A 71,377-nucleotide genomic window follows, 5' to 3' on the forward strand; every position below is an offset into this window, starting at 1 on the left:
ACATAAAGAAAACCGTTAAATGCAGGATTCACCAGATTGGCATGAGGGTCGTTCATGAGAGTGAGAGTGTCGCCCAGCAGTGCTTTAGAAATGACAAATGAAAAAGCAAGTGTTTAACATAATTGTCAAGTCCAGCACCATCGGAAGAGACTATAAATCTATGTTCAATTGTGTTGTTTGCACTTGGCATGTTTTGAAGACTGGAATGACGAAGGCATTTTGTTCTGCTACCTAAACACTTTATCCTTCGTTACCTCTTTTGAGCCTTATTTATTTTCTTTCATACCCCTCATTCGGAATCAATAGCAACAACTAGGAAATACGAGCCTGGAAGATAAAGAAAAAGAAAATCAACAAAAAAAACAAAAAAAAACAAAAAAAACAAAAGAAAGTCAAAAGAAAAAGAGGAATTGGGAACTACGTTTGACCTGATTCCTCAAAGAGGATACGTAGGCGCTTCACGGCTCGGTCATAGGGTGCATAATGGCCACAATGGTCACAGTGTACATGGTGTAATAAAAATTAAAAAAATTAAAAAAAATTAAAAATAAAAACATAATAATAAATAATCCCCAAGCAAGAAACTGGGGCAAGGGTTGCGCTTGTTGTAAACAAATATGATTTCGAAGGTTGTAATTTTGAACCCCAAATTTATTTTTTTGAGCCTTTAATACCCTTTCTTTCTAAACCTATCCAAAATCCCACATTACGGTCCAAAGAAAGATCTTCTGACCAGTCTGCAAAAGATGCCAAGTCAGACAAATGAGAGTCTTACCGGCGAACATAACATTCTGTTCCACAGCAGAAAGGACTTTAATCTCCAGCAGAGAGAGTCATACCGGCAACACTCCAAATCTTCAGCTGGGAAGTGATATAAACGAGAGAGTCTTATCGGTGAAAATCTTCATGGACACCATAAGGCGATGAAATCTGAGAGAAAAACCTAAAATGAGAGAGGCATGATAGTGAAAACCCTTCGGGCACTACAAGTCGAATAAGATTGGGAATCAGATGGGGGATATGCCACATATGCATGTCATGACCATTAGAGTCGGTGTCTGCGTTTGATAGGTTTTTATTTATAGTTTCTTTTGTTAAAAGGTCATCTTTTTCCTTTGTCTTTTATTCTGTTCCTTTTTATCTTTCTCCTTTCATAGAAAATTCCCCAGTAGAATCTGTTTGGTCAGAACCAGTGGGAAATGACTTCAAAATAGGCTATCAGCTTTCCAATTATGCAAGATGAGATCTGGCTAGTACATCCAAGTGGTATAGTCAGCAAGGAACGAGCGCAAGGCCAGTGTCAAGAAAGATATCCCCAGCAAAAGGGAATTGACAAAAGGATTGACGAGTGTCAAGAGGGATATCCTTGCCGAAATCAAAGGTTATTAAACCTCAAGGCCAAGGCCCGTGGACAAATCAAGGAGAGCAATGAGCATGATTTGGGAAATTCATATGAGACTAAAAGGTCAGGGAAATGCCAATTTCTGAGCTGTGCCACAAAAGAAGAGGGATATCCCCAGCAGAAAGGGATCATTCCCAGCAAATAATATCATCCCCAACAAGTTGTGGAATGCAGAGCAAGGAAGGAGAAAGGGAAAGTCATCCCCAGTAGGAGTATCACAACCAACCACCGTGTTTTAAACTAACAAATTTTGTTTAATTTGAAACAGGTAAAGGAAATGGCATTGATGACAGAAATGCATGTCATAAGGGAGACTGTCAAACTGGGGCAGAAAATTTTCCTTTCATTTAAGAAATTTTTCTGGAAGTCAGGTACCCATTCGAGGAAGAATAAAGATAACACCAGTCTCAAGGGAAGTGGTCTTTGAACCAGTGTTTCCCCAACATAATAAGTTTCGATGGAGGAAGTTATCCCCAGCAGACAGAACAAAGGGATGACACTTGTGCTCAGAAAAGCAAAAAGCCATTATCATCCCCAGTAGCTTCCAGAAGAATGAAGCATCGATTTGTAGGGATAAAATTCCCCAGCAGCGTTATCCTCAACAACGTTATCCCAAGGAGATAACACTTTTATCCCCAGTATTGTTGAGAGAAAAAAAAATATTGAATTTGAAGGAGGGGAAGAAAGGAGACTCCCCCAATGGTATTATCCCCAGCAATCAGGCGTCCACCTGGAGAACAAGGAAGAATAATGGAAGTATCAGCAGTCAGGCGTCCACCTGGAGAACAAGGAAGAACAGTTGAAGTATCAGCAGTCAGGCGTCCACCTGGAGAACAAGAAAGAGCAGTTGAAATAGCAATCAGGCGTCCACCTGGAGAACAAGGAAGAGCAATGGAAGTATTAGCAATCAGGCGTCCACCTGGAGAACAAGGAAGAACAGTTGAAATAGCAATCAGGCGTCCACTTGGAGAACAAGGAAGAACAGTTGAAGTATCAACAATCAGGAGCCCACCTGGAGAATAAGGGAATACAATTCAAATTTTAAGTAATCAGGAGCCCCCCTGAAGAACAGAATGTCGATTGATTGGTTGAAGTCAGGAGCCCCCTGAAGAACAGAATGGCGATTTATTGGTTGAAGTCAGGAGCCCGCCTGAAGAAAGGAAAGGCGTTTTATTTTTAAAAGTTGTTAAAATCTTGCCAGCCAAAGAAAGGAATGGCATTTTTGAAAAGTTGTTGAAGTCAGGAGCCCCCCTGAAGAACAGAATGGCGATTTATTGGTTGAAGTCAGGAGCCCTCCTGAAGAACAGAATGGCGATTATTGGTTGAAGTCAGGAGACCCCCTGAAGAACAGAATGGCGATTTATTGGTTGAAGTCAGGAGCCCTCCCTGAAGAACAGAATGGCGATTTATTGGTTGAAGTCAAGAGCCCCTCTGAAGAACAGAATGACGATTTATTGGTTGAAATCAGGAGCCCGCCTGAAGAAAGGAAAGGCATTTTATTTTTTAAAAAAAAGTTGTTAAAATCTCGCCAACCTAAAGAAAGGAATGGCATTTTTAAAGTTGTTGTTGAAGTCAGGAGCCCCCCTGAAGAACAGAATGGCGATTTATTGGTTGAAGTCAGGAGCCCCCCTGAAGAACAGAATGGCGATTTATTGGTTGAAGTCAGGAGCCCCGCTGAAGAACAGAATGGCGATTTGTTGGTTGAAGTCAGGAGCCCCCCTGAAGAACAGAATGGCGATTTACTGGTTAAAGTCAGGAGTCCGCCTGAAGAAAGGAAAGGCGTTTTATTTTAAAAAAAAAGTTGTTAAAATCTCGCCAACCAAAGAAAGGAATGGCATTTTTGAAAAGTTATTGAAGTCAGGAGCCCCCCTGAAGAACAGAATGGCGATTTATTGGTTGAAATCAGGAGCCCCCCTGAAGAATAGAATGGCGATTTATTGGTTGAAGTTAGGAGCCCCCCTGAATAACAGAATGGCGAATTATTTTTTGAAGTTGGGAGCCCGCCCAGATAACAGAGGCATACATTTCAGTCTTTACATTTCAAGCATTGAAGTTGGGAGCCCGCCCAGATTATAGAGGCATACATTTCAGTCTTTATATTTCAAGCGTTGAAGTTGGGAGCCCGCCCAGATAACAGAGGCATACATTTCAGTCTTTACATTTCAAGCATTGAAGTTGGGAGCCCGCCCAGATAACAGAGGCATACATTTCAGTCTTTACATTTCAAGCGTTGAAGTTGGGAGCCCGCCCAGATAACAGAGGCATACATTTCAGTCTTTACATTTCAAGCATTGAAGTTGGGAGCCCGCCCAGATAACAGAGGCATACATTTCAGTCTTTACATTTCAAGCATTGAAGTTGGGAGCCCGCCCTGAAGAGAGGAATGACATTTATTTCAAAAGTTGTTTATTTGAAGTTGGGAGCCCGCCCAGATAACAGAGGCATACATTTCAGTCTTTACATTTCAAGCATTGAAGTTGGGAGCCCGCCCAGATAACAGAGGCATACATTTCAGTCTTTACATTTCAAGCATTGAAGTTGGGAGCCCGCCCAGATAACAGAGGCATACATTTCAGTCTTTACATTTCAAGCGTTGAAGTTGGGAGCCCGCCCAGATAACAGAGGCATACATTTCAGTCTTTATATTTCAAGCGTTGAAGTTGGGAGCCCGCCCAGATAACAGAGGCATACATTTCAGTCTTTATATTTCAAGCATTGAAGTTGGGAGCCCGCCCATATAACAGAGGCATACATTTCAGTCTTTAAATTTCGAGCGCTGAAGTTGGGAGCCCGCCCATATAACAGTGGAATATATTTCAGTCTTTAGATTTCGAGCATTGAAGTTGGGAGCCCGCCCATATAACAGAGGAATACATTTCAAGATCAAGTCAGAAGACAATAAAACAGAGGGTTACAACAGGAATCCCCAGCAGGAAACAATAAAAATCCCCAACACCGGGAAGCAGAAGGTTGCAACAAGAGGTCCCAGCACAAACTTAAGTGCATGTGTCACAAAGAAGAAAAGCACCGAAAAAATGCAAACAGACAAGAAAGCAAGGCAACAAGAACAAATTGCAGTCTAGCCTAGCTTCTTGTTTTCTTTTAAGCACGGTGTAACAAGGAGATCGGTAAGCAGTGGTAATAGCATGCAACAACAGTAACATTGCAGTCCCACGGTAGTCCCAGCTACCAAAACTTCCCGAACTACATTGACCTGATTCCTGTTTAGCCCAGGATATGTAGGAAACCTTTGAAGCAAAGGTTCGGTCAAATCTTTTTCAAAAAAATGCTTCACACGGAGTACTCGGATGGGCAAAAATCGCTCGTTTTATCTTTGCACGAAAACCCTTCGTGTCTTCGGGCAAAGAGGGGCAGCTGTAAGCACGTGATTTTTGCCCAATATGAGAATTACTCCCAAAAAATTCAAAAATAAAATGATTTTCCTTGGTGTGCAATTTTGTGATATTTTGAATAATTATTTGTATTTGTCTGTGCATGTTTATTTGTTAAATTAATAAAAATACAAAAATATGTCGCATTTTGCATGTAGGATTTAATTCTACAATTGTTAGTAATTAAGTTTGTTTTACAAAAAATAAAAATTACAAAAATAGGCATCGTTTGCATTTTTAGCATTTAATGTCCAAATATACAATTTTATGCTTAATTATTACTTAATTGTGCGTTAATTATTATTGGGAGTTAAGTTGCGCTTTTATAACTTAATTTAGTTCTTAATAATAGTTTAAGTATTTTTATAATTTAGTTTAAGAAAAATAAAAGAGGAAAAGAGAGCAAAAAATAAAGAAAATCGGAATTGGGCTCAAATTTAAGTCATAGGTCCAAAGAGACCCAATCTTCCCAAACGACCCAGTCCATTTCGAACTGGGTCGACCCAGTCCATAAACCAACACCCCTATTATCTTACATTTCATAAAACAACACAAAACAAAACAAAAGAAAAAAAAACCAAACCCTAAAAAATAACCTAAACCATCTGCCACCCCCCTCCTATCTTTATCTTCTCCAACCTCCAAGCTCACCTCCCATGGCTGCCCTTCCTCACGCCTCCACCACCTCAACACACACACACACACACACACACGACATTCTCCATCGTCCCATCGACCCCAACATGAGCAGTCATGGCTGCTTTCCCCCCGTTTCCCGTTGTCAAAACCAAACGACCATTGGAGTAGCCTCACGTCCACCACTGTTGCTGCGTTTTCTTCCGGTCGTTGCAGCTGCTACTGCTGATCCTTCGTCATCCATGGAGGCCCTTCTGCTTCCATCTTCTCAACCGCCCTTCTGCTTCCATCTTCTCAACCTCAAGTCCAAACGACCAAGCTGCTCCGTTCTCCAAAACGCAGCAATGAGAGCTGCTCGAAACCAGCCCAAAAACGAGCTCCATCGTTGCTCCGTCGTGCTTCTGCGTCGCTGCATCTTCAGCTTCACCATTCCTGCTGCTGGTCACGTTTCTGCTTTAGCAGCTTCTCGCCGCGTCTGCCTTCGTCCTCTTCGTCGAGCTCAAGCTTGAGCTCGACATCCATGGTCGCCACTGCTTCATTCCGCTTCAGCTTCCTCGTCATGCTGCACACGCAGCTGTTACTATTTCTGTTTCTTCTCCTCCTTCCAGCTGCCTCGTCCAGCTTCTACCTCATCGATACAGGCAGCCATGGCTGCCATTACAGCGCCTCAACATCGAGCTTTGGTCCGTCGAGTCTTTTGTACGTCAACTCGAGTTGGTCATTCAACGAAAGGTTCCATTTCTCCATTCTTAATACCTGTTGTTAATTTGTAAATGTTTTACATAGAAATGACAGCCTTGTTGCACCCCCGATTTGTTTGGATTTGTTGATAAATTCATGAAGGTGACAGATTCATGTTTGTTATGTTTGAAGTTTGGTAGTTCTTCATCAAGTAATTTAATCTTGAGTGTTTATTTTAGTGTGAATCGTTCATTTTTGTTATGATGTTTGTTTTAAGTTGAAGTTAAATTGATTATTTGAAGATTAGTGATTTGAATATGTTTATTTATTTTGTTTAAGTTTAATTCGAAGTTTGAATAAAGTTTGTTTGTTATTGTTATTGAATAGATTTAATTCATGTTCATATTATGTTTGGTTGATCTTGAATCCGAAATTTGTATAGTTTGATTTCTTGTTTATCATTTATGATTATTTCTTGAATTTGTCTCATAATCTTGTTTAAGTTTAATATAGGAATTGTTTGTTGTAATGTTATTAGAGTTGATTTTAAGTTCAATATTATTGAATTTAGAAATCTGAATATACTTGTTTGTTGTTGTTGTTGTTGAATCCGAAAATAGGTTTGTTTATTGCTAAAATATTGTTCAATCAAATTTTAGTTGTTCTTTGTTGTTCAATTTGTGTTCATGTGATTTGTTGTTGAAATGTTGAAGAAATCATGTTCATGTGATTTGTTATTGAAATATTGAAGAAATCATGTTCATGTGATTTGTTGTTTGAACATTGTTAGAAATTGATCATATTGTCTATATTTTGGTTAAGTTTGATTAATTGATTGTTATAGCTGATGGGGTAGTTTGGTAATTTATAGTACGTTCAGGGGTAAAATGGTAATTGCAATAAGGTCGGAGGAGTAGTTTGGTAATTGAACATTTTGTAATTCTTTATGTTAAGCATGTGGAACAAAATGTAATGGGATGGGTTTTTGATATAATTGTTTAATTTAATGGGGGACAAGACAAAATATAGTGGAGGGGAATCTTGTATTTGTTTATGGTAGGCATGGGGGACAAAATATAATGGGGTGGGGTTGATATATTTATTTAATGTAATGGGGATGAGTGGGAAGATAATGAGTTTGGTAGGAGAAAGTGATTGATTTTAATTGATTAAAGGATTGGTAATATATAGAGAAGTCTTGAATCTGATTTAGAGGGAGAAGACGGAGGAGAATAGAGGAGAAAAATAAGAGAGAGAATTAAAACACAAAGAGAGAGAATTAAAACACAAAGAGAGAGAAAAAAAAGCTGAATATTTAAGAGAGAAAGAAAATTCCGAAAAATATTTTAAACTTTCAAATAAAAAAAAAACTAAAAAAAAATCTTCTGCTTTCTTTCATTGTTTGAAATCAGCATTAATTGTTGTGGTTTCATCAAAGCTTGAAGCTTTTGTTTTTGGGATTACTGTTCCACTGGTTTGCAAACTCTGTTCCTGGGTTGTTACCGTTGCTGGACTGTTGTTGTTGTGTTGTATTGTTATTACTGCTGCTGATTCTCATCTTCATTTTCTTTTGCTTCCAATATCAGGTACACAACTGACACGCTGGTTATTATAAACCGAAATATGAAGCATGAATACGAAAAATGAAGAGTTGAAATTCTGAATTATATTTAATTATATTCTGAATTTTATTTGTATGTATAAATTATTTTAGCTTGCAAAAATCAGAATCATGTAGCTATTTAATACATATGGTGGAACATCCGGCGATAGCTTAACGATTGAACTATCTATATATTGCCTAAAAATAAATAAATAGTGTAGTAACTCCGTCAAGTAAAAATCAAACGAATAGGCCATCTAGTAGGAATTTGGTAGAAATATTGTTTAGTTAAATAATATTGGTTAATTTCAGCATGTAAATGGTCTAGGATTAAAATTAGAATTGCTATGTTTTTTTTAATTTGACAAACTGAGAACATGCCTAGTATAATGTAACTAGGTAATAACATGTAAATAAATTAAGATATTTTCTCTTTTATTTTGTAGAGACAAATTTAATAAGAGAAAAATGTAGGCATTTTAGGACTGTCCTTTAAAAATAAAATGAGATGAGCCTCGCCCAATAAAATGCACCAATTGTGGGGCCCTCAATAAATATTTAATTGAGTATTTAGAATTCGGGATGGACTGTTTAGTGAATTCCACAGTCTTACCCATAAATAATAATACGCTAATCGCTTTAGGCACAATTTTAATAATAATACATTCTTAAACACGGGTGCGCATTTATGCGACCCATATCCAAATCCTAAAACATTGAATAAAAATACGTTCCGGATCGCGGGTGCATTTTATGTGACGCAATCCAAAGACATGTTTTTAAACGATGTTCACATTCTTGTAAAAATAATAATAACAATTATGAAAGCGGTAAAAAGATAAAATTTGCACATAAGTTCATATTTGTATAAAATCAGATAATCAAGCCGAATATAACAGTTGAGCGACCGTGCTAGAACCACGGAACTCGGGAATGCCTAACACCTTCTCCCGGGTTAACAGAATTCCTTATCCGGATTTCTGGTGCGCTGACTGTTAAACAGAGTCCTTCTTTTCCTCGATTTGGGATTAAAATTGGTGACTTGGGATACCCTAAATCTCCCAAGTGGAGACTCTGAAATACATAAATAAATTCCATTTCGATTGTCCTTTAATTGGAAAAAACTCCTGTGTACCCTCGCGGGGGGCGGAAGAAGGAGGTGTGACAATCCACTATCACAAAAATGTATCTTTTTCCTCCCCTGCTTTGTACTCTCATAGGGCCACACACATCCATATGAAGAAGATCAAGTGGCTTTGAGGTGTTGACATCTTTCTTAGGCTTAAATGAGGACTTCACATGCTCCCCTCTAGCACAAACATCACAGACTTTCTGTTCTTTGAACTTTGACATAGGTAGACTACGAACCAGGTCCTTCTGAATCAGCTTATTCAGCAGGGAAAAGCTTGCATTCCCCAATCTTCTGTGCCACAGTTTAGCGTCATCATCAATTGCTTTCAAACAACTCAGATCACCACTTTGTAGAGACTCGAATTCAGCAACATAGATGTTCTTGTATCTTTTGGCCACCAGTACTACTTCACCTGTTACTAGACTTGTAATTGTGCATATCTTAGACAAGAACTTCACTTTGTTTCCCTTGTCACATATCTGGGAGACATTCAGGAGAATGTACTTGAGACAATTGACATAGTACACATTCTCAATTGAGAGAGTGGGTGACTTTCCATTTCTTCCAATACCAAGAATGTATCCCTTTTTCCCATTTTCGAAGGATACACTCCCTCCTTGCAGGGCTTTTAGTGAAAGAAAGTCCATGGTGTTTCCAGTTATGTACTTTGAGCATCCACTGTCCATGTACCATTGTTGATTGCTTCCTTTCACTGTTCCCTGCACAAGGAGATCACCGGTTAGATTTAGAAACCCAAGCAAGTTTTGGGTCCCTTGTAGTAAGAAAGAGGATGAATAAGTGTTCTTTTAGTCCAAGCAGGTAACATGCATTTTTTATGAGTGGCACCTGGTCCCATTTTAGCAGTTACTTTCTCAGCAAAAGCTTTGTTTTTCTGCAGAGACTTAACCCTGGCTTGGCAATTTTCCTTGAAATGCCCATTGTTCCCAAAGTGGGTACACAGCGAATTATCGGGTACAATAACATATTTTCTATGAGGGTCATAAGGAGTTCTCTCCCTTTGAAACCCTATTCCCTGTCTGTTACCACCATTATTAACATACATGACAGTGACAGCCTCCGAGGACCAGGTTCACTTAAGGAATTCTCAAGATCATTTTTTACTCTTTCCAGTTCAGCTTGGAGCTCCCTAGTTTTCTCAAGTTCAGCACACAGACTAGTTTTTACAGCTTTTAATTCATTTTCAAGATTAATGTGTGCCTCACTGGCTACTTCTTTCCCTTTTTCTAACTTTCCAGGCCTACACTCAGCTCCAGGTTCCTCTATTGTTTCCCTTAAGTCTGCAATTACTATTAAGAGGTCATCTCTCTCTTGCTCAATAGAAGTCATTTTCTCCACAAAGGCATCTTTTTCTTTACTGAATTTCTCAATGGGTTTTCAAGTCAACTACTACCACCACCAGATCATCTCTTTCATGTTCTACACTAGTAATTTTCTCAGTTAAAGCCTTCTTTTCATTTTCTAGATTGTCTATAGTTTCTTTTAGATCAACCACACACACTACCAAGTCATCTCTGGTTTGTTCAGCATCTCCTAATTCTATGGTCAAGGAATCCTTATCATCTATAAGACTATGATATGCATCAATCAATATATTTTCTAATGACATGAGTTTTTTAGGAGAGTAGGATTTCAAATTTCTCTGAACATCCCTGAATTTTACCTTATCATCTTCTTCATCGTCTAATTGTGCCATCGAAGCAAATATTGAATCATATTCATTTTCTCCACTTTCCACTGCCATCATAGAGTTATCACCTGCATCAGTTTCTTCATCAGACTCACTGGAGGAATCTCCTCATACTGCAAGAGCTTGCTTCACAACATTATCAGCGACATTTCTCTTGGCTACTTTATCAGGGTTGTATTTGAAGTGTTCTTGCTTTAAGAGAGGACACTTTTTGATAAAGTGCCCTGACTTTCCACATTTATGACAGAGGTCATAATTCTTTGATCTGCTGGAATTGCCTCTCTTTGGTATTCCCCCATTCCTTCTGACCATTTTCTGAAATCTTTTGGTTAGGTAAGTCATGTCGCAGTCTTCCTCACTTGAGTCATTTCCTTCAGCTTTGAGTACTAGGTTCTTCTCTTTCTTTGGTTCTCTTCTTTCACTGTCTATCTTCTTCTTCATTTCGTAGGTCATCAGATTTCCTACTAGCTTGTCTATGGTCAGCTCCTGCCAGTCATTTGCTTCATTGATAGCATTTACTTTACTCTCCCATAAACTAGGCAAGATACTAAGAATTTTCCTCACGAGCTTGTTCATGGGAATGATTTCACCAAGTGAGGGTAACTCATCTATGATGGAAGTGAATCTTGTGTGCATGTCCTGGATAGATTCATCATCTTTCATCCTAAAGAGCTCATACTCAGTAGTAAGCATATCAATCTTGGATTGCTTTGCTTGAGTGGTTCCCTCATGTGCTGTTTGCAAAGCTTCCCATATCTCTTTGGCGGATTGACAAGCTGAGATCATGTTGTATTCATCAGGTCCTATCCCACACACCAAAATTTTCTTAGCACGAAAATTTTTCTCCACGGCTTTCTTATCTGCATCGGTATATTCCTTCCTGGTCTTTGGCATCGTCAATGGAAGATCTCCGACATTCTTTGTTTGAACAAAAGGACCATCACTTATGACATCCCACAACTCAGAATCTTCAACCATGATGAAATCATGCATTCTCGTCTTCCACCACACATAGTATTTCCCATTAAACTTGGGTGGTCTGTACGTAGATTGACTTTCCTCAAAATTTGGTGGAGTAGCCATATGGATCCTTCCTAGGTGTTATCCTGATAGGAGGAACCCGGTCTAATACCAATTGATAGTTTATATGAGTCCACCAAACTATATAGTACCAGGTCCTCTATGAGTTTTTACTGAGAATACTAATAAAACAGTAAGTAAATAATACAGGGAGTTTTATGTGGAAAAATACCTGCTCAAAGGGTAAAAAACCACGACCTACACTGGTAGGATTTTAACTTCACTACTGAGCAATCTTCAGTTTATCACCTATTGTAACCTAGGAATTAAAATCTTAATCCCTCACTAACTTGTAATACACATATTACAAGCCACTTTTCAATACACCTATTACAAAGACTTCAACTCATGACTAACTCTAGTTATGACACAAACACTAAGGGTTTATTATTTTACAAAAGGGTTCCTAAGCCACGCTTCTAGCTAAGCAAATTAGGAATTACAATGATGAACAAATACAAAGTTACAACTCAACTAAGGACAACAAAATATTGGATCTAGGAACTGGTCCGTAGTAGTGTTTAACTTTGTTCTTGATGCACTTGAGAATTGAATGCTGGAATATCAGATGGCTTGAATGCTTGAAGAAGTTCTCAAGTGTTCAAGTGATGTTTTATTGTAATGCACTTGTTAATACAACTTGGATGACATCACTTGAATGATGTAATTACTTGGTTGGTCAAAGGACAAGTGACCACTGGAAATAGTGCAATGCAGGCAGTCACGTCGCTTTCCAGCTGTACCCAATTGACTTAGTACTGTTGTCAGGGAACCACACGGGTATCAGGTCCTTGTGTTGGTTCTCTATCTCTTGAAGCTATAGCAGTTCACATTTAGCTGGAGTTCGTTGATTGGCAATGTAAACTAAATGTGTCAGGTTCCCTATCTAGTTCTTGACAGTAAGTTTGTTAGATCATCAAAACATAAGGCTAAGACATTGAAAACTCATCATTATTGTACAAGGATTTTCATAGAGGCTTGGTGGTGTAGATTATGAAGATACATATTAACATGTCATGGATGCAATAACATTTCGCTATCTCATTAGTTTTGTTGTCCATGAAAAGCTTAAAATGCATTTAATGGATGTGGTTACAGCCTACCTTGCAAAGTTAATAATGAAATATACATGAAAATTCCTGAAGGATTTAAAATGCATGATGCATATAATTTAAAGTGCCAAAATATATTTTCAATCAAATTGCAAAGATCTTTATATAGTCCAAAGCAATCAGAACAAATGTGGTATAACCACCTTAGTGAGTATTTATTAAAGAAAGATTATATAAATGATCTTATTTGTCCATGTATATTTATAAAGAAAACAACATCGGAGTTTGTTGTACTTTCCGTAACATAAACCTTATTGGAACTCCTACAGAACTCCAAAAGGAAATTGATTATTTAAAGAATGAATTCGAGATGGAGCAAATAAATCAAGAAAATTATGTCTCGGTTTGCAAATTAAACATTTGGCAAATGAGATTTTTGTTCATCAATCTGCCTACACAAACAAGGTATTGGAACGATTTTACATGGATGGATCACATCCGTTAAATACTCTGATGGTTGTTCAATCACTTGATGTGAATAAGAATTCGTTCTGACCTCAAGAAAAGAATGAAGAGCTTCTTGGTCCCGAAGTACCATATCTTAGCAATTGGTGCATTAATGTATCTTGCTAATACTACAAAGCCTAACATAATTTTTTCAGTTAATGTCTTAGCAAGATATAGCTATGTTCTTACAAGGAGATATCAAATGCATATTGTGGTATCTAAAAGGGACTGCCGATGTGGGCTTATTTTATGACAATGATTATAGTCCTGATCTTGTTGGTTATGCAGATGATGGGTATTTATCTAACCCACACAAGGTTCGATCTCAAACAGGCTATGTGTTTACGTGTGGAGGCACTGTCATATCTTGGCGATCAACTAGCAATCAATCGTGGCTACTTCATCTAATCATGCTAAGATAATTGTTATTCATAAAGCAAGCCGAGAATGTGTGTGGTTGAGGTCTATAATACATTTTATTTGAGAAAAATATGATTGAAAATGTGACAAACTACCTACAATTTTGTATAAAGACAATGCAGCATGCATAGCCCAATTGAAAGGAGAATTCATAAAAGGAGATAGGACAAAGCACATTTCACCAAAGTTATTTTTCACATATGATTTTCAAAAGAATGGTGATATCAATGTGCAACAGATTCGTTCAAGTGATAATACAACTGATTTGTTTACCAAATCTCTACCGACATCACCCTTCAAGAAGTTAGTGTACAAGATTGTGAGGTGAAGGCTCAAAGATGTGAATTGATGCTCTCATCAGGGGGAGTTAATACGCATTGTATTCTTTTTTCCCTTATAAGGTTTTGTCCGGCTAGGTTTTCCTTGCAATATTTTTAACGAGGCAACCAAAAGGCGTATTTCTAAACATGTGTACTCATCCTTCACTAGAATTTTGTTCCCACTGATTTTATTTTAGTTAAGGTTTTAACGAATCATATTATTTGTTGAATTGACATTCAAGGAGTGTTATAAATAGAATTGTGTTCTAGGTGAATGTCTATCTTTTAGAGAGTTTGTTACTTTATAGCTAAGTCATTTTCCCCCTATAAGTAGAGGGGTTTTATCCAATTGTAATCTCATCACAAAATCAATATAATTCTCTCTTTTATTGTTTTATTCCAGGTTTTATTTTTTGGAATTTAGCCAATTTATGGACTGTTTTTGCCAAATGTAATATTAGGTCAAATATTTATCAATTCTTATTATATGTTGTCGCCCGATGTTATTTTTTTTTTCCACTGAGTATTTAATATTTGTATGAGAATTTCGATTAATTTGGACTCGTAAATCCCATTAAAGGTAGTAGGAAACGGCGCATGTTGGTCGGCAGTCGACAATTGTGGGGTTACCACCAATTCACCCTTCTCCCTTTACCTAGCAAGGATACCATAATTGACGGTGGTGCGCATGATAAATTCATGTCAAAATTAGTTGAATTTTGTGGAGATTTGAGTGTTCTCTCGTACATCGCTTTTAAACAAACGTTTCTTCTTACTTTTCGTTAACCAATTTTCTTTTTGTTTGGTTGGTATGAAAATGATACTTAGGAGCTGTCCCTATAATAAAGAAGTTAAATTCTATTTTGCTATTAATATTGCTTACGTATCGGACCAATTAATAAAAATGTTGAAAGCGCCTTTAGAGTATAAGACAAATGTTTTAGAGAGTTGTACATATATTCTATGAGTGGCCGATGGAATACAAGGATTAGTCACTTACGACAACTAGGGGTGCTGTTTAAGAAAAATCGAATAAACCAAACTCAAATCAAATCAAATCAAATTAAAACTAAAGTCTAACATGTATTTTGATTGTTATATTTCTTGAAAAAGACAATCACGAATTATTTCTTGTACTTCTTCATCTGGCATGCTAGACTAAGACTGTTCACAAATACATTAATAGACTTGTCCGAGCTACCTCCTTCACTAATTGCTTTCTTAGCCAAGTTCTTCCATTTTCCAGCATTTCTCCTAATCTCATAACTCCTCTTCCCTCCCATTACTTCCTTTAAACAAAACAATAGCTCTTCTCTTCTAACAATCCCAAACTTATCCAACTTAGGCCTCACACCAATTTCCCAAATCTCATCTATAAATTTAGCATCCGTCATTTGATCAGACCATTGTGGCATTGCCACCATTGGCACGCCAAGGCTCAATCCTTCAAGAGTCGAATTCCATCCACAATGAGTCACAAAACAACCAATGGCTTGATTTGCTAGCATTTCTAATTGATTGCACCATGACACAATTAACCCTTTTCCAATTGTGGATTCTATGAATTTTTTTGGCAATTTGCCTTTTTCGGTTTCTCTTACAACCCAAAGGAAATTCATGTTGCTGTCTATTAAAGCATTTGCCATTTCTTCCATTTGTTGTGGTGTGAGTGATACCATGCTGCCAAAAGAAATGTAGATTACTGATTGATTTGGCTTTGTTTTTAGCCATTTGAGACATTCTTCACTAAGTGGTTTCCATAGACTTGCTCCGTACCCTTTGTCACCTTCTATTATGTTATCTAAATAGGATGATGGCACCATTGGTCCAATTAACCTTGCTGGCCAAATATTTGAAACTCCACTTGCTATCTGAAATTTTGCACGCCAAAAAAAAAAAAAAAAAATTAACATCATAAAATACATTCTTTCCTAATTTTTCACTTCTTTTAAGATTAATTTTCTAAAGCCAAAGGTATTTTTTTTTACCATGGCTTACTTGTTCTTCATCTGTTACTATTTTTTTTTTTAAAATCAACGTTTGAACTTGGTAGCATTCGTGTTATTTACATTTAGTGGCCACTTTTGTGGTATTAATTTAAGAAGTTGGTCAATGTTACAAAATTAGACTCATGATCTGAATTTGATTTTTGAATTTTATACTTCAGACAAGATGGCCACTTTCAAATTTCAAACAAGTGGTTTAATTCTGAAAATGCTTTCTAAATACAAGTTCACAAATGTGACAATTTGTACAAATCAGCCTTTCGTGACATTCTTCATCTAGTTTCTAAAATCTACAGAAGTACTTGTACTAATTTTTTATACAGATATCTAGAAGATTTATTACTTTGATCATTGTAAAAGAATTAGGTGTAGAGAATATACGAAAAACTGAATGGCCCCACAAAAGATCATAAAGTAAAAAGGCAATTACTAACATGTAACTAAATGTATGACGCCCCACTCATTAATAAAGTAGTGGTAGGACATATATTTATAGTATACAGTTTTAGAGTCTGTACCAAAAATAATGATCTCTTTCCATATTTGAAAACAGTCTAGTTTTATGCAATAATTTATAATGCACACAAAATATATATACCTTATTTTACACTACAAATTTAAAAGGCTTTATCGCTTCTCTTAAACTACATATTCAATCAAATTGATTTAACATAAATTAAAACAGAAGGAGTATTATTTAAGACGTACCTCTCCTTCTAGTTCTTGAAAGGAGTTATCAAAAACCCAATCAGCATTTTCCAAATTAGAGAATTGACTCATTTTCATGGCTAAGTAAGCAGGGTAACTTTCAGGCTCCCTAATAAATCCAGGAACATCAATTGGGTACAAACTAGGCAATCCAGGCAATAACAATGGCTCATTTTCTTCAATCTTCGCCGGCAATGAAAATGTTTTATAATGAATGTGAGCAAAAACTACACAAACAGTGGCTGAATTTGTAAAAAACGCAGCTCCATAAATCCCATGTTTTTTAGCCACATCAAGAGCCCATGGTAAAAACGAATCATAAACAATGCAACTTATCGGATGTGTCGAATTCTTGTAATTTTTTATTATTTCTGATAGAGTTGTTGAACCATTTTCTTTGAATGATTTGAGATATATATCTGCTTTTTGGGCTTGGGAAAAACCACTTTCGTCAAATCCATCAGAAATTGCTTCAACTGAAATGTTGGGTGAATTAATAGACTTGACTGTGTATTTAGTAGTGGCTAAAGTTGCTTTTACACCTTTGGAGTATAAGCGTTTTGCAAATTGGAGAAGAGGGTTAATGTGACCTTGGCTTGGGTAAGGTACAAATATGACATGAGGCTCATTTCTTTTGCCTACCATTTTGGTTTGTGAGAAAGAACAAAGAAAATGAAACTCTTACAACTTAGTTCTATTGTGAGGTGTGTGTGTTTGAAAGAAAATGAAATGTAAACTAAGATTTATAGGCTGCGATAATATGTTGGCATGAGGTCACTGTTTACATAAGGCTAATGACGTTTGCAAATCACACGTAGTGATTTGGGGCCTAAAAGGGTTGGTATTTATTTTGATTTCGATTGAAGTTATTTTCTGGTCTTACGCAAATTCTAAAAGAGTGAAATAGGGTCCCACCATTCATCAATTTCATGGTATTGGTTCAGCATTTTTGTTAAAATTTCGGCTCCATTTTGCTTCCACTTTTGCATGTCGATAGCCTTACAAATCAACAGAGTGACGGATTATCTAGATCTTACTTCCGTTTAGTCATTAAACACCTGAGTTCTAGCTTTTTAATGTTTAGTTATGGGTGAGTGTTCGGTATTTCGGTACGGTATTCGAAAATTACGGTTCGGTATTTCGGTATTCGATATATCAAGTGTGCATACCAAATACTGTACCAAAGTAGTTCGGTATTGTTCGATATCTTCTTGTTTGGTTCGGTATGGTTTCGATACGGTTCGGCATCGTACCATATTTTTGTGAACTAAACAATGCTGAACCAGAGGCGAATCCAGGATTTAAATTCTATGGGTTCAATTTTAATGTTACCCATTATATTTTTAAAGTTATGGGTTCATATCTACGATTTTTACAATTTTAAAGAATTTTTACATATAAATTTTTACTCTGTGTCGAAAGTTATAGGTTCAGTTGAACCCGTAGGTAATACGCTACATCCGCCTCTGTGCTGAACTACTGAATTCTAATTCATTAGAAAATTTCTAATTGCGTGATAATGAGTATAGCAACAAGAAAATGTGGGCAGTACCTTCACTTCTAATAATTTCTAATAGAAATCACTACATGAGCATAGCAGTAGAATGTGAGTACTTTCTTTATACTTTTCTAATTATAATAATTTCTAATGTTAGGTTGGGGCGTTGGGCTTAATCTTAGTAGGCTACTGGCTAAGGGAAAGAAATAACAAGTTAGAAACTTGGGCTGAAAATTGATAACGGGCTGGGCAGTGAAGGAAGGTGTACTTAAATTATTCGGTATTTCGGTATACCGAAATATCGAAATTTCAATACCGAGGATCGTACCGAAATACCGAATAACTAAAAATCCTATACCGAAATAGTACCGAAATACTGAATAAACCGATATCGAAATACCGAAATAATTCGGTCCGGTTCGGAATTCAGTCTTTCGGCTTTTATGTCTGCCCCTATATTCAGTGTGAGTTGCGTGTTTTATAGGTTCATTATTTAAATTATTATTTTAAAGACCGAACTAAAAGAGATTTGACTTTTAACTGCTTAAGTTGATTTTATTTCAAATTGAGACTTGATGGTATATGCGCACATACTTCTGTCTGACACGTGACAATGAAGTCAAATAAGATATGAGTAAGCAAATAGCTGGCACCGATTACGAATATGTGACCGGTGCTGAGTGAGTTTCAAAAATACTCGAATCGGGGGGAAAACTTGAAAGAAAGATATCGGTTGAGAAAGACAACATTCAATGAGCAACCGTTACAAGAAATATTCGTATTTATTGTTAGCTGTCATAAGAGAGATCTGAGCTAAGAGAAGGAGGGAGAAGAAGAATCTAGAAGAGAGGAAATGAGAGAAGAGCAATTTTCATTTCTGAAAGAGAAGCTATGTTAAACTGTACAGCTGACTAATATTTATAACAAACTCAACTAACTATTAACTAACTCACTAGCTATGGTTTAGCATTTACACTTTATAAATAAACTAGTGGTAACCATGTTGATTAACACTCCCTCTCAAGCTGATGGTTGATACAGATTCTTCAACCCTAGCTTGTTCAGCAAATGTACATGTTGAGCTCTTCACAATCCTTTTGTAAGTATATCTGCCAGTTGATCCTCATGTTGACATACTCAGTTTTTAGCATCCTTAGACTTAGCTTTTCCTTTACAAAGTGACAGTCTATATCAATATGTTTTGTTCTTTCATGGAAGATTGGATTTGCTGCAATTTGGATTGCAGCTTTACTATCACATACCAAGTTTATAGGAAGTTTAACCTTGACACCAAGTTCACTGAACAGTCCTACCGGCCAGGTAACTTCTGCTGCACATGAAGCCATACTTATAAACTCAGCTTCATTAGAGCTCCTAGACACAGTACTCTGCTTCTTAGACTTCCAGGATATAAGAGCACTTTCAAACTTTACCAAGTACCCTGTAACTAACCTTCTAATTTGTATACATGCTCCCCAATCTGAGTCACAAAAAGCACTTAGTTGATCTGAAGATTTTACAGGCAAGAAGAGACCTAAGCCAGGAGCTTCTTTTATGTATCTTACAACTCTCAGTGCTGCTTCCATGTGAGACCTATTAGGACAATGCATATACTGGCTGAGAACTTAAACCACCAAAGCAATGTCAGGCCTTGTCATAGTAAGATACAGCAGTCTTCCAATGAGTCTTTGATAAGCACCAGGATTGTCAAGATTTTCATCTGTTAGGACATTGTCATTTTTGAAGTGATTGTCATACTCTACTGAAGTTAGTTTCTGATTCAATTCTAGTAGTGTTCCAACTGGCTTTGCACCACTTAAACCAGACTCAGAAACGAACTCTAATGCATAATTTCTTTGGCATATAAAAATCCCTCTTTTGGATCTTGCAAACTCAATTCCTAAGAAGAATTTGAGCTCACCTAGATCCTTCATTTTGAATTTCTTCATAAGATTTGATCTAGTACTGCATAATAGTTTCTGACTGTTCCCAGTGATAACAAGGTCATCAACATAGACCAAAATGACAACAATATCATCTCCATCTTTCTTTGTGAACAAAGAATAATCATAATAACTATGTTGAAACCCCATGTTGAGTAGAGCTTCTGTCAGCTTCATATTCCACTGCCTAGGTGCCTGCTTAAGTCCATAGAGTGACTTATGCAGTTTGCAGATCTTCTTAGACTCCCCCTGTCTGGAAAACGCCTCAGGCAACTCCATGTAAACTTCCTTGGTGAGATATCCATTTAGAAAGGCATTGTAAACATCCATCTGGAAGATCATCCACTGTCTTGAAGCAGCTAAAGCAATAACAGATCTAACAGTTACAATCTTGACCACAAGAGAGAAAGTCTCTCCATAGTCCAGTCCTTCCTTCTAGTTGTAGCCTTTGGCTACTAGCCTAGCTTTAAACCTTTCCACTTCACCAGAGGCTTTGTATTTGATTTTGTATACCCACTTGCACCCAATGGGAGTCTTCCCTGGAGGCAAATCAACAACACTCCAAGTTTGATTATCTTCAAGAGCTTCAATTTCCAACTTCATTGCTGCTATCCACTGAGGATCAAATGTAGGTTCTTTGAAGGAAGTTAGTTCTGAGTGAGCTGAATAATCTGCAAGGACCTATTTGTATGATGGAGAAATAGAGGAATAATCTACATAGGAGGATATAAGGTAGGCACAGCTGGAGCCTTTGGAGGTAGTGACATAATCTTGCAGCCAGAAAGGAGGCTTGCTTGGTCTAGAGGACCTTCTTTGTTCAGTAGGAGGCTCAGCAGCTCGTGGAGAAAGTGCAGGCACAGTCTGAGGGACAATAGGAAAGGGATCACTAGTAGGTGGAATCATAGAAGCAGCTTCTTCTGAGTTTGTTGTGGAAGGAGGATCTCTTTGAGATAAATCTGGAGGCATCTAGTCTGAACTGAGGTTAGTAGGAAACTCTATTGCTGGTGATGCAGAAGTATAGGAAGGAATATTGCTTAGAGCAGGAGATAGCAAGTTTGGGACAGGAAATATAGAACTTCCAGTAGTTGTGACATGCTTAAAAGGAAAAACGGAAAAGGGCCAAAACTATCCCCTATCGTTTGCTAAATGGTTTATAAATAGCCTCCGTCCATCTATCCGTTCAAAAAAATACACTCCATCCATCTATCCATTCAAAAAAACACACGAACTTAATTTTATTAACAAAAATACTCCCACGACTAATGGCAGAACTGGTGGGTCTTTCATTTAATGATGTGGCAATTGTTAATTGGTCCACGTGGCATTATTGACAAAGAATCAAATATAGGTCTTATTTTTACCCATTTACCTGGTCCGGCCCTATTTATTTGACCCGCCTAATTATTTTCTTTCTTTTTCTTTGCCTTTTTTTCCTCTTTTTTTCCTTATCACCGAGCATACCCACTCTCATCCACTCTCATCCCACAAAGAATTTTTAGCGTTTCTTTGTTGAAACAAATCTTTCTTTGTGTTTGAAAATATAGCTTTGGCTTTCAATTCATCTGCAATTCATGGCTCTTTGTCCTCCTCTTCTTCTTCTTATGAACATCCCAAAGGTAACCCTTTACTCTCTTTTTTTACCTTTTATAGATTCAATCTTTATCCTAGAATGTGATAATTTCAAGCTTTTTAGCACCTTGGTTTTAATTTTCTTGTGTGCTTGTATCAGTTATATGTAGTTATTTTTTCTCTGTTATTTCGTGGCTCTTTTGTCTTCTTATGAACAATCCAAAGATTTCCATTACTTGTCCCTTTCAAAGTTTCAATATTTCTCCTAGATTTGATTGATATATTTGGACAATTTTTGCATTTGGGCTCAATTTTTTTGTTTAAGATTTTTGGTTTGTTTTGATCCTTGTCTTCTTACTTAACAACCCAAATGTATCTGTTGATTTTCCATTTAAGAGTTTCAATACTTATTCTGAGTTTTATTGGAGAAATTTTAGAATCTGGTTTGAATTTTGGGTTATTTGATTTTGGGTTTATCTATTCTTTAACTAATTTGTTATTGTGTGTATGTGGTGTCCCAATTGGAGAAGAAGAAAGGGGGAGATCAGATGATTGGGAATGGGTGTGATAGATACTACCATTTTTGTAAATGGGTCGGATAAGGTAAATGGGTTGAAATAATATCCATTTTTTATTCCCGCCAAAGATTTTCACGTGGCCCAATTAAAAATCGCCACGTCATTAAATGAAACACCCACCAGTTCTGCCATTAGTCGCGTGGGTATTTTTGTTAATAGAATTAACTTCGTGTGTTTTTTTTGAACGGATAGATAGACGGAGTGTATTTTTGAACTGATAGATGGACGGAGGGTATTTATAAATCATTTAGCAAACGATAGGGATTGTTTTGGCATGAATGTCAACATTCTTGTTAACCATGAATGTTTTTGAGTGCAAAGTATACATCAAATAACATTTCTCAGTGGAAGAATATCTTAGAAATACAGCAGGTACTGCTCTAGTGAGAATTTATCTTGTATCTGGGGACAAGTTGCATAACACAAGTAGCCAAAGACTTTGAGATGAGACAATGAAGGGGGATGCAAATAAAGCATCTCAAATGAGGATTTGTATCCAACAACCTTAGAAGGGAGTCTATTGAGCAAATACACTGTAGTAGTAACACATTCTTGTAACGACCCGGCCGACAGTTTTAAAAATTTATGCCCCGATCCACTATTAACTACTTTTTTCGTGTTTATTTCTGCTATTTTGATTCGCCGGGATGTTTGGTTTTGAGTTTCGGAGTGCTTTGGGACACCTAGTCCCCAAATGAGAGCTTAAGCTTTAAAATTTGGATCAAAGTCAGAGCAGTATGGAGACGGCCTCGGAATGGAATTCCGTCGGTTTCTTTAGCTCTGTTGGGTGATTTCGGACTTAGGGGCATGTTCGGATTGTGTTTTGGAGGTTCGTACCTTATTTAGGCTTGAAATACCGAAAATCGAATTTTTGAAGTTTCTGGTTCGATAGTGAGATTTTTGGATATCGGGCGAAATGGGATTTCTAAAGTTTTAGAATCTCCTTAGTGTTGAATGTGACATTCTTGCAAAATTTCAGGTCATTCGGACGAGGTTTGATAGACTTTTTGATCGAAAGCGTAATTTGAGAGTTTTGGAGTTCTTAAACTTGGATTCGTTGTTTAATTGGTGTTTTGATGTTGTTTTGAGCATTATGAAGATTTGAACAAGTTTTAATGATGTTTTAGGATTATTTGGCATATTTGGTTGAGGTCTCGGGGGCCTCAGGTGTGTTTCGGATGCTCAACGGGTCATTTTTGGAACTTAGAAATTGCAGAAAAATGTTGCAGCAGTCAGTTCTAGTTTCCTTCTTCGCGTTCGCGAGTGGGGTCTCGCGTTTGCGAAGAGGAGCTGTGGCTGGTGAGGAATTAATGATTCACATTCACGAAGGAGATCCCGCATTCGCGAGGCTATGGGACCTTGTGCCTACGCATTCGCGAAGGCAGTCTCGGGTTCGCGTAGGAGAAGAGAAATGATCATCGCGTTCGTGGCTCAGGCATCATGTTTGCAAAGAGGGAAACTGGCTAGTGGAACTTTACTGCATCGCATTCGCGACCGTTGTCTCGTGTTCGCGAAGAAGAACGCGCCTGGGCAGAATGTTTAAGCTTAGAATCGAGGGTTTAGCCATTTTTGTGAAAACTAGAGCTTGGGAGCTCGGATTTATAGCTAAAATACTTTCCCAATTTTATTTTGTTTTATTTATTACTTTTTGTCCTTTTCGACCGTTTTTTATATATACTGGAGCATTCCACTTTCCATTTCTAGCGTCTATCAGAAGACATCAAAACTGAAACCTTTTACTCAAACAAGAACACTGTAATGTAATGGCGCCAAAATCTACGTCGAAGAAGGATAAATCTCCACCGTCAGATCCAGATGGAATGTTTTCGGGTATGGTTGTGTTCTTGATCGAAACCGGAGTCCAATCCAGGCGGTTACAGGTTTCAACCGCATAAACTCTTAACCCCTTCTCCTCTTCTAATTTTCCTTTTTTTTTAAAAAAAAAAAAACTTTCAATATTTTGAGTTTGTTTTCTTTTGGGGGTGTAGATATGGAAGCAGAAATTGGTGCAAATGGGGGCTAAAATAGAGGAACGTTTTTCCAAAAATGTTACTCATGTTTTTGCAATTGATGCGAATTCGCTTCTTCAGAAAGTTGATCGAGAACGTCTTACCCGCTCTAAAGCTGTGAGCTTTATTAACTCTTCTGCTCTTTACACTCTTTGGTTGCGTTTTTTAGCTTGCTGCAAATTGAGACTTTTTGTTTTTAATTGTTTTGATTTATAGTTAAAAGGGTCTTAGTCAAGTTGGTAATCTTTACACCAGGACTGGTGTCCAACTGGAGTTTTTAGTTTGTTTAGAGCACTATCAAATTAAGAATATTTGTACCTTTATTGAGTATAAATAGAATTGATATTTTTTATGGCGGTGTGCTCGAGCTAGCTTGCGCAGACCTCGACTATTCCACCAGGCATGAGGAATAGAACATAAGCGACATTTGAGGTTTCATATAGCCATTCAAACTAGTCCGGGATTGATAAGTGGTGACAGCAGTTGTTGTTGTTATTGCAGTTAAATTTATCTTAGTAATTGTCGTAAAAAGATATTGAGGATTCATATGACCACACACAATTGGCTTGGGATTGAGCTGTACAAGTAGTAGTAGTTGTTGTTGTTATAGTTAAGTCTTAGTATTTCTTCCTTATGAATTTCATGTGCCGTGTTAGAACTTTGAAATCATTGGCTTGGGATTGAGCTGTACAAGTAGCAGTAGAAGTTGTTATAGTTAAGTCTCAGTATTTCTTCCTTATCACTTTTATGTGCCGTGTTAGAACTTTCAAATCATTGGCTTGCCACAATGGTTAAGAGGAATTGTTAGGTCAGATACTATTGAGGTATTTCTCTTTAAAAAAGAAAAATCATTGGTGTAGATTGTCTTCTGAGATTGAATTGAACAGTGTTTACTATGCTGCTGACTTTAGCTTTTGCACTCTTGATCTTTATAAGGTTGAGACATTTTAGAATTTCTGGTGATAGCTTGTGTAAATTCACATTTTGCTAATAACAAGTCCAAATTTAATCTTTTTGGATATACCTTCCTCTGTTGGTCTATGGGATTTTAGTCTTATCGTTATTCTTGACTCATTGATTAATTTCTTGGATTCTTCAAATTTTATTGTTTTTCACATATAGGGTTTTTGTTTGTAAAGATTTGTGATCTTTCTTGCTGTTGTCATTCTTATCCTGCTGTGTTAAAGTATTAATCTTTTTGATAAGCTGCTTTATAGTAATACACGTGGTTATTTCAGAGACACTTGAGGATTCTGAAGTTTCTCTATATTACTGCTCACCTTTCAGGAGTGGCTTATAATTTAATCAAAAATCTTCAAATTTCTGAAACCCCTTTATATTCTATGGGCTTTGGTACCTGAACATGTTGTTTTAGACAAAATGACTGAATTGTTTGATTTGCAATATGATGCCTTTCAAATGATTGTTACAACATTTGCTTTTTTCCTAACTATCTTGGTTATGTTTTTCGGATTTCCGTAGAAACTTCTCGCATATCAGTGGCTAGAGGACAGCTTGACAAAAGGAGAGAAAGAATTTGAGGATCTGTATGTCTTGTCCCTGCAATCAGGAGGAGGAGGCTCCCTTAGTCCTAAAGCTGATAATGGAAGTCATCCTAATAGCAGTGAAATTACACCAAAGAAAGGTCGAAGTTCTGCTGAAGATGCCAAGAATGCAAGCCCAAGACACATGATTGACGCTAAAGACCTTGCTGTAGTTGATTCACGAGATACTAAAAGTGCCTCTTCACTCGCAACACGTTCTTCAAGCCCAGAAGTGGCAAGTCCTGAGGTCATTGATTCTCATAATAAGCCTGTTAAGTCCGGCATCAAATTGCCCTTGCTGAATATGTTTTTCTGAGCCAGAGATATATGTGTTCCCATGTGGTGGATTCTCACTGTGATTCATCTATATTTCTATACCATTTGTTGACCAGGTTGGAACATCAGACTCATCTTCACTTTATAAGCCTCCGGATTTAAACCGAAATATCACTCAGATATTTGGGAAGCTCATCAACATATATAGAGGTAGGATATCTTCTAGTATGATCTATTTCTGTAGCTTCTCTCTTGTAAATGCCTTGGAGTTAGAAGTTTGAGCTTTCAAAGTATGATACGATGACTGATAGTTGATTTTAGCACTGGGTGATGACCGGAGATCATTCAGCTATTATAAAGCTATACCAGTTATTGAGAAATTGCCATTCAAAATTGAGAGTGCGAACCAGGTTAAGCACCTACCTGCTATTGGAAAGTCGATGCAAGACCATGTAAGTGAACGCCTTTATTTAAAGCTTTACTGTAAAGATACTTATTTCACACCATTTCAAGTTGCTGTTTACGTGAATGAGGTTACCAAGTTATTGGGCCCTTGTTGGTAAATGAGATTGATATAACAAGCAGAACCAGTTATCCATTAAATCATCACTTTCTTGGTTTTTAATCTCCGGATCATGAATACCTTTGCCTCCCGTTAAAGCTACAGGATAAGAGGATAGTGTTCTTTGACTGCAGATTCAGGAGATAGTCACCACAGGGAAGCTGTCTAAATTGGAACATTTTGAGAAGGATGAAAAGGTGCTGTTATGAGGATCTGTTGTGACAAAACCTCTCTTCTCCTGATCCTTAGTATATTTCCTTTAAAGTACAAATTTACATCAACATTTCCATGACCTCTGTTAATCAAAATGTCTCGAGTAACCTGAACTAAGCAAGCTGAAAAATGGATGCCCTTCTTCTAACATTATCATGATTTTACAGGTAAAAACAATTAGCTTATTTGGAGAGGTTTGGGGTATTGGTCCAGCCACTGCTCTAAAACTTTATGAGAAAGGACACCGAACTCTTGATGACCTTAGAAATGAGGATTCGCTGACTCATTCTCAAAGGTTGGGGTTGAAATATTTTGATGACATTCAATCCAGGATTCCACGGCATGAGGTAGCATATTATTCTTTGCAGTTTTCTCAATCATGACTGCTTACTGGTTCTTCTAAAAAGTGATGACTGATTATGTAGGTTGAAGAGATGGAGCGTCTACTACAGAAAATTGGAGAGGAAATTTTGCCCAGTGTAAGGCTTTTGTCCAATTACTTGTTAAATGTTACCTTCATGTAAATTGGCGGCGTTTCGCCTGCTCCTTGATGATGTACTGTTAATGTACCAATTGCTGGAAATTGCTCATTCCAGTCTTTAAGTGCAAAGAAATGCTTATAAGCTTGAAGGTATTTGAGAATTAGTGGAATGGAGGGCCTCAGACATGGTCCCATTTGCAAAAGGATTGTTGATGCTGGTCAAACTAATAAGCATGAAGACCAAGATTATTAAGAAAAACTAATTGGGTCAAAAGCTATTGTGAATTGTCTTTTACTTGCCAAGTTTACGCCTATTGTTCAAGCTAGACACTTTGTTTACCTATTCCTTTAAAGTCCAAGCACCAGAGCAAGAACACACAACATCCTTTTTTTTTTTTTTTGATAAGTAATGTAGTTTCATTGTAAAACTGCAAAAAAGTAAATGCAGCCTTTACACAGTGAATCCTTTGCTTCAGGTGATTGTTGTGTGTGGAGGATCATATAGACGTGGAAAGTCTTCTTGTGGTGATATGGACATTGTTATTACTCATGCTGATGGTAAAAGGTAAGGTTCACTCGTGATTAATCTCGTAGAACGCCTTCCATTTTCGTTGACTGAGTTCTAATGTGCTGGTTTTACTTCTTGTTTAGGTATACATATCCCAATATAAGGCTTATCTATCGCATAGATTTCCTTTATATAGTTAACTTTTCTCTATGAAATCCAAAGGTAGTTTGACGAATTATTCTATTGGAAGCAAGAAACTGCTTTTGGATTGATTCCTTTCCTCATAAATTAAAGAGAAGGCCTGAAACTTCGTACTCATAATGAAACAACAACAACAACAATAACAAAGCCAGCTTAATCTCATACATGGGGTTTGGGGAGGGTAGTGTGTACGCACCCTTACCCTTACCCTATAAAGGCAGAGAGGCTACCTTACAAAGGTAGAGAGGCTGTTTCCGATAGACCCTCGGCGTGCTCATAATGAAAATGAAATAAATTTCTGTGTGATCCCGTAGTTTTGAAAAGCATATTTTTTGGGGTTTGCTGGTGCGCTTGAATGTTTATGCCTTTCGGTATTTAAATGCTGACACGCTGCAACTTTTTTACCTGCCGTACGTGGGATTTCATTTGATCAAAAACCAGAATCCAGTCCATGTTTCTTTTCACAATTATTCCATTTAAACCTTGCTTTGATATATGATTTAGAGTTTTTCCAGTGCTTGATGCTCTTTTCCACTTTCTCGTTTTTCAAATTTTCTCCATTTATCTTCCGCTTGTAGCCCCACAACCCACCATGTTGCTTGTTTCTGCTTGGCCTGCTTGTGGATTCCCACTGTAAATATTTGTGCTTAGATCCTACAATTTTGTTATAAATCTTATTCTCATGACAACTTCATTTCAGATATGTACTTGAAATGTGATTACTTCGCTTCATTCTTTCAGTCATATAGGCTTTCTTCCTAAGTTTGTAAAACGTCTAAAAGACATGAAGTTTTTGAGAGAAGATCTGGTCTTCAGTGTTCATAGCACAGAGGTAATTACTTATTTTCAGTTTTCAACTTGTCATCTTCATGCTTTCTTACTAGTCACGTTTTTTGCAACCTTTCATTTTGAGCTTGTATGTTTTTTCAAATTGGAGCTTTTAAACTTCCAATATCCCTTTTGGTCTTACTCCCTTTTATTAAAGTTTAAGCGTCTATTTAGGTGCACTCGGGCAGTCTATTTTGTTCTTTTTGCATGGAAGAGTAGACAATATTAACTCCACTTATATGGGTGACCTCGTTAATCCAAATCTTCAGTCATATATCTTGTCAATCCAAAGTTTGGTGCCATGTTTCGTCTTTTGTGCCTTTCTTTTGTCATAGTGGGGACAATTGCGAATTTCAGTAGTCTCAAGCTAAGTGTAGTCCAACTTTTTAGATCTTATTATTATTATCCAGTATGTAGCTGTTGCTAGGGAATTTGACACAGAATGTATGTGATATCACTCATTTGCTTTGTTCTTTCGACACACACTATATAAAGTACGTTCTCTGCTCAAAGAATTTTGTGGGTTCATAGCTATAGTTTTCATGGAGTTCTTTATGAAACTGAAATTAATAGTTTAATACAGTAATAGATAGGGGTCTTTACACAAATAACCGACTGAATTCACTATTTACTTTTCCTAGTCGGTATACATAGATTAAATAATGATTATACATGGTCATACACATTAATACATGAATTACGCATAAAGTATACATTCGCCGGCTATTTTTAGTTTAAGCTGTTGGATGGGCGGCTATTTAGGTTAATTCTTCTAATTGATATAATTCTATCTTCTTTAAATTTTCTTCTTGTCCAAGTGCCAAACTAAAGTAATGTTTCATCTGATGGCAGGGTACAGATTCAGGAGTCGACACATATTTTGGGCTTTGCACCTATCCTGGCCGAGAATTGCGACATCGCATTGACTTTAAGGTATACTGATGAGATGTCATTTGTTTGGTCAAGCAATGATCTTCATTCGTCAGATATTTTTGGTTGCGTACAGATTAAGTGGTAATTTAATTGATGACTAATATGATGAGTATCCTCGTTCCACTATATATTTGGGCAAAATATAAATTTGGCATGTTGGCTGAAGCTAATTGCATTCGCTAGCCAAAAAGTGTATAAATATGTATATAGTACACAAATATACAAACAATATACATGTTGTCGGCGATTATTTTTGGGAGCGGCTAAAATTACACATTTCTCAATATTTTTGGTGCTTTAAAGATGTAGTGGTCAATTTTATTGATGACAAGTATGTGGAGTGTATATCCTCCTCCCAGAACTCGTTTGCAATTATTTTACCAAAAACACTGCCAAATAGAAATCTTTATGATATATGAGATGCAGAGTATCACCGGTCTTCGTTCTCATGAATAAACTGAAAAATAATCAGGAAAGAGTAGCTTGGTTTGAGAATAGCTTTTGTCTCATATTGGTTTGAGTCCTATTAAGTATTAACTGTTGACAATTTTTGGCATACGTCAAGTGCACGATCTGGATCTACTTTTGTTCATTCGATGCTGTTGGAAATAATATGCATGAGACATGAGTAATTCTTATATGTAAAAGTTGCAGCCTCACTTCTGTTGTTAGGTGTATCCAAGGGATATATATGCATTTGGACTGATAGCATGGACTGGTAATGACGTCTTGAATAGGAGGTATGCCCCCTTTTACTCACTACCAAGCGATACCAGGGAGTCTATTTGGATGGTTCTCTATAATATAATTCATCGTCCAATTTCTTTTACAGGCTTAGATTATTAGCAGAGTCCAAGGGCTTCCATTTAGATGATACAGGGCTATTTCCAGCTACTCATGGAGCCGGTGGGAAACGGGTATATAATTTTCTTGGTTGCTGCAATCATAAGTTCCACTTTGTTCCTGTTTTTCTTTTTTCTTCATTCTTCATGTTGGTGTGACTCGACGTCTAATGCACAGACTAAAGGTAGTGCAAGCTTGAAGTTTGATACAGAGAAGCAAGTCTTTGATTTCCTTGGATTTCCTTGGCTCGAACCGAATGAAAGGAACTTGTGAGACCTGCAACGCGAACTTGATCTTCCTGCTACGCCAGTTTTGCTAGCTTTTGGTGATCAACACTGGATACCAAAACTCCAAGGGAGATAAAAGTTGATCAAGCTGAGTTTTGACTTCCATGTCTGAATTGTATGGAACAAAATGTGTGAGATGTAAAGGGTTATGTATCTAGGTGGATCATAGAGCATGTATATATGTAAAGTCTTGTAGAATAGGTAAATCTTTTCAGCCATGGAGCAAAAGCACCTTCCTTTTCTAACCCATGATCACTACTTGAAAGAGCAAAATGCACTGAGGGAATGTTCTTTTTTTCTCTTCTGTTTGTCATCTCCTTTGATAATTTTAACGTATCTTATTTAATCAAGGTCCAACTCTAAAATACCTATGCCTTTATGGAGAAAATAATCCCGTTAGGAAAGCAAAGAACTGAAGAAAGCACAAAAGAAGAAAAGGAAAGAGAACTCCTAAAACAAAAATAAATATATATAAAAAATAATAGTAGTGCGGAGTACCTAATATTTATATAAAGTTTCCTATTTTTTTTTATTTTTTTATTTTGGTTCCTATGTTTCTTTTTGGTTCATTTGCTTTAAAAAATATAAGGAATATGTTCAAGGGAAAAATTACTAGGAACAGAGATAAAAATATCAAAAACAAAAAAGCTAAAACCCAAGTTTAAATTAAGTTTTATCTCTTCACGGTATTTAAAAAAATGTTCAATGTAATGTGAGCTGAGGGATTACAATTGACAACTGCCTACTCAATACTCCTTATTGTAAATTAGCAACTTATACACAATTTTAAACAGGAGTTCACCGTTATATGACATGTACTATATAAACCTTTTTAAATATCTCGATTTTGTCTAAATATTTCTTTCCAGCATTAGTGGATAAGTAAAGATTTTAAACTCTCTCGACTGTTGTTATTTGACAAGATATTTTAGCATAAAAATACTGGAAGTATATATATATATATATATATATATATATATATATATATATAGTATATTATATATTAGATAAGAGAAAAGGGAATTGTCTTTACACACGGTGCGGCTGCAGAGAAGTAAGATGGCTTCGGCTATACCAGTTGTCTCCTCATCCATTCTCATTTCTTCTTCTTCGCCCTCAGTTTATCTTCCATTTTCAACAAGTTCAGTCAGTTGGGTTTCAGCTTCTTCCTCATACACCTCTATTTCCACTTGGGTTTCTTCCAATACCTTAAAATACAGCAAAAGTAGAAACCTCATTTGCAGAGCTGCTGAATACAAATTCCCCGACCCCATTCCTGAGTTTGCTGATTCTGTGAGTTTTCTTCTTCTTCTTCTTCTTCTTTTTATTTACTTATTTATTCATTTGTCTGGATCTTTTATTTGTGGGGGGTTTTAGGAAACGGAGAAGTTCAGGGATCATTTACTGAAGAAACTACCTAAGAAGAAAGATGTCTACGGAGATTCAATTGATGAAATTGTGGGAATCTGCACCGAGGTACTTTCCCTATTTCTTCACCATCCTCTTTTCTTTTATTTTTAGAACAAAAAAACCCGTCCTCATTGCATATATGCTTTGTAATGGTGTACCAAGATTTTTGCTTTGTGGCCACAGAAGTTTAGATGACATAATCCAGTGAGACATAATTTATTAATCAACTAGGCCTCGGTTTAAGTTAAGATAACTATGCCTTTTGAAGCTAACTTAAATTCCAAACCAGTGCATATCATTGTTGCTGTTAGATGATTAACATATCAAGTATAACAGCAATAGGTATTAGCGGCGTTATGCTTCAAACAGATGGACTGTAACTGATGCAAAGTATTTCATATATTGCTTGTGTCCATGAAATAAAACTAGTACCCTGGAGTCCAAAGGGTGACTCCTGATAGACATTATTTGCAATAATGGTGTAGGTATATACCCTCTTCAGCTATTTCATATCCTATTTTATTGTTCGTAATTGGACCTGCATAGAGCCGAAAGAGTACATATAATTCATACAGCCAACTTCAGCTAATCTGGATAGAGATGTAGAAGCCAACTTCAACTAACGTGGGATAGAGATGTAGTTGATACATTGTTTGAACATTATCCCCTACTTTTTTGGACCCTGGAATTAAATCTTCCTTTGAGAACAATAGCCGAAGTAGTGAACCACAATGTGGCACAAGATTTCCCATTTTCACTGATAGTTGGTATAATCTTGTATGCAGCTTTTTCTCCTAAATAACCTTGACCAAGATGCTTTTGCTTGTTGCAACTTTTCAAGTTCGTGTTGTTTGTTTCTTGCTTGAAACTATTGCAAGATCTGGAAAGTGTGTTGAAATACGTTTGCTCAAATGATACTTTGAAACAGATTCTCAACGATTTCTTGCATGCCGAGTATGGTGGTCCAGGAACACTCATGGTCGTTCCATTCATTGATATGGCAGATACTATAAACGAGAGAGGTTTACCAGGAGGACCGCAGGCTGCACGTGCTGCAGTCAAATGGGCTCAAACTCACGTAGACAATGATTGGAAGGAATGGAATAGTGGCAAGAGTGGCAAGAGCAGATAAATCAACAATCGAGATTGGGAGCTATTAGTTTTGATGCACGCTGTAGTCACCATATCTATTTGTAGTTCTGACATGGTGGGAGAGTGAACTTATTTACCCTTGATTGCAATAGTCCATGATAGAGAATAGGATTTAGAAGTTAGGATCTTATAAATGAATCAAGTTTTCTCTTTCTCATTATTTGAGGTTGGTTCAGGTGTTAAATGCTATCTACTATGTGCATGCTCTGTGAGTGTCATGTTATGATGTACAATGTTAAAACTCCATTCATTGCTACTCTTCAGATGCTCAACATCCAAACATTAGCTGTTATACTAAGAGGAGATTACTCAGTTTTCAAGGAGCCCTACTTGACACAAAGCTGACATACAACAGGAATAGTTACTCCCATATTATCTGGAACCTATTATCAGCCTGGATATTTAACTTAGAGTGGTGCAACAGAAAAAGCCAACTCCGCCATTATTTATAAGGAATCTCCTCCAACCGCATGTGGATGAGAAGTTTAACGAGCAGAATGTGATTACTATCGAACTTGCGTGCTGACATAAAAGGTACTCAATGGCTGAGCAAAGAAATGCTTCTTTGGTGCAGAAGAATGACAATACAAATAAATGACATAAGATGAAATAAACGAAAAGGTCAACACTCTGCACTGCAAAAGATATTACTGTCAAACTTGGTTAAGCGCTTGAAAACCACAAGGTTCAATGTACAAACGAACACCGGTACTAAGCCAACGTACCAAAGTATCTATTATGAAGAAAACTTGCGGAACTAACTCGACAGTCGATTTTCTTTATCTCAAACGTGGTGTATTTTCACCAATGACAAAATGACAGCTGTTAGCTTTTTCATTCTTATCAAAATGAAAGCATTCCCAATGCTCCACACTCATGCATATATCTAGCGTATTAAGATGTACACTATGGATGAACTACGTATTTACAACTCCAATATTTGGGCAGGCCAAAAGAATGTCAATTGAAACTTCCTTATGACAAGACGACCACTCTCCGACCCATTGAAGCAGCACTTCACAAAACTGATCGGCTACGTTCCAGCAACTCTTCCCTATCAATGAAGCGGTAAAGCAAGTATTGATCCCAGAGGACTAAACAGTCATCACCCTTCCCGAACCAGTTATACCGCTTCTTGGCAACATGATCGTAAACAGCATCCCTTAAAGGAGTAGGTATAATCATGAGGGTGCTCAGTGCAGAGTAAGGTAATGGCAGGTGAGCTAGAACCCTCAGTGCAGCTGCAGCAAAAATCGGATACATTAGACTGGTGATCTCCACAGCTTCATCACAGAAATTTTGGAAATATAGGCTAATGAATAAACCGGACCATTCTAACTATAGTCAAACACCAAAGCAACATATTTCTTGATTGTGCAAGAATAGAGAGGATCTGCAGAAAAGCTGCTACGCAGACTGGATTTTCACATACAGAAAGCAAGCAGCCTACGAGGCTCAGTATTCCACTTTCAATGGACCAAGGTTACTTTTTCATTGTGGAGCATCAAATAGATTAAATATAAGATAAGACGCCAATCTAGCCGATAGTTAAATCCCTTGAGATTTGATTAGTATAAGTTCAAAGTGTTTTTCACTCAATTTATGATTGCTAAAACGGAGAAGGGCCAAATATATCCCTCTACTTTCATAAATTGTTTAATTATATACTCCGTTATACTATCCGTCTCTTAAAGCCCCTACCGTTATACTTTGGGCCCAGATATATCCTTATTTTGGATGGAATGACAAGTGTCACTACCAGATTAAATTGACCCGTCCTTTAAAAAATCCACTTTTAAAAAAATCCACTACCCGACCCAAAAGTCCACCCCACTGCTCTTCTCTCTCCTCTTTTCCTCCTTCTCCCTTGCGTGACCATGGCTGGAATCTCCATAGTGACTGTCGAAACAGAATAAGATTTTCCAGCATATCTTAGATTTTATGTACTAAGAACTTGTGTCTTCTAAAGCAGATAGAATATCAGAAGGAAGTCATACATTTTCTTGCCTCTGAAATTGTTTCTTGATATATATCATATAAAGGATCGTGTGAAAGCATAATAAATTTGAAACATCTTCATGTTTCTTGAATTTTACTGGTGGTCCATTTCCCAATAGTTTGGTTGAATCATAAGAATAGGATGATCACTTTTGAATCAGTTTGTTTAAAAGGATTTCACTTGATAACCTCACCCAAGTTCTGAAAGTTAGAGATCTGAAAGTTTCGAGTACATTGCTTGTCGGAAAAATTTATTTTTGGTTAGATTCACCAAAATCTGGAATCAAAATTTTCAGATCTCCAACCTCTTGTATGTATTTTTCCAGATCTGTATGTAAATGTGTTTGTAGGTATAGAGAAAGGGAAAGAGAAGGTGCGAGGTGACAACTTTGAAGGTTCTCCATGGTTTCCGACAAGTTCGCCGGTGGATATTCCGGCCATGGTTACAACAGTGAGGTGACGGAGAAAGACAGGAGGAAAAGAGGAGAGAGAAGAGCAGTGGGGTGGACTTTTGGGTCGGATAGTGAATTTTTTTAAAAGTGTATCCGGTTAAAAGAAAAAGGACGGGTCAATTTAATCTGGTAGTGACACGTGTCATTCCGTCCAAAATAAGGACATATCTGATCCAAAGTAGAACGGTAGGGGCTTTAAGAGGCGGATAGTATAACGGAGTATATAATTAAACAATTTATGAAAGTAGAGGGATATATTTGGCCCTTTTCCGTTGCTAAAATACCCAACAAGTTACTCCACGATATTCTGCTGTGGAAAAAAATAACTACTGAATAAAATTGTACAATGCATAATGTTAAACCCCCCCAATCACCCCCCCCCCCCCCCAAAAAAAAAAAAAAAAAAAACCTTTCTCACTTCCCTGATCAACTGTTTTTACCTAACAAAAAACCATCTAAATCAGACGTGGATTCATATTCCAAGATATCAAATCACTAGCTATCAATTCTAACACATTTAAGTCTTCTATTATGAGAAAAGGAATGTATGCAGCAGGAGCATGGAAAGGATAACAACTAATGATTCTCAACTTCACGCCACTATCAAAATCATGACAAAAATCAAATCCGTGTTCCCCATGACTAGAACCATATTGATTTCACAAAATACCAGTTCAAATGACCCAAAATGATCTAAATCTTTCTTTTTTGTAGTTGTTGTTGCACTTTGAAACAAAAGGTAGAATGATATATAGAAATTTTGATCATATCAGCAGAAGCAGGACAGCAGCCACTCCCTAATACATGGAGGGGTAAAGTTGGTCAAAGGACCGACACTAGGAGCTAGCACATCTCTTTATGCTAGCAATGAGCTCAAGCACAACATCCTATCAATATCCACATTACCAGAATTTTAAGGCTTATGTACAGCAAACTACATAACATAATTTTATCATAACTATTGCCCATAGTATATTCGCCAACAACTTCTTGTGCTCAGTAAGAATGATTACATAGCTCATGAAAGGACAACTCGAGCAGTCAGATGCACTTCATCTAGAGTTTGCCAGACACTCGTGGAAAACGTCAGATGCGACTTGGACATAAAATAATAAAGAATTAAAAGTATATAATGGCAATATTTGTGAAACCACAATGAATAGAGAGACAAGCTGATACAGTAATGTAGGGGGTAATGGTTCTAACCAGTGGAACCTTGATGGTATAAACCTGGGCCTTCAACGAACAAGAAGCGACGAAGAACATCATCACGATCAACACCAGACACACTCATGTAAGGTTCAGCAGCCTTTGACTGCAAGCAACAGAACTTGATTTTCCTATCTCTGTCAGCTTTAATCACCCATTTCACACCTACATATAAAATGCCATGAAGCTCATATTAACTGAGACAGATTATTATGCATGCACCCCTCCTTTCCCATGTCTATGCCAAATGCAGTTTAGACCTACAGGATAGCCATTTCTGCATATCCAATGAGATAATCAATCTACTATGCCACAACCCCTAATTAGTTGAGGCAATAAGATATTGCTGAAAAGTTCAATAGAAACTAGCTATCTATTTGCTAATATGTACAAGTAAGCTTCGCCAAAAGAGACTCGTCACTTCCCAAATGCTTGCCAACACACGCCTCTAGGAAATTAAGCAAGCTACCTTCACTTGCATTCTCGAAATAATAGCTTCCACCACCTTTCTGACTACTTAAATTTATGTGAAAGATCGTGAAAACTCTTCAAATCATAATTAGTTTGATTGGACCTGTCATAAGCATAGTGGTTCCGTCAAAGCAGTCATTAATGCCTCAGGAGCCTCGGTCAGTGGAATACAGCTCAACATTAAAATTCTCACAGCTCAAACAATGCATGCTACTGAAAAGCACAAGATTCTTGGCAATCTGATTTCACTGCCAACATCATAGTCATAACGACCACAAAGAAATGCAGAAAACTGATAACACTAAACATAAAGCTAACACTATGTTTTGCTCATAACGAAGGAAGTCACCTACTAGGATACTATTTGCCTTAACTACCCTGCTGTACAACTCGTGCATACATCACATAGGATACACTCGATCACAAATAGCACATAGAATCCACAATACAACAACTTGAGCTTGTAATTGAGCCCCAGATGTTTTCTCCTCTCGATGATTGAATGTTAACCATTTCAAGTAAACAAACAGCATTCCCTCTGTTAAGCAAATCCAAATGTCAAGTCGTCAAGCTAAAAATAGTTCAGAAGTCACACATACAGCTAGACACTATATATTTACATGTAAAATTGAAAATTTCACTTTCAAAACTACAGGATGATTGCAAATGTAACTAAAAACACAAAACAGTAGCAACAAACGCAATACTGTACTCATTTACAGCTTCCTAAGACACAATTGAAAAAATCAAAGCAATAAGCAAAGCACAAATGCAATATATAGCTACAAGCACCAATACACACGCACACACACTCTCGCCTCTACTCATTTACAGCTTTGAGGCACAATTGTAGTAAGAAACCAAAGCAATAAGCAAAAGCACAAATGCAATGTATAGCTAAATGCACAAATACGCGGGCACACACACACACACTGTACTCATTTATAGCTTCGGAGACCAGTTAAAGTAAGAAATCAAAGCAATAAACAAAGCACAACGCAATAGATATAGCTAAAAGCACGAATACACACACACACACACACACAGAGTAGGAAGATGAGAATATTACAGTTGTGAGAAAGATGACAAACACCGTCATAGACAACGACGCCAGGCTGAAGTAGATTCTGATCAGTCTTCGGTTTGGAAGCTAAGCGAGCTAATTCATCGCCGAGGAAAAAATCTTCGTTAAAGTCAGCAGCAGCAGCAGCAGCTGAAGCGGAATCCGAAGAAACACCAGCAGCATTCAACGGAGAAGAAGAAGTTGAAAACGACGACGTCCAGAGGGAAGAAAAACACCGGCGGTGAGTCAACGGCGAGGAGGAATTCACATTTCCGGTCGTCGTTAGTAACCGTAAACCTCTCTTCAGCATCAACAGCTTCATCATCACGCTTCCTGTGTGTTTCGTGTGGATGAAGTTTCAGTTTTTCGTGAGCTCCAAGTCGGTGCTCTCTCTTTTAGTATATATACAGGAAATGGAAAGGAAAGAGTGCGGGACGCTGTGTTTGCATACGTGGCAAACATCGAGTGTTCTTCAAAGAACTTATCCAACGGTGGAGATTTAGTTCTATCTATATCTGTACATTTATTTCCAAATTCCTAGAGATTTGGAGATTCATTATTGCATTCTTTATAACTTTTAAGTACTCTTTTTAGCGGTAATATTAAAATTTCTATTTTAACTTCACTCAGGATAATATTATAAATACATGCCAATACTTTTCTTGTTTTTAAATATTTAAGTGTAAAAGAAATAGATATATATTTCAAAATATACATTCTTATAAAAAATTCCTTAAATTTTGAAGAGAAATTTTCATAAAACACTATCTTTTAGTAATAATTAGCCATCTATAGATATCATTTGCTATATTACGGATTATAGATACCTTTTATGTGGTTATTGTTAGAAAATAATAATCAAAATTGGCTTTGAGGCGTGAAAATCGACTGTCCTTAAAGAGTTATCGTCTGTATACTAATTTAGGGAAAATACAAAACGATTCTCTTCAGGATACAACAAAGCCTGCAATAACACTTGTGATTTTCTATATCCACTTCGTTGGAATTCTTGTGTATTTATAGGCAACCATCAGACCCTTTCAGAAAAGATGTCTTGTTTCACAAACAGACACGACTATTTATTCGAATTTTGAATTTAAAATTCAAATAAATTTGATTTTTCTGTTAAAAATAATTAACTCTAGGATCTCGTGCATGTTGAGTCAATCTCGTGCCTGTTGAGTCAGTCTCGTGCCTATTGAGACAATCTCGTGCCTGTTGAGACAATCTCGTGCCTGTTGAGTCAGTCTTGTGCCTGTTATGTGCTGTTTCATAATGATCAGTTCCGAGGCTAACAGGCACGGTACGAGTAAGGTGTGTCCCAGGAGTGTTTCACATGACAGACACAGAACTTCTTTCTTCCGATGTGGGAAGAATCCCACTTCCAACTTGCCAATAACAAACTATCTTACAATCCCCCACTAGTTTGTTATTTCACTTCATAACACTTGTGAATAATTTAAAGTATCTTTTACAGATTTGAACTTTCCTTTAGTGTAAGTATATTAAAGTTTTGACGAAGTTAATGGTATCTTAAGATTTGAACCACAAATCCTTGTGCCAAAACCGAAAATACCACACACACACCATTATCTAGTAGCTTAGAAAATTCAGTATTCGCTTTAGCACGTTTACGGCCATGTGCTCATCCTGAATTCATGAATATTTACAAGATCAACCCTTTAAATCTTGCTAGAAGCGGCACCACTTCAATATTCATATAGGTGGAATTAGTTACTATGTCCCTGTTACCCCAGACATTAATAATTCCATTAAGATTAATCAACCTCTTCATGTAACAGTATGCACTTTGGAGTTTGTCTTTATGCCCCTGTTATAACAAGCATTTAACAACTCCTTAACTCCTCATATAACAGTAAGTAGTACAATAGAATTAGGGCTCCTAAAGAGGAGATCAATGCTTAAACAATACAAGTAACTTGTTATTACCCATTGAACTTATATTGTTAGAGTGTATACTAACTCAAAGTGGGGTTCCTATTCCTTGTATTTAATTTAAGGGTCTCAGCCCCATCCCTCCACAAGTTTGTTGTTCTACATCTCTACCTAATGGCTTCGTAAGTGGATCAGCCAAATTCTTATTTGATCTCACATATATTATAGCTATAGCTCCATTTGTAATTAATTCTCTTATATAAGCATGTCTCAAGCTTATATGTCTCGATTTCCCATTATATATTTTATTGTGAGCAACACACATTGTAGTCTCACTATCACAGAATATGGAAATGGCTGGCATAGGTTGTGGCCACAACTTTATATCAAGTAACATATTCCTCAGCCATTCTGCTTCTTTTCCAGCAGCTGCTAATGCAATAAATTCAGATTCCATAGTAGAATGGGAAATACATGTTTGTTTCTTGGATGCCCAACTAATGGCTCCACCGCCTAGAGTAAATATCCATCCTGATGTGGATTTATTATCATTAACACTTGTAATCCAACTTGCATCAGAATATCCCTCTAATACATTAGGAAAACTATTATAGCAAATGCCTAAGTGCTTTGTATATTTTAAATATCCAAGTACTCTACTTATTGCTTTCCAATGATCATTACTTAGATTACTGGTAAACCTTGAAAGTTTACAAACAGCAAATGCAATGTCAGGTCTAGTGCAATGTATTGCATACATCATATTACCTATCGCACTTGCATACTCCAACTATGCTACTGCTCTTCCAGTATTTGTAGTTAGCTTAACACTAGAATCATAAGGAGTATTATACCCCTTTATTCCTAAATGACTGAATTTAGTAAGGGTTTTATCTATATAATGTGCTTGTGACAAAGTCACTTGCTTGTTATCTCTTTTGACCTTGATTCCCAAAATAGTATCAACTTCATTTAAATCCTTCATTTTAAAAACTGAGGTTAGATACTTCTTGGTCTCGGTAATTCCTTGTAGATTCATACCAAAAATCAGCATGTCATCGACATATAAACAAATTATTACTCCATATTCTTTTGTAAATTTAGAGTAAATGCACTTGTCTGCATTATTATGTACGAATCTGGTTGATAGTGTTACACTATCAAATCTTTCATGCCACTGTTTAGGCGCTTGTTTAAGACCATAAAGAGACTTTATCAATTTACAAACTTTCTTCTCATTTCCCGGAAGAACAAAACCTTCAGGTTGTTGCATATATATTTCTTCACTAAGGTTCCCATTTAAAAAGGTTGTTTTAACATCCATTTGATGTACGTAAAGATCATAGATAGAGGCCAAGGATAAAAGGACTCTAATGGATGTTATTCTTGCAACAGGAGCATATGTATCAAAATAGTCTATGCCTTCCTTTTGAGTGAAACCTTTTGCAACTAATCTTGCTTTGAAGGTTTGGACAGAACCATCTGTATTGTACTTTCTCCTAAAGACCCACTTACAACCTATAGGTTTTGATCCAAGAGGAAGATCAACCAAAACCCAAGTGTTGTTTGATATAATTGAGTCCATTTCATCATTAATGGCCTCTTTCCAAAAGGCATCATCTCTAGAAGACATTGCTTCTTGAAACGTCTTTGGGTCTTCTTCAACATTTAATACAATAGGAATTTGATTACAAACGTTTGTCCTATCTCCTTCAACAAGAAATACTATAGATTGTGAAGAAATAAAATCAGAACCAAGATGTTTTTCTTTTCTTATTCTTTGGCTTTTCCTTGGTTTTATCTGCATATCATCACTTCTTTCCTTAGTTTTAATAATTTCAGAAAGCGACAATTTATTAGCATCGATACGTTTTCCATTTATTTCAGTCATTTCATCAACATTGTCATTTATAAATCTATTTTCAATAAATTCAACATGTATAGATTCTATAATGACATTAGATTCTAGATCTAGCAGTCTATAAGCTTTGGAGTGTTGTGCATATCCTACAAAAACACTTTTAATTCCTCTAGGACCCAATTTTGTTCTTTGATGGTCAGGTACTCTATAATAGGATATACACCCCCACACTTTAAAATAATTTAAATTTGGTTTTCTACCATTCCAAAGCTCATAAGGCGAAATATGCATACTCTTTGAAGGCACTCTATTTAAAATATAACATGCAGTTAGTAATGCTTCACCCCATAAATTATGTGGCAAATGTGCATTAAGTAACATAGCATTAACCATATCCACCAAAGTTCTATTTTTTCTTTCCGCTAACCCATTTTGTTGAGGAGTATAAGGGGCACTCATTTGATGTATTAGGCCATGCTCTTCATAGAACTTATTAAATTCGTTAGGAAAATATTCTCCGCCTCTATCACTTCGAATAATTTTAATTTTCCTACTCCTTTGATTTTCCACAACAGACTTGTATTCTTTAAACTTTTGAAAAGCTTCGTCCTTAGTTCTAAGTAGGTAAACATATGTAAATCTAGAGAAGTCGTCTATAAAAGTAATAAAATATCTTTTGCCTCCTCTAGTTAATTCTCCATTTAATTCACACAAGTCTGAATGTATTAAATCTAATAGTTCTGTGGATCTTTCAACTTTACGAAATGGTTTCTTTGTCATCTTTGCTTGTATGCAAATTTCACATTTTATATGTTGAGTTTTACATGAGATATAACCTTTTTGGACATATAATTCAAGGAGCCAAAATTTAAATGTCCTAGTCTAGCATGCCATAAACAAGAATCAGACTCAACGATGTAAGCAGAAACATAATTTATTTCATTAATACTCAATTTGAACATGCTGTTACAGTTATAGCCTTTTCCAACAAAAACACCATTCTTAGACATTATTACATGATCAGACTCAATAACTATCTTGAAGCCTTTCTTTGACAGTAAAGCAGCGGACATTAAGTTTTTCTTCATATCAGGAACATGATACACATTCAGTAACGTCAACTTCTGGCCAGATGTGAAGTTAATCTCAATACTTCCTTTTCCAGCAACATCTGCCGCAACATGGTTTCCCATCAAGACTTGTTCAGAATCCTGCACTTCTGCATATGTCTTGAACATCTTCTTGTCATAACAGACATGAATAGTAGCACCCGAATCTATCCACCAGTCTTGAGTATTTGTAGCAACGGTAGCCACATTCAATTCTGTGACCATACCAATTTGCATTGCGGAAACCATGGCAACCAGTCCTTGGGCAAAATTTTCCACTACGTTTGCCTTTTCAGAATTTCCAGATTTTTCAATCTTTCCAGACTTTTCGGTATTGCCTGCATTGAAATTTATTCCTGCCTTTCTATATTTGCAGTCCCGAATCATATGGCCTTTCTTTCCACAATGATGACAACTAAAGTTCTTTCTCTTTTTAAAAAGAAGACTTTTTGGAAACTTTCAGATGTTTGTTCCCACTTCCTGAACCATTCTGACTGACAAAATTGACTGCAGAACTCGAAGCTGACTAATAACATCATGCGCACGAGTCTCACTTTCAATTTGAATGTGAGTACGAAATTGTTCCACAGTCATTTTATCCATAGAATGTAGGATTTTCTTTCTATAGTCATTCCAAGAGGAAGGCAATTTCGAAAGAATAGCACCTATTTGAAGTGCATCAGGAATTTTAACTTCAAGATCACTTAGTTTTGATACTAAGATTTGCAGTTCATGAATCTGATCCATTATATGCCTAGTATCAAATATTTTAAATTCAAAGTACTGCAGAGCCATGAATTTGTCAATACCTTTTTTTCATTCTGGTATGCAGTTTGTAGAGCAGTCCAAATCTCTCTTGTCGACTTCAGATTGCAGTAAAGATCATGGAGTCGATATGTCAAAGTATTCAGAATATGGCCACGACACAATAGTTTATCATGTTCTCGTTTCTTCCTTTCTTCCTTGACTACGTCAGAATCTTCTTTTGTGGGCTCAGGCATCGGAGGCAAGGCAGAATCAAGAACATAGTAGATATTGAGAGCGGACAACAAGAATATCATCTTGTCTCTCCAACTAGTAAAGTTCGTTCCATCAAAGCGATCAAGTTTGATGAACTCCTTCGGTTCTCAACAACAGACATCAATTTCTCCATAGCAGTATAACTCTTTAAGATTGTTAGAAAATAATAATCAAAATTGGCTTTGAGGCGTGAAAATCGACTGTCCTTAAAGAGTTATCGCTTGTATACTAATTTAGGGAAAATACAAAACGATTCTCTTCAGGATACAACAAAGCCTGCAATAACACTTGTGATTTTCTATACACTTCGTTGGAATTCTTGTGTATTTATATGCAACCATCAGACCCTTTCAGAAAAGATGTCTTGTTTCACAAACAGACACGACTATTTATTCGAATTTTGAATTTAAAATTCAAATAAATTTGGGTTTTCTGTTAAAAATAATTAACTCTAGGATCTCGTGCCTGTTGAGTCAATCTCATGCCTATTGAGTCAGTCTCGTGCATGTTGAGACAATCTCGTGCCTGTTGAGTCAGTCTCGTGCATGTTATGTGCTATTTCATAATGATCAGTTCCGAGGCTAATAGGCACGGTACGAGTAAGGTCTGTCCCGGGAGTGTTTCACATGACAAGCACAGAACTTCTTTCTTCCGATGTGGGAAGAATCCCACTTCCAACTTGCCAATAACAAACTATCTTACATAAGATGTATTTGATGTATTTAAGCTATTGTATTCATGAATACAGTAGTAAAAATAGGCGTGAATCAGGGAAGTCCAGCTAATCAGTTGTTGTATTCGAGTGTATTCGACTATATTCATAGAGTGAAACATAGGATTACAGCTGGACAAATTATTGCATTCGACTGTATTCACGGCATGAAATAGGAAATTACACTATTTTTAAAACGGAAAGTGAATCAATTAACATAATAGACTCCTAATCAACAAACTCAATTATAACACTCAACATTTGTATTTTCAGTTATAAAAAAGATTCTCAACCCAAAAATACCCCCAAAACATAGCAATCTTCAGAGAAATTATATAATACATGTGAATACATAAATTATATTAATTAAAAAGAACTTATGAATACATTCATGACATATAGCGAGACAGTGAATACAATGAAATACATAGAATACAACGGGATACATTGAAATACAATGAAAAAAGACAGAGAATACAATAAAATACATGGAATACAACGAGATACATTGAAATACAATGAAAATAAAAGACAATGAATACAACGAAAATCATGAATACAGCGTAATGCGTTGAAACTCTCCAGCTCTGCGTCGAGCGTCGTTGCCTCATATTCCAACTTCTCTACTACAGTTCAATTCCAGAAGAAGACAAAGCAAAAAGAAAGAAAAAAATTAGATGTTATAATTTTCACCAAAAGTAGAAGTGTGTCGGAATTGATGTGGTGAATTCCATGTTTGATAGCTTTGATATATAGTGTTGTGGATTCCCTTTATCGTAAATAACACTCGTTAGATAATTAAGAGTCAAGAACGGCGGCAGAAGCTTTGATACGCTGGTGTAACTGATTTTACTTTTAATGGGATGGTGGAAGAGAATGGGATGTATCAAAGTAGAGAGAGAAAAAAAACAGAGTAACTGATTACCGTATTTAGTGGCTTAGGGCTAGGAGGTAACCAAAATTAAATATTTTGCTATAAACCTTAAAAAGTATTTATAGAATATAATTTTTTTAAAATAAATAAGATGTTAACCTTTGCTATAGGAGGTAAAAATTCTAATTTGAATGTGCTCTGCAGTCACTATTACATAAGAACCCCTTGTGTAGTCAACTACTTCAATTTAGGCCATATGGATTGAGCGAGAGTCATAATCACGAAGTCTTCATCTTCTACTTTATGGTGAGTCATTCCTAAATTGTAGTCTTTTATATAAAAGCAACTTCTTTTTTTGTCTATACTTCTCAATTCTTCTGATCGCTCTACAGTCAACTCCATACAGCCATTTGACGAGCTGGTTAAGATCTCCATCAATTATGGTTTAAGCCTTCACAATATTAACAGATATAACCTTACAAATGACAGAGATGATTTGCATCAATAATTTCCACGAGTCTTTCTTTGAGTGTCTGGGGGAACATTGAGTGACGCATAAGAATTCAAAGTCAATAACTAGTCGTAGTAACATTTGTTGTTGGTCCCAGTTATGAGCCCATATCCAATAGTAACATTTACATAATAACCTAATTGCAATAAGATTAATCAAACGTGGACATTAAATCACCCTCAAGAAATCAAGATTCTGCAAAGCACTGGGACCTAGTGGTTAGCGCGTAAAAATCCTTGTCTGCACCATTACTACATTTCTGCCCATGTAATTTAATACGGGTCTCTTTTGTGCTGTCATTTCTCTATCTCCTCCTGAATTTGGCCCTCTGCATTAACAGATGCAGTTAAGATAAAACAGTGATGACCACCCAAAATGACCAAACTCCAAGTTCCAAAGAAAGTGAAACTCTCACCAGCAAGTTCGACAGCCAAGTTTGCCTGCTGATCCGCATCGGAGTTTGATTCCTATTAGGAGTAAGAAGCATATTAAATCTCCAGAAAATCAGCAAGGAAAAGATATAGGTAATGAGAAATGTATGTAGTTCATGGGCTATTATAGAAAATACTTGTGACAGATAAAGTGAGACAACGCCGTGATGAGTTAAATTGTGCAGAAGAAAGAAGAGAAGGATTTGTAATGAATTACCCGAAGAACATGAATGATGCGGAAAGAAAGGAACCTCTCCTTCAGTTGCTTTGCCTGCTCAAACACCGTGGCAATGTTTTGATTTTTAACCTTCCACAGACCTTGGATCTGTTTGGAAAGTACACTAGTATAATATCAATGAGATCAAAATGGACGAGAACAAGAAACCTAAAATAAACTAACAGAGGACAGCAGGAATCTCATAAAAGAGAAATTCTCCTTCTAAAGTTTCTGGTGTCTATCTTTTCTCTACTCTCTTGAACTTTTCCCAGTAGCAGGAATCTGCACTGTATTTTTCCTATTATGCCAAACTTATTTCAGCCTAACCTCCATTAGTGTTGTTCGCTAAAGCATAAAACCATTACTAATCTTTTACTAAGATTCCCCATTTCTTCACAATAATATATTGGCATGCACTTAAACCGAACTAGAGTTGACAGTGGTAGCCGATCTACCCATAAAATACCTTCTTTGGGGGGATAAGTACTGTTTTACCCATAATCAAAGTGATCAAACTTTTCTTCTTTCTTCTCTAACCTAGTGGTTCAGTTAGTTTGCAAGGAAATTACGACTACAATATACCAGAGGTTAGAAGAAGAACCTTATCCCATACAGATGGCACTATGGCATGAAATTAGTGAATAACTTCAAGAAGAAGTGAACAAACAGTCAGAAAAATTGTTAGATACTAGTTCACTACCAACTTCCTGGACCTTTTAAAGAAGCAAAATACTCCCTTGATCGAGCTAAAAGAGTAGAGAACATAGTTAAGTTACTGAGAGTACAACAGAATCTGACAAGTTTTGATACTGCAGTGAATCACAAAGGAAGAATCTCAAGCAAGGGAAGGAGAAATACACGACCGAATACATGATTATAGAAAACAAACCTGCATACAAACAAGCTTGGAGTCTCCCTGAACACGAATATTTGTAAACCCTTTACTAAGTGCATATTTCAAACCCAAAATAAAAGCCCTGTATTCAGCATGATTGCTGGTTGCCACTCCTAAACCTTCACGTAGCCTGCAGGTCTATTAGAAGAAAGGTTGTAAATACAACTAGGAGATCAAATGCAAAAGTACAATTCCAAAGTTAGTACAGTAATTATTACCAAACTTCCATCATCAGCCCGTATAACAGCTCCTGCGCCAGCTTGTCCAGGATTTCCTTTTGAAGCACCATCAAATTCAAGAGTACAAGACCGCTGCTGAGGATAACAACTATCAGATTTTTTATACCAGAACAGCACAAACCATAAAGAGAAATAATAAGATTTCAGCCGTAAGTATAATGTCATTTTGCTTTGTCGATTACAATATAAAAAACATTTATGTTTAAAGATTAGCCACTCACACCGGATGGTAGAGCTAGAACTTGGTCCCCCTTATGATGTTCGATCTTGACATGCTTTCTTATGGAATCATTTGGAATAACTGCTGATCCAACAGCATCCTGCAAATGAAGATGCCAATAAACAACATAGTTTCCATAACAGTGCGGAGCCAAACACATTTTATCCAGGCAGAATATGTAAGTGATCAGCGTTCCAACTATTTTAAGCCAATAAACATGCCATCTTTGCAAAACACAGATAGTAGAACACAATACTGCAAAGAATACAATCCACTGGTTGCAACATTATGTGCTCAATGTACAGTAAGATATTGCAATTCATCCAATCAAGATGTTCTATTTCCAATAGGCAGTAATATTTTCTCTTTAATACTTACGGTAGACTTCTCGAAAGTATTAAGTCTTTCTCTTTATCACTTCCAAAAACTCCCTTTCAATTTCAACTTCAAAAGTTGAAATACTCTTCACAGCTTCAACCAAACATTGTCAAACTGCCTACCACGGCTCTAAGCGAGCACATAACACTAATTAGCAAATTACACTGTTCTCGGCTCCAATAAGAAAAAAGTAAAAAGATCCCCCATCTAGTCATATAGCTACACTGCATCCCAAAAGTTCAAGGAATTATTACAGTACTTAAGTTCTTTCTAAACAACCATGAACTCATTAATATCAAATTTTTCATTAAAAATTTGTATGGAGGAAAGTTCCAGTTAAAAAGAAATAAAGGAAAGAGCAACCGACATCAACCATTTTGCTCTATCAAGGCACAGAGACATGGTAAAGTATCTCAGGCCATCAAACACATCAGGTTGATCCGATTCTCGATTTAGTGTGTAGGTCAATGGAAAACAAACAAGAGGAGACACAAATGAAGTAAATTAATTTTATGCGACAGAGAAACTTCTTATGAAGAAGATACTAATATGTCGTCTTTATCACCCTTTTACAGAGATACTTCTTGTAAGATCCGTGTACAACCACCGGTTTTCTTTCTTTGCTTCTGAAGCTTCTCATCATGAGAACTTTTCTTTTACGTATCTGGTAAAGGCACCATTTAACCGAATTACTATTTTCAGATATATACCTGCATCACCAGGGTACACTATCCCTAGTACTTCCATTTTTGAGACTTACCCCCTTTATGGCATGACCATCGTGTCCCTTAAAAAGTGGTTTACCTAGACATAACAGAAAGATCCCTAAAATTCTCCCATGACGAATCAGAATAAAATTTTAACTTGGAAAGCAGACCAACTTGTGAGAAAAATGCCTTCTAATCGAATAATTGACAATGTTCTCCTGTAAGATGTGAAACCATTAGTTATGGCATCTCAAGGAAAAATCTAGTAAGAAATATATAAACTTGAAGAGCATGTAAGCATATAGAAGCAAGTAAATTGAGTTCCTTAGCAACCAAACAATGTTTTGAAAATGATTGCAAAAACAAATAAACTTGGATTTTACAGTAAAGTGAAAACTGAAAACAACCTCAAAGGCAATTATGAAAATGATTGCAAAAATAGTTAAACTTGGATTGTAGAGAAAAGTAAAAACAACCTCAGAAGCAATTGCCACAAACCCTTTTAGACTTTTCAACAGCAAAACCATATACAGCCCTAACTTACCGCATATTCTGACCACATTGCATCCTGTGACCTCTTCTTTGGCAAATGATCAGATGTACCACTTTTTGAAGAAGAAGGTTGCTGCAAAAGATGAAATGCTAATAAATATGTATGACCAGTAATAAAAGAAAAGGAGGGAAAATGAAACATGAATTATTTTCTGGGTACTGCAACTTTATGAATTATGATAACTATCAGAGCATACAACTGACTAGCAATTTCATCTAGAGCAAAGAGTGTAGGGAGAGAGAAACCAAAGATGGACACTCCGAAAGAGATAGACAAACAGAGAGAAGAATCAGAGAGTACCTCATAGATAGAGAATAGAGAAGCAAGGATTTTTTAGATAGATCTTTACTTAACTATAATGTCTTATTTTTTATGTGTTTGTGTGTGTGGTTTTTTTCTACTTAACTATAATGTGGACATGAACATATGCAGTAGGAAAACTAAATAGGCTGAGTACAAAACTCGCATTCAGGGACAATCCTTGATATACAACATAGAAGAAACAGAAAGAAGTATATATACCATGCATGATTCAAAGAAGTTGTCACAGTTTTCCTTTTACCATTACCTAATTGGTAGGATGCTCTACTAAAATCCGCGAACTTTTTCTTTACTTGAGGGATAAGTGTGTTAGAAAGTTTTTCATTCCTTCTCTAAAATAAAGGCACAAGCCAACTTGTAAACTTGCAAGAATTTTTTCAATCCAGTTATCATGGTTGGATTATGCACCATTGCACCTCAAGGTTTTACTTCCAGAGCAGCTGCACCTAATACGTGACAAGTCCAGCTCTTCTTTAGCTCATTGATTTTAATGTTATTTGGGATTCTTTGTACGGTGATATAAACTGAATAACTCCGAGACAGGAAATCTGAATACGAATCTCATTGTCAACAGGTTTTTGAAATATAAAAATTTCTCCTGTACAAAAAAGAGATAGAATAATCCAAGAGAACCACACAAGAATTATACCTGAAAAGGGCATGGTACTAGAGTCCCAAAGAGATCTTCGGTGAGATCTGCAGCTCTAATAGAATACAGAGAATTTTTAAGCCCACAAGAGAGAAGATATTCTTCTGTGTCCTTAGGCATGGAGTAGCCTTTATACACACTAACAGGAGGATCACATATCTGCCAGAAACAGAAGAGGGAGAAAAAACAGCTCATATATCAGTGCGATTCTGCAAACTTCATTGTGTTAGCGTCTCTCTTTTTTATTTCTAGATTCATATTTATTTTTATTTTATTTGTTATAACTAAATTTCACTAAAATAAGCCTGCAGCACCAAGAATGTTGCGATATCTACTAAAGTCACTGGATTTGACCCCTTATAATATGGGTAACAAGAGTAAGAATTAAATGGGAATTCATTACACAAGCATTATCCAATGACTATAGAAGTCCTATCCATCTGTATTACATGACTATGCTACTTAAAAATAGGAAGATGAAATGGCAGAGAAATTGGAACACTATGGAGAAGGCATCGTTGCAGAACTTGAACAGAGAAGTTAGGAAGAAAAAAAAGAACTTTCTAATTGAAGGATAAACAATAAATTCAGTTACTTCTTTCTTTGATCTATCTGAATCTTCAAAGATATTGTTTTACAATTACAATGAGACAAAAGAATAACATATAGGATACATAATTGCTTTCACTACCCTCCTCTAATTAGGGAATTCCTAAGCAAGTGTAAGTCTGTAACTCGTTCAAAGTGCTTACGTGAAGTTGTAATTAATAAATAAGGTCAGTCTTATTAAAACACAAGGTTCTGACTTTTTGACTGATTCTACCTATGCCAATTAATAATCAAGAAAATGCACAAGTAAGTCGGTACATATTGGGTCAATTTTAATGAATAGTATCGTTGTCTTTATATCTTCACTCAGGATTAAAAGTCATCTACAAACAATAGAACTATTCAACAACAGATCAATAAATGAGAGAAATAACAGTAGTTACCGATGATCCAACTTGAGTCTGGCAATCACTCAAGTTTTTGTACACTCCAACCAGATCTCCTTTCCTGACAACAAAGAAACCATCTCTCTCTTCCTTCATTACTGGAGTAGAATCAGAATTCTGTGATTGAGAGCTATCTCCACTATGCTTTTTAGACGAATAGCAGCGAACACAAACTCTATTCAAATACAAGGCAGAATCAACGTTTCTAATTCTAGCATGACCAAAGCTTCTCTTCCATGAAATAGCTGGAAATCCACAGAGCGAACTCTTCACGACAAGACGGCTAGTCTTTGTTAATATTGCAGTAGAACATGCATGAAACAAGCTGTTCATTCCACGGGACTTCCTTCAGGCTCCACCAGTTTCTGAGAAACAAAAAGAAAAACGAAAAGATCGTAACTTTGTTAATTCAACTAATACATATATGTATGCATATGAACAAAGGAAAATATACTTATTTTTCATCTACTGTTTCCTTCGTTCCACTTCCAAAAACACATGACCAAGTGAAAAGCGTGCACTTAAGAATTCCAATTCAGTGGAACTCTAATATAAACTCCATTCAGTTCAGAGTCTAACCGATAATAACTATTTTATACTCATTTTCTGCTTCTTTTGTTTATTGAAAGACATAAAATGAGAAGCTTTTTCCTTTGGAGTGTGATTTTAACTTTTCTTTTCTTTTATGCCATTAATCAGACTCAGCTGCAAAGAGAATAAACAGTTCCAAGATCAAAAGCTGCAGTTCCAAATAAAATGGAGGAAATCAAGAGAAAGAAAACCTGTAAAGGAAACTCGCAGAAAATCCAAAAGTCAAAAACAATAAATGAAAAGAAAGAATTTTCTTCAGCTCATCAAATACATGTGTGTGTGATATTTCCCCTGAGCACTAAATCACTCATTTTCTGTTTGTTTTATAGTCCAAATACAAAAAAGAAAAAAAATACAAAGTTAAAAAATATATTACTACTACTTAGTATTTTCCCCTGAAAAAATTAATTTTTATTTTCTTTTACGCCTTTATTACATAACAACACATATCACAGACAGCCTAATGTTTGAATTTACAAGAACAGTATGGAGGATTTTTCTTCCCTCAGCACCAAAAATCAAACTTTGAGTCAATATCCTAAAAAATATGTCAGCAAACAACTCAAGACTCAGCTGAAAAGGGGTTAAACAGTTTGAAGAATATAACTTTCAAACTCCATAAAAGTGGAAAATTTAAGAGAAACTGTAAAGGGTATTCACAAAATCAAAAAAGAAATAATCTAACGAAATTAGAACCCTAATTTTGGGGAGAATTAAAACGGGGTCATCAAATCAAAGGTTTTTAACAAACAGAGAAAACATACCCCTCAATTACTGGATGAAACTGGGAGCTGTTGTTGAAGCATGAACAAGAACGCATGGAGAGAGTGTAAGGAGTGAGAGATGGGGGTGGGTGGTGGGAGTGGGGTGGGTGGGGTTTAGTGTATGGGTAGAAGTGAGAGAAGAATTGGGTGGGTGGGTGGGGGTGGGTGAGTTTTTAGGGGTATGGGGGTGGGTAGGTGTAACTTTTCAGCAGCAATAGTAGTAGTACGGTTTTAGGTGGGGGTTTTGCTCGTTAACCGGTCGGGTTTTGTCAATTGTTTCTCCGGTCTGATTCCGGTTCAATGTTTTCATTTTCTTTTATCCTTTTGAAATACCACCAATGGAATTTCACTAATCCATTCATCTTTTATTTTTGTACGACTTTTGTAATGACCTCCTATATCTATATTTTTAGGTTTTTTTAGAGTATATTCGATGTATTTAAGCTACTGTATTCATGAATACAGTAACATTTGTAGGCGTGAAATAAGGGATTACAGTTAGACAAATTTTTGTATTCGACTGTATTCACAGCGTGAAACATGAGATTACAGTTGGACAGATTATTGTATTCGACTGTATTCACGGTGTGAAACAGGGGATTACAAATATTTTTAAACGGAAAGTGAATTAATTAACATAATAGACTCCTAATATAACTCAACAAACTCAATTATAATACACAAATTTTGTATTTTCCGTTATAAAAAAGATTCTCAACCGAAAAATACCCCAAAAACATAGCAATCTTCAGAGAAATTATATAATTCATCTGAATACATAAATTATGTTAATTAAAAAAACATATGAATACATTCATGGAATATAGCGAGACAATGAATATAATAAAATACATAGACACATTGAAATACAATGAAAAAAAAAGACAATGAAATACATAGAATACAGCGAGTTGCTTCCCCTTGCTGCAACTACATCTCAAGCCATGAGAGGAGCACAGACTCCCGCCACTCACACTCCTGAGCAGCGAGTGCATGTTGAGCAGGTCCTTGAGATTTTTCCTGTACAACATGCAGTCTGAGATCAGCCCGAGGATAGGGTAACGACTTCAGAGGATGAGCAGCTGAGGCTTGAGAGGTTCAAGAAGTACAAGCCTCCTGTATTCAGTGGTCTAGCATCGGATGATGCTATGGGATTTCTGGATGAGTGTTACCATATTCTCCATACCATGGGTATATCAGGATCGAGCAGGGTTTCCTTCACTACTTTTCAGCTTCGAAAAGCTGCCTATGAGTGGTGGCGCACCTATGAGTTAGATAGTCCGGATGAGGCTGCTTCACTAACTTGGACTTAGTTTTCAGATCTGTTCCTAAGAGAGTATGTTCCTTAGAGCCTCAGAGACGCATGACGCATAAAGTTTGAGAATTTGCGCCAGGGTGTTATGGCTATCTCAGAGTATGTTGTTCGTTACAATAGTTTGGCTAGACATGCACCAGCCTTGGTTTCTATTGTTCGCGAGAGGGTTCGCCGGTTTATTGAGGGCCTTATCCCCAGTATCAGGTCTAGCATGGCTCGTGAGTTGGAGATGGATATTTCTTATCAACAGGTGGTGAGCATTGCTAGGAGGATTGAGGGTATGCATACTAGGGAGAGAGAGGAAAGGGAGGCCAAGAGGTCTCGAGAGTCGGGCCATTATTCTGGTGCCCATGCCCCAGCTGCAGGTCATCATGGTAGGGGTTATATGAGTCGCCCTATTCATTCAGCTCTTCTAGCAGCTAGTGGTATTCCAGCTCCCCCTAGGCCTCAGGAGCCTTATTATGCACCTCCGGTATCTAGCGCGCCTCATGCGCGGGGTGCTTTCAGAGGTCAGTCCAGCAGACCTGGCCCAAGCCAGTCAGAGCCACCACGTCCTCCCAAAGCTTGTTTTGAGTTGGTGACACACCATGTGGTGAAGGATTGCCCTAGACTTGGGAGGAGTGCGCCTCCACAGACTTCTCAGCCATAGCGTGCCCCGCAGAGTTCTCAGGCTATGGTTACAACTCCAGTTTCTACCCCACCTGCTCAGCTACTCAGATGTGGAGGTTGGGGAGGTAGAGGTCGCCCTAGAGGGGGAGGTCAGGACCAATACTATGCCCTTCCTGCCCGTATCGAAGCTGTTTCCTCTGATTATATCATCACAAGTATTATACTGGTTTGTCACAGAGATGCATCGATTCTATTTGATCCATGCTCCACTTACTCTTATGTGTCTTCTTATTTTTCTCCGCATTTGGGTGTACCTCAAGATTCTTTGAGTTCCCCTGTTTATGTTTCTACTCATGTGGGAGATTCTCCTGTCATAGACCGCATTTATCGGTCGTGTTTGGTTGCTCTTAGTGGTTTTGAGACCAGAGCCAACTTATTGTTGCTCAACATGGTAGATTTTGATATTATCTTGAGCATGGACTGGTTGCCGCCCCATTATGATATTCTTGATCGTCACGCCAAAACCATGACGCTGGCTATGCCAGGTGAACCGCGTGTTGAGTGGAGGGGTACTATAAATCACAGTCCTAGTAGAGTTATTTCTTTCCTTAAGGCTCAACGAATGGTTGAGAAGGGGTGTGACGCGTATTTAGCTTATGTGAGAGATGTCAGTATTAATACCCCTTCGGTTGATTCAGTCCCAGTAGTGTAGGATTTTCCCAATATGTTTCCAGCTGATCTTTCGGGCATGCCCCTTGATAGAGATATTGATTTTGGCATTGATCTGTTGCCGGGCACTCAGGCCATTTCTATTCCTCCGTATCGTATGGCTCCTCCTGAATTGAAGGAGTTGAAGGATCAGTTACAGGAATTGCTTGATAAGGGTTTTATTCGGCCCAATGTATCACCTTGGGGTGCTCCTGTCTTGTTTGTAAAGAAAAAGGATGGTTCTATGCGTATGTGTATTGATTATCGCCAGTTGAAAAAGGTTACAGTGAAGAACCGTTATCCTTTGCCTCGTATTGATGATCTATTTGACCAGCTTCAGGGCGCACGAGTGTTTTCTAAGATTGACTTGCCTTCAGGTTACCATCAGTTGAGGATTCGGGAGCCAGATATCCTAAAGACTGCTTTCAGGACTCGGTGTGGTCATTACGAATTCCTTGTTATGTTATTTGGGCTGACCAATGCCCCAACAACCTTTATGCATTTGATGCACAGTGTATTCTGGACGTATCTTGACTCATTCGTCATTGTCTTTATTGATGATATTCTGGTGTATTCTCGGAGTCGGGAAGATCATGAGCAGTACCTGAGGACTGTGCTTCAGACTCTGAGAGAGAAAAAGTTATATGCTAAGTTCTCGAAATATGAGTTTTGGTTGGATTCTGTGGCATTCCTAGGCCACGTGGTATCGAGTGAGGGTATTTAGGTAGATCTGAAGAAAATAGAGGTCGTGCGGAGTTGCCCCAGACCATCCTCAGCTATAGAGATCTGCAGTTTCCTTGGCTTGGCGGGTTACTAATGTCATTTTGTCGAGGAGTTTTCATCGATTGCAGCCTCTATGACCAGGTTGACCCAGAAGGGTGCTCCATTCCAGTGGACGAAGGAGTGTCAGATGAGCTTTCAGAAGCTTAAGACAGTTTTGACTACAACACCAATTTTGATACTGCCTACAGGTTTGAGGTCTTATACGGTCTATTGTGATGCCTCGAGGATTGTCCACGGAGTGGTGTTGATGCAGGACAGTAGGGTGATTGCCTACGCGTCCAGACATTTGAAGGTACATGAGAAGAATTATCCGGTCCACGACCTTAAGTTAGCTGCCATTATTCATGCCCTGAAGATCTGGCGCCATTATTTATACGGGGTTCCCTGTGAGATTTATACTGACCATCGGAGCTTGCATTACCTGTTCAAGCAAAATGATCTAAATTTGTGCCAGAGGAGGTGGTTAGAGTTGCTGAAGGACTATGATATCACTATTTTGTATCACTCGGGCAAGACCAATATGGTGGCCGATGCTTTGAGTCGCCGGGCAGAGAGTTTGGGTAGTTTGGCTTATTTACCAGTATCGGAGAGGCCTATGGTGATGGATGTTCAGGCCTTAGCCAAACAGTTGTGAGATTGGATCTTTCGGAGCCCAGTCGGGTTCTAGCTTGTGTGGTTTCTCAGTCTTTCTTATTTGATCGTATCACGGAGCATCAGTATGATGACCCTCATTTGCTTGTCCTCAAGGACAAGGTTCAACACAGTGATGCCAGAGATGTTACTATTGGTGATGATGGTGTATTGAGGATGCAAGGTCGGATTTGGGTACCCAATATTGATAGGCTTCGGGATTTGATTCCGGAGGAGGCCCATAGCTCGCGGTATTCTATTCATTCGGGTGCCGCGAAGATGTATCAGGATTTGAGGCAGCACTACTGGTGGAGGCGGATGAAGAAATATATAGTTAAATTTCTAGCTCGGTGCCTTAACTGTCAGTAGATAAAGTATGAGCACTAGAGGCCGGGTGGGTTGCTTCAGTAGATAGAGATTCCGGAGTGGAAGTGGGAGCGGATCGCCATGGACTTTGTAGTTGGGCTCCCACGGACTTTGAGAAAGTTCGATGTTATTTGGGTGATTGTGGATCGGTTGACCAAGTCCACTCACTTTATTCCTATGTGTACTACTTATTCTTCGGAGCGGTTGGCGGAGATCTATATCCGGGAGATTATCCGTCTGCATGGTATTCCAGTTTCTATCATTTCAGATAGAGGTACTCAGTTCACTTCACGATTCTGGAGGGCCGTTCAGCATGAGTTGGGTACTCGGGTGGAGTTGAGTATAGCATTTCACCCTCAGACGAATGGACAGTCCGAGCGCACTATTCAGATTCTTAAGGATATGCTCCGTGCGAGTGTGATTGATTTTAGAGGGTCTTGGGATCGGTTTTTGACATTGGCAGAGTTTGCCTACAACAAAGCTATTAGTCCAACATTCAGATGGCACCATATGAGGCTTTATATGGTAGGTGGTGTAGATCCCCGGTGGGTTGGTTTGAGCCGGGTGAGGCTAGATTATTGGGCACAGAATTGGTTCAGGATGGTTTGGAGAAGGTTAAGGTGATTCAGGATAGGCTCCGTACAACTCAATCCAGATAGAAAAGTTACACGGAGTGGAGGGTTCGTGATGTTTCCTATATGGTTGGAGAGCAGGTTCTGCTTTGGGTTTCGCTTATGAAGGGCGTTATGAGATTTGAGAAGAAAGGGAAGCTGAGTTCGAGGTTTATTGGTCCTTTTGAAATATTGAGGCGTGTTGGGGAGGTTGCTTATGAGCTTGACTTACCTCCCAGCTTGGCGGGAGTCCATCCGGTATTTTATCTTTCGATGCTCCAGAGGTATCACGGTGATCTGTCGCACGTGTTGGATTTCAGTTCAGTCCAGTTGGACAAGGATCTATCTTATATGAGGAGCCGGTGGCAATATTGGACATGCAGGTTAGAAAGCTGAGGTCAAAGAATATTGCATCAGTAAAGGTTTAGTGGCGAGGTCAGATGGTCCATGAGGCGACCTGGGAGACTGAGCAGGATATGCGCAGCCGTTACCCTCATCTTTTCGCTACTTCAGGTATGTTTCTATGCTCGTTCGAGGATGAACGAATGTTTAAGTGTGGGAGGATGTAACGACCCGGCCGACCGTCTTAAGAATTTATGCCACGATCCCCTATTAACTGCTTTTTCCATGTTTATTTTTGCTATTTTGAATTGTCGGGATGTTCGATTTTGAGTTTCGGAGAGTTTTGGGACACTTAGTCCCTAAATGAGAGCTTAACTGTTGGAAAGTTGACCGTAGTCGGAACATTGTGAAGACGATCTCGAAATGAAATTCAGATGGCTCCGTTAGCTTCGTTGGGTGATTTTAGTCTTAGGGGCGTGTTCGGATTGTGTTTTGATGGTCCATAGCTAATTTAGGCTTGAAATGTCGAAAGTCGAATTTTGAAGTTTCCGATTCGATAGTGGAATTTTGATCTGAGGGTTGGAATGGAATTCAGGAAGTTGGAGTAGCTCCACAGTGTTAAATGTGAAATGTGTGCAAAATTTTAGGTCATTCTGACGAGGGTTGCTAGACTTTTTGATCGAAAATGTATTTTTAGAGTTTTGGAATTTTAGGCTTGAATTCGTGGTTGATTCGTCATTTCGATGTTGTTTTAGGTGTTTTGAGGATTGGTATAAGTTTGGACAGTGGTATTAGACTTGTTGGTGCCTTTGGTTGAGGTCCCGGGGGCATCAGGATGATTTCGGATGGTTGACAGAAGGATTTGGAAGTGGTTTGAAGTAGCTGAAGCTACTGATATCTGTCATAACCGAACCTGCGGTTGGGTCTCGTAGGTGCGGAGCTGCAGAAGCGGCATTTGACATCGCAGAAGCGGAAATGGGGAGGTTCAGCAGGAGCCGCAGAAGCGGTAGTATCTCCGTATGAGCGGTACCGCATCTGCGGATAGGGAGTCGCAGGTGCGGAATCAGGCTGAGTTAGTGATTGACCTTTGGTCCGCAAAAGCGGGACTGTAGATGCGGTCCCAGGGCATATAAACGGATTAACTGGGCAGAAATATATAAATACTTGCCTTCGCGAAATTTAGCCATTTTTCACCTCTTTTCAAATGAGAAGAAGCTTGGGGAGCACTTTTCAAGAGGGATTTTCAGAGGAGTTCATTGGGGTAAGGTCTTTGGTCCCTAAAATCTTTATTGGAATGATTTTTATCAATTTAAGCATGAAAAATTAAGGAAAAACAGTGGTAATTTGTGGTTTATGGCTTGACTAGTTAGAGGCCTTTGAGTGATGATTTGAGGGGCTAATTTAGGTCCGATTTTAGTACTTTTGGTATGGTTGAACTCGTGAGAGTGTGAGGATTCTAGAAATGTAAATTTTACTTGATTCCGAGATGTGGGCCCGAGGGTTATTTTGGTCATTTTACCTAATTTTACGTATTAGCTTAGAATTTCTTTGTAGAATCAATTACTTGAAGTGTTATTTACATTATAAAATTGAATTGACTAGATTCGGGCCATTTGGAGTCGAGTACTCGTGGTAAGAGCGTGGTCTCGGATTGATTTGAGCTGGTTCGAAGTAAGTGGCTTGCCTAACTTTGTGTGGGGGACCTTCCCCTTAGGATTTGGTATATTTGATAATTGAAATGCTCTGTACGTGAGGTGACGAGTGCGTACTTGAGCTAATTGTTGAAAATTTGATTTTCTTTAAGTAATTTCAATTGTGTTCCTTTTTCCTGTTCATTTTACTTGCAATTTAAACATGCTGTTAGCTTAGAAAAAGCATGTCTACTATAAACTGCCTTAACTGAATTATGTGAAGCATGTTAAATTAGAATTACCTGTTTTACTTGGTACGAACTTGAGCTTAATTGAGTATTCTTGTATTGCTGCTGTGTGTTTTACTTTGGGACTACGGGACGGCATCCCGGGAAATCCCCTGTACGTATTTATAATTTGAACTGAGGTGTGGGATACCAAGAGATCCCTGACACGTATATTGAGGATACCGAGAGATCCTCGGGATACCAAGAGATCCCTGACATATATTGAGGATACCAAGAGATCCTCGGGATACCAAGAGATCCCTTGTATACATTGAGGATACCAAGAGATCCTCGCGATACCAATAGATCCCCGACATATATATTGAGGATACTGAGAGATCCCCGTTTATCATCCTTGTTATGAGCGGTATTTCCTTTTGATTGTATTTATCTCTGTTTCAGTTATTGTATTCCTTATTATTCTGTATTAAATTCTCAGTATAGGTTCTCACTTGTACTGATTATCTTATTCTGTCATCTCTATATTTATTTAATCTCAGTAGTGCCCTAATCTTCCTCGTCACTACCCGACCAAAGCTAGGCTTGGCACTTACTGGGTACCGTTATGGTGTACTCATGCCCTTTCTACACATGTTATTCATGTGCAGATCCAGGTACTTCGACTCAGTCCTATCACCCTTGAGGCAAGACGACTGCTCCAGAGACTTCGAGGTATATCTGTCGCGTCCGTAGACCGAGGAGTCCCTTTCCATTCTATCTTGTAGTGATAGCTCTTCTATCTTTTCTGTTGATGTAGACATTCCCGAGTTAGAGCATTTTTATTATATTCGTAGCTTGTGATTCATGGGTTTCCGGGTTTTGGAAAAGTGTATTAGCTTTTGAGAAGTTGTATTGTATATGCCGAGCGGCATTTTTAATATTGTTTCATTCGGTTATTTTGGCTTTTAATTAATTCTTCCGCAAGTTTTGTTTATTTTCCGCATTGTTAGGTTTACCTAGTCGAAGAGACTAGGTGCTGTCACGACATTTCACGGAGGGCGAGCTGGGGTTGTGACAGTATCGCGATTGCGAGAGGGGACTCGCGTTCGCGTAGAAGGATGAGGCTGGTTGGGCACCGAGCATGTAAACCTTCGTGTTCGCGGGAGAGGGGTCGTGTACGCGTAGGCATTAGACTAGTGATCGCCACGTTAGCGAGGGAGGTCTCGCGTTTGCGTAAGAGGAATTGGTAGCTGAGGATTTTTGTGCTTCCCAAAACCGATGCAATTTCCGTGTTCGCGAAGAAGGGCAACTCGACAGACTATTAAATCTAAAAAATGAGGGTTAGGGTATTATTTCATATTTTGACTAGGGAGCTCGGCTAGGAGCAATTTTTGTGAGGGATTTCACTACAAATCAAGAGGTAAGCTATTTTTGATCACTTTTGTCCCATAATATTTAATACACATTGATTTCTACACTTAGATTATGTGTTTTTAAGTTGAAATTTTGGAATTTTAGACTAGGAATCGGAGAGTAAGATTTGGAGGTTTGAGGGTCTATTTGTGATCAGAATTGGATGATTTGGTATGGTTGGACTCGTTATTGAATGGATGTTCGGATTTTGTGAATTTTGTCGGGTTCCGAGGTGTGGGCCCAGGGTTGACTTTTTGAATTTAGTTAAAGAACTTAGCTTTATCGTATGTGATCGATTCTTACAGCTTGTATTGATTATATTAAGTTATTTATGACTAGATTCGAGTCGCTCGGAGACCGATTCGTGAGGCAATGGTTTGTTGGAGCATTGAGTTGTGCACTTTGGGGTAAGTAACACTTCTAAATTTGGTACTGAGGGTCTGAATCCCTGGAATACATGTTATATGGTTGGTGTTGGGCTGACGCACATACTAGGTGATGAGCGTGTGGGCATGCACTGTGGTAATTATGACTCGATTGATTCTGTGGTACTGTGTAGTTATCTAGTCTTGTTTCTATCCGTGTTAGAGTAATTGAGTTGTGATCCATGTTAGAAATCATATTTAGGCTATGCGTTTATTCTGTTGGGACCCACTGAGGTTATTTCTGTTGTTGAGTTATTTGCTTAAGTTGTAATTATGTGCTCAATCATATTTATTCATTTCATATCATATCTCATTCTCTATTATCATTTACTGTTACATCATATTATCATTGTTTGGCCTGAGTAGTATGAGAATTGTGAGCCCGTGAGACTAGAGAGATTAATGACTGAGTTGGGTCCTAAGAGCCAGATTATGAGTGATATTTATAGGATCGGGATGCACACTGCAACAGGGCCTTATTGGCTTATTTATGAAATCGGGTTGCACGCCGATATAGGCCATTTTTGGCTTTATTTTAGAGTTTGGGTAGGATTCTCCTCTTACAGAGTCTGACATACCAACAATGAGTGCAAGTACCGTATAATGCTGAGTGATTATGTGTGATGAGTGGGAGTTTGAAACATATAGATTGAGTACTATGAGTGCAAGTACCGTATAGTGCAAGTAACGTATTTTTAGGTTTCTTGTTCATCTTGTCACCGGATATGCAACCATACATGAAGTCCCGGTTTGGTGAGTGTATTATTTCTGCAACCAAAAGTTAGCAAAAATAGAAAAAATAATAATACAAAGCGTACATGTGTTTTAGCAATAATATCTCCTCAAGTGGCTGATATTCCAATTGCTTTGTAATTTCTTATTGCTCCTGTTTGCGATTCGGTATGTGCCTAGGTCCGCGATCCTAATGACTCGATACGGTCCTTCTAAGTTTTGACTCAATTTTCCAGCGTTAATTTCTTTTGTCCCGGATGTTACTTTTCAGAGGATGTAGTCCCCGACTTTGAAGTGCTGTAGGTTGGATTTGCGGTTGAAATATCTTTTAACTATTTATTTTTGCATCATAGTTTAAATGGGAACAATATGTCGTTGTTCTTCAAGTACATTGAACCTAATAGACATGGCATCAAAATTGGATTCCTTAGTGGCCTGGGTGAACCTTAGGTTAGGTTCCCCTATTTCAAGAGGTATCAGATCTTCTGTACTGTAGATGAGAGAAAAGAGAGTCTCTTCGATGCTGGCTTTTGTTGCGGTCTAGTAAGGCCATAATACTCTAGGTAGCTTCTCCGGTCATTTCCCTTAGCATGTTCTAGCTTCTTCTTGATGTTTTGTATTAGAGTTTTGCTTGTTGACTCCGCTTTCCCATTTGCGCTAGAAGGATATAGAGTTGACGTGATTCTTTTGATTTTCAATCCTTCAAAGAATTGGGTTACCTTGGATCCAACGAATTGTGGTATGTTATCACATGTTATTTCTTTTGGGACCCTGAATCTGTTTATGATATGGTCTAAAATAAAGTCGATCATCTCTCATTTTTGGATATGCTTGTAGGCTCCTACTTCAACCTTTTTTAAGAAATAGTAGTTGGCCCTTATTAATTTTTGAACTAGTGATTTGTATCTAGAGTAGTTGCCACAGCTACCTTCGTGTACTTCCCTCATCACGTAATTGGACTCCCCCAAACCTAGGCACTTGGCCAATGACGCATGAAAAGACCTTCGGTATAACTGACTACTGACCAAACATTACCGACTGCTTTGGTTCTAAGGTCCCGTGAAGATTTGCTATTCGTGCGTAAGGTACTGTCATGCAAACATCCCATAATATCATTACACCAGTCCCAAGTTAGACTTGTGAACCATACCTCATTTTGGTTTGATCTAGGGCAGAATAAGGAGAAGCACGATTGAGTTTGGTCCCAGTTCTATGATGTCAGATGACGATCCCAGGTTAGTTAAAACATCCTACTCTATGTTCTCTTCTCGTAGGATCTGCATTATCTTCCATGCTTTAAAACATGATAATAGAGCCAAGACACTACTTAAGTATTTCAGCACTGTTCCTCTTAGGCTTTGTAAATACCAAGGACTTGGTTGAACAATAGTTGCGAGTCACTTCTCAACTCCACATTCTTAGAGTAAAGTCCCCAAACTAATTCAAGACTTGAAATTACGGTCTTATACTTGGTCTTATTGTTAGCCAAACACATTTTATAACTTGCCTAATGGTCTCTCTAGTTGGGGTGTTCAGGATTATGCCAAGACCGGTTCCCTTCATATTAGAGACATCGTATGTATATAGGATCTGAATCCTATGCAGAGTCCTGGGGGCAAGCATTGCCTCCTTAATCGCATCAGGCGTCATGCCTAGACTGAAGTTAGCTACGAAGTCTGCCAAGACCTAGAACATAATGGTAGTCCGATACTTTATGTTGTACTCACTTACAATTTCAACCGACCACTTGGATAGTCATCCCGAGAGCTCTGGCTTAGGTAGGATGCTCCACAACATAAAAGTTGAGATGACACAAATCAAATAACATTGAAAATAAGATCTAAGTTTATGAATAGTTGTCATAAGCGCCAAGGTTGATTTCTCTAAATGTGGATACCTAGTCTCGACATCTAGCAAGGTTTTGCTGACATAATAAATAGGAGACTATTTTTCTTTTCCCGGATCAAGACTGCGCTTACCGTTACTTCGGACATGGCCAGGTACACGAGCAACAATTCTCCAGCCCTTGGCTTTGCCATCAAGGGTGAACTTGGCATGTACCTTTTGAGGTCCCTCAGAGTCTGCTGTCACTCTGGCGTCCATTCAAAATCCTTCTTTTTGTTAGCAGTATGAAGAACTTGTGATATCATTTTGATGACCTTGAAATAAATCTTCTCAATGCGATTAACCTTCCGATTAGCCTTTGCACGACCTTCGCGTTCATGAGTATATTTGATATCTCTTCAATTAGCCTTGATTTTTTCTGGATTCACTTCTATCCCTCGATTAAGCATGAGAAACCCAAGAAATTTTTGGAGCTAACCCCGAAAATGCATTTCTCTGGATTCAGCTTTATGTTATACTTCCGAAGGATGTCGAAGGTTTCTTGTAAATGCTCCAAATAGTGCTCTATTTTCATACTTAACAAGCATATCATCTATATAAACTTCCATAGTCTTTCCTACTTATTTTTCAAATATTTTATTTATCATTCTTTAGTAAGTGGCCCCGATATTTTGAGCCCAAAAGGCATGACATTATAGCAATAAGTGTCGTACTATGTGATGAACGAAGTTTTTCTCCTGATACTTAGGGTGTAACCTGATTTTGTTCTACTTAGAGTAGCAAGCTAATCAACTCATGCACTGCCATCATATCGATTATTTGATCGATATGGGGCAAGGGTAACGAGTCTTTAGGACATGTTTTATTCAGATCTTTGAAATCTATACACATGTTAAACTTGTTGAGTAAGAACTACAACTATGTTAGCTATCCAATTTGGGTACCTAACGTCCCGAATTAACCCTATTTTAAGCAATTTAGATACTTCCTCCTTGACGAACTGGTTTTGAGCAAAGGAAAGCGGTCATTTTTTTCTGCTTCACATAAGGATGATTTATATCAGCGCTGAGCTTGTGAGTAACCACATCTGATGGAATACATGTAATGTCTAAGTAGGACCATATAAAGTAGTCTATGTTAGCTTTTAAAAACTCTATAAATTTGAGTCTGAGTTCGGGACCGAGGCTTGAACTAGGAATACCTTTCTTTTTGATTGATTGGCAAAGAGGGTGACATTCTCGAGCTCTTCTGTTTTTTATTTTGTGACATCGGTATCCTGCAAATCTTGAAGACTCTCGAAATATTAGGTCATTCCATTTATTTTTATCTAGGATATCTCTTTTTTGGCTGAAGACTCTCAGAATATTACGTCATCGACCTAGTATCGGTCGAAAGCACCGATTGTAGTGATTACTATTTAGGATCTGCCCCTACTCTACTTTACCAGTTGCTACGACTAAAGCACTAATTTCTTGGGTTGTCGGTGGCTTTCCCTAAATTTCCCTTATCCCCCATGGAGTAGGAAACTTCACGACTTGGTGGAAAGTTGATGGGATCGACTGCATAAAATAGAGCCTGGGCCTTACCAGGATGACATTGTAAGACATATCACCAGAGAGTCATCTTGTTAGCCATGTTGAATTTGGCCTGCAACTTTGTAGCCGAAATTATCTCATCAACCAGTTGTATCTCCTTTATAACCCGAAGTTGGATGATGTTGGCCGAACTACCTGAATCAATTACCACACTCTTAATTTTAGAATTAAAAACATGAATGAAGAATACCAATATGTTATTATACATATACGAGAGTCCATTGCAATCCTCACTATTGAAAGTGATTAAATTATGCTTTAGGTACTCTTGATCTCTCTTCTCGAAGAAGATGACCTTAGTAATTTTTTAGGCTGAACCAGTGACACCAGTGACCACTTCTCCACCGAAAATAATATGGATTGTCTGCTTCAGCGATAATGGCTTCCTTGGTTCCTCGTTAACCCGGTTCTGCTCAGGTTATACTTAGCCAGGTTGTTGCACCCTATTTTGCACTGGTCAAGACATGATTCAACTTGTGGTTTCTTTGTTGTTGATGAAAGAGAGTCGCCATCTAATATTTAAAGGTATACTAGAGTACCTATTCAATTACTAAGTCATGTTCTTTATTGGTCTGCTAACCGGTGAGATTATGGGTAAGAGTTCTTGTTCTTCTAAGGGGAAGGTGTTAGGAATCCCTTAAAATCTACCTAAGGTAGCTCCATAGGATTTAGACTAAGCTTGAGATCATTTACTTATAAAAGGCTTTGACTAGTGATAAGGAACGCTGCTTACTATATACCTGAATATGATATTGATAGAAAGAATGCGTGGTCCTAAAGGGATATGAGTTTATGAAGAGGTTCATAAGAGATCTTAATAGAGTTTTGAAATTATTATATAAGTAATCTAGATTTTATAAGTTTATAAAAGAGGAATAAATTATGAAAATACTTTGATTTAGGGGGTGGTTATTTACACAATGCTAAAAGGATGTTTTGTAAGAAAGTGTATCTAGAATTACCTTATATTCGTAGGATTTTCAAAGAAGGGGGTTATTTACCGAAAATTCCTTAAAGGCGACAAATCTTTGAAGTTCTGATTTTTCTTTTTAAAATAAAGTTGAAAACTGATTTTTTCCTTTTTGAAATAGAGTTGATGTTTTTCCAAGTTCTGGATTTCAAAATCTTTAAAAGAAAGAAGGGTGAGTGAAAAACATAATATTAGCAAGCAGATTATAATTAGTGAGTTAAGGGTCTACTTTCTAACTAATTTCCCTTTTAAAATTCTATGTTGTTTAAGGCTTGCCTAAGTTCATATAATACTAAAGCATGAAAGAAAGATATGTGTAATATATGAGTTGTATATACATAAGAGATAAAACAACAATTTTGAATAACAAATACAACTAATATTAGACTAGTAAAAGCAGTAAACTAAATTAACGAGGTAATAATAATGATAAAGGAGTTAAGGGAAGAGGACTAGACTCTGTAATTGGGCCTCAAAAAGGTAGGCCCACCAGTAAAGAAACGCGAACAAAACTGACTTTGGACTCCTGGATGAGGTTCAAGAAGGCTGGAATTGGGCCTGAGTTCATCAAGAACTCAGAGGCCAAAATAGATGTATATGTCAAAAAATTAAGAAGTTCATTAGATATATATCAAATATATTTAACATATTCTAACTACAGAACATACTTTGATATGTATAACAAATACACAAGTAGATAGTTGAAGCAAGAATACAATTAATATGGTAGAGAAAATTACATATTAATGTGGTGGCTTTACTTAGCAAATAATTCACATTGGAAACCTTTTGTTGTCAGTAAACACTAAACCCTTAAAGAACTAAATGTGTCAATGAATTGAGAGCTAAGGAGGAAACCCCCTTGAGGTCGATGCTCCCTTTGGATCTCCCGACACTTCAAAGTTCCTAAGGGACTCAAGGCCCAGGGTAATGCTTGTGCTGGGAAGGGCAACCCAACCTAGAGGCAAACTCCGGTCCCAAATACCTTAGTCACTAACTACATGTTTTCCTTACGGGTTCAAGTGTCAATGAGACCCTTCTAATGCAAACTAAGTGTCACACCTCCTTTTTCCGACCCCGCGAGGGTGCAAGTGAGTTTTTTTCCAATTAAAGGACAATCGAAATGGGATTTATTTATTTATTTCAGAGTCGCCACTTGGGAGATTTAGGGTGTCCCAAGTCACCAATTTTAATCCCGGATCGAGTAAAAGAATGACTCCATATTACAGTCTGCGTACCAGAAATCCAGATAAGGAATTCTGTTAACCCGGGAGAAGGTGTTAGGCATTCCCGAGTTCCGTGGTTTTAGCACGGTCGCTCAATTGTCATATTTGGCTTATTTATCTGATTTTAATACAATTATGAACCGATGTGCCAATTTTAACTTTTTACCACTTTATTATTATTATTATTTTTTTTAAAAAAAAAAATTTTGTGAACATCGTTTAAAACATGTCTTTGGATTACGTCACATGAAATGCACCCGCAATCCGGAACGCATTTTTATTCAATGTTTTAGGATTTAGATTTGGGTCGCATGAAATGCGCATCCGAGTTTAAGAAGGTAAAATTAATTAAATCGCGCCTAAAGAGTCTAGCGCGTCATTATCTTTGAGGAAGGAAGTGAAATTCACTAAACAATCCATCCCAAATTCTAAGTAATTTTTTTTAAAAAAATTAAATAAATAAATGAGATTGGAGAATCCTGTAAATTTTTGTATTATTTACATCTATTTATTTTTAGCGAAATCCTTCCTTATTTTAAGAATATCCTTTAATGACTACCTTTTTATTATTACTAAGTTTGTCTATAAATATAAAATCAATATCTACATTCTTGAAAATAACATATTAAATAGAAGAGAAAAACAAATATTAACAGAAAGTAATAAAAATTACAATCATAAATACAACATGGAATTATCGAAAAATAAAATAAAAAAATAAAAAAACTAATTATCCCATAGTTGGATTAAAATTTAAATCGTTAGTAAGACTTAAGCTTATTGAAACTAATTATTTACAAATACTGAAAATTGAAAGAAAGAAAAAAAAACTTGATTACTAAACCATATTTCTAAAAATTTAAACAATTTAACCTTAACTAACTTTGTTTTAATTCACATCATGTCCTAATACTTGTTTGCAAACTAATTCATGTTTTAACTGATATTGACTACATGATTCCGATTAACTTATCGTTGACAAAAAACCTTATGAATAAGGAACTTAGTTAATTTTTGCCAAACTGATTCAATAACGCCATTTTTACGTTATTTCTTCTATTTTTTTATTAAACAGTTTTAATTAATAATCAGACTTAAATATATTTCCTAATAATCTGGTTAAGGCGTTATTTAATATGTCGCTATAATATGCCTAGTTATGCCAAATGACAGTGATTTACAGAATAATAATACATGAATAACCTAAATACAATACAAAAAATTAAATTAAACTAAATTAAAAATTTAACACTCCATTCTTCATTTCAGCTTACAAAATGCCAAAATTACAGTTGTGTACCTGATATTGTCAATATAAGAAGAAGAAAGTCAGCAACGTAATACGTAACACAGCAACAACAACAATAACCAGCAATAACCAGTCAACGAAAATCCCAGTGACAGCTTTGAAAAATTCAAAATAAAATCCAGGAATGCCGAAAATAACGGACAGAAACCAAGGGAAATTTTAAGATTTTTGAAAGGCTAGTTAATCTTCAACCCTTAATTTCTACACCTGTATACCAGAATATTTATCAGGTGTGTACTACTTTCTCTTCTAATTTTCAACTTTTTTTTTATTTTTCTTTGTATGTTTTTCTTTTCTTGAGAGTTTCAATGTTTTTTCGGAATAAATGTTCAGCTCCTTTTTTTCTCTAATCTCTCTTTTTTTCTGTCCGTCTCTCTATCTGATTTCAAGACCTCTACTTATATCCCATCCCATAAATCTTTTAATCAATTAAAATCAACCCATTTTCTCTACCAAACCCATTATCTTCCACTCATCCCCATTACATTAAATAAATATATCACACCACCCCATTATATTTTGTCCCCCATGCTTCAAATAAAATAATGCAAGATTCCCTTTAAATTAAATCTTGTCCCCCTTTATATTAAATAATCATATCACAACCCACCCCATTTCATTTTGTCCCCCATGCTTCAAATAAACAATTACAAAATGTACAATTCCTAAACTACCCCTTCCGACCTTACTGAAATTACCAAACTACCCCTGAACGTATTACAAATTTACCAAACTACCCATCAGCTATAACACATCAATTAATCAAACTTAACCAAAATATAGACAATATGATCAATTTCTAACAATGTTCAAACAACAATATGAACACGGATGAACATCATAACAACAATATCACATGAACATGATTTTAACAACATTTCAACAACAAATCACATGAACACAAATTGAACAACCAAGAACAACTAAAATTTGATTGAACAATATTTTTGGCAACAACAAACCAATTTTTCGGATTTAAACAACAACAACAATCAAATAAGTATATTTAGATTCCTAAATTC

At 37.2% G+C, this 71,377-nt stretch overlaps 5 protein-coding genes across 10 annotated transcripts; 2 read left to right on the top strand and 3 right to left on the bottom strand.

Annotated features, from left to right (window-relative positions):
* Nucleotides 1-14,860: 14,860 nt before the first annotated feature.
* On the bottom strand, nt 14,861-17,374 carry LOC107817482 (UDP-glycosyltransferase 74B1). The gene is made up of 2 exons (XM_016643318.2): nt 16,648-17,374; nt 14,861-15,804 (listed from the first exon to the last, which is right to left on the bottom strand). Exons 1-2 carry the CDS (start codon nt 17,290-17,292, stop codon nt 15,058-15,060), a joined length of 1,392 nt encoding a protein of 463 aa, XP_016498804.1. The 5' UTR covers nt 17,293-17,374; the 3' UTR covers nt 14,861-15,057.
* Nucleotides 17,375-23,919: 6,545 nt separating this feature from the next.
* Nucleotides 23,920-31,138, top strand: LOC107817483 (DNA polymerase lambda-like). 5 transcript variants are annotated; one of them, XR_012703536.1, is made up of 14 exons: nt 23,920-24,115; nt 24,224-24,361; nt 25,727-26,035; nt 26,181-26,274; nt 26,386-26,516; nt 26,761-26,823; nt 27,007-27,186; nt 27,265-27,318; nt 27,797-27,885; nt 28,771-28,861; nt 29,710-29,790; nt 30,445-30,530; nt 30,623-30,707; nt 30,811-31,138. XR_012703536.1 is itself a non-coding variant. In XM_016643319.2 (14 exons), exons 1-14 carry the CDS (start codon nt 23,999-24,001, stop codon nt 30,904-30,906), a joined length of 1,620 nt encoding a protein of 539 aa, XP_016498805.1. In that variant the 5' UTR covers nt 23,920-23,998; the 3' UTR covers nt 30,907-31,138. The 5 variants fall into 5 exon arrangements, 3 of the variants coding, with proteins under 3 accessions (XP_016498805.1, XP_016498806.1, XP_016498807.1); XM_016643319.2 differs by having other exon boundaries at nt 25,727-26,059; nt 30,463-30,530; XM_016643320.2 differs by having other exon boundaries at nt 23,921-24,115; nt 30,463-30,530.
* A 783-nt stretch (nt 31,139-31,921) lies between these two features.
* Nucleotides 31,922-33,736, top strand: LOC107817484 (protein PLASTID REDOX INSENSITIVE 2, chloroplastic). Its single transcript, XM_016643323.2, has 3 exons — nt 31,922-32,213; nt 32,298-32,396; nt 33,259-33,736. Exons 1-3 carry the CDS (start codon nt 31,980-31,982, stop codon nt 33,460-33,462), a joined length of 537 nt encoding a protein of 178 aa, XP_016498809.1. The 5' UTR covers nt 31,922-31,979; the 3' UTR covers nt 33,463-33,736.
* A 500-nt stretch (nt 33,737-34,236) lies between these two features.
* Nucleotides 34,237-39,050, bottom strand: LOC107817485 (uncharacterized). Its single transcript, XM_016643325.2, has 3 exons — nt 38,682-39,050; nt 37,139-37,306; nt 34,237-34,723 (listed from the first exon to the last, which is right to left on the bottom strand). Exons 1-3 carry the CDS (start codon nt 38,998-39,000, stop codon nt 34,500-34,502), a joined length of 711 nt encoding a protein of 236 aa, XP_016498811.1. The 5' UTR covers nt 39,001-39,050; the 3' UTR covers nt 34,237-34,499.
* A 7,634-nt stretch (nt 39,051-46,684) lies between these two features.
* LOC107812748 (uncharacterized) lies at nt 46,685-53,935 on the bottom strand. 2 transcript variants are annotated; one of them, XM_016637915.2, is made up of 10 exons: nt 53,619-53,935; nt 52,261-52,628; nt 51,269-51,427; nt 50,290-50,370; nt 48,662-48,760; nt 48,420-48,512; nt 48,196-48,339; nt 47,307-47,414; nt 47,074-47,125; nt 46,685-46,986 (listed from the first exon to the last, which is right to left on the bottom strand). In XM_016637915.2, the coding sequence occupies exons 2-10, from the start codon at nt 52,594-52,596 to the stop codon at nt 46,955-46,957; spliced, it is 1,104 nt and encodes a 367-aa protein (XP_016493401.1). In that variant the 5' UTR covers nt 52,597-52,628; nt 53,619-53,935; the 3' UTR covers nt 46,685-46,954. The 2 variants fall into 2 exon arrangements, with proteins under 2 accessions (XP_016493401.1, XP_016493400.1); XM_016637914.2 differs by having other exon boundaries at nt 48,420-48,515.
* Between the last annotated feature and the right edge of the window lie 17,442 nt (nt 53,936-71,377).

Source organism: Nicotiana tabacum, chromosome 20, assembly GCF_000715075.1.
Source record: "Nicotiana tabacum cultivar K326 chromosome 20, ASM71507v2, whole genome shotgun sequence".
Classification (NCBI taxonomy): domain Eukaryota; kingdom Viridiplantae; phylum Streptophyta; class Magnoliopsida; order Solanales; family Solanaceae; genus Nicotiana; species Nicotiana tabacum.

Bases quoted from the DNA above. Each gene is read 5' to 3' on its own strand.
- LOC107817482 (XM_016643318.2), bottom strand. From the start codon at position 17,292: ATGGTAGGCAAAAGAAATGAGCCTCATGTCATATTTGTACCTTACCCA. The intron at 15,805-16,647 runs GTACGTCTTAAA...GCAAAATTTCAG, and splicing joins TTCAAGAACTAGAAGGAGAG to ATAGCAAGTGGAGTTTCAAA.
- LOC107817483 (XM_016643319.2), top strand. From the start codon at position 23,999: ATGGCGCCAAAATCTACGTCGAAGAAGGATAAATCTCCACCGTCAGAT. The intron at 26,060-26,180 runs GTTAAGTCCGGC...TTTGTTGACCAG, and splicing joins TTGATTCTCATAATAAGCCT to GTTGGAACATCAGACTCATC. The intron at 27,886-28,770 runs GTAAGGTTCACT...TCATTCTTTCAG, and splicing joins ACTCATGCTGATGGTAAAAG to TCATATAGGCTTTCTTCCTA.
- LOC107817484 (XM_016643323.2), top strand. From the start codon at position 31,980: ATGGCTTCGGCTATACCAGTTGTCTCCTCATCCATTCTCATTTCTTCT. The intron at 32,214-32,297 runs GTGAGTTTTCTT...GGGGGGTTTTAG, and splicing joins TTCCTGAGTTTGCTGATTCT to GAAACGGAGAAGTTCAGGGA. The intron at 32,397-33,258 runs GTACTTTCCCTA...ACTTTGAAACAG, and splicing joins TTGTGGGAATCTGCACCGAG to ATTCTCAACGATTTCTTGCA.
- LOC107817485 (XM_016643325.2), bottom strand. From the start codon at position 39,000: ATGATGAAGCTGTTGATGCTGAAGAGAGGTTTACGGTTACTAACGACG. The intron at 37,307-38,681 runs GTAATATTCTCA...TTTTATATGTAG, and splicing joins TTGTCATCTTTCTCACAACT to GTGTGAAATGGGTGATTAAA. The intron at 34,724-37,138 runs GTTAGAACCATT...TTTTTGCTGCAG, and splicing joins ATACCATCAAGGTTCCACTG to CTGCACTGAGGGTTCTAGCT.
- LOC107812748 (XM_016637914.2), bottom strand. From the start codon at position 52,596: ATGAACAGCTTGTTTCATGCATGTTCTACTGCAATATTAACAAAGACT. The intron at 48,761-50,289 runs GTAAGTTAGGGC...CTTCATTTGCAG, and splicing joins CAATGTGGTCAGAATATGCG to GATGCTGTTGGATCAGCAGT. The intron at 47,415-48,195 runs GTTTGTTTTCTA...CTTTCCAAACAG, and splicing joins CCAAGCTTGTTTGTATGCAG to ATCCAAGGTCTGTGGAAGGT.